Genomic DNA, 72,089 nt, shown 5'->3' with positions numbered 1-72,089 from the left:
TTGGGCTCCTAAAAGGACGGATGCATCACAACAGTTATTTCTGTGTTTGTGTTAATCTAACTTACCAACAAATTGGTTTATTCACATTCACACCAGAAAGTATTTGGTCTTAATTAACTTGAAATATGTTTTTGTTACATGAACCGTATGTTTATTTTTTGTCTGTCCCTTTTCCAAAAGTGGCTTTGTAAAACTCTAATAAATAACAAATTTGTCCTTCCTTCCAAATGAATTCCCAAGTTGAAAATGAGTTTAGATTGTATTCTGATGAAACAATTTAAAGTTCAGCCCCTGTTGAGAAGCAAAATAAATTGCTAGAAATTTAATTGTGTGGTGTGGTAAATTGATTTTCGATTTTAATTCCTTTTTTCCAGAGTGTAAGAAAAAATAGTCGGTTTTGTTTTTGTTTGTTTGGGGCTTGGTAGTGACTCAAAAACATTGATTACAAATAGCTGCGAGTCAGTAAGTGGAGATGAACCTCAGTTTCCATCTGATGTGAGGTGTTCGTGGTGTCTGTGGAGCTTTCATTGGTCGAGGTCATCACAGAGGCAATTGAAGTGGGCGTGTCCAGTTCATCGGCGGCTGCTGGGTTTTCTTGGGTTGCTTCTTTCACTTCCTGGGACAAAGAGAGTTCAGGGGTCCCCTCTGAACTCTGCTCCTAAACAGCATACATGCATTGTCAGGCTCAAATCCAGCATTACTAGTTCATATTGACAACAAAAATGTTTAAATAAGGCTGAAGCTAATAAGAACTCTGCACTTGATGCTGGGCTGTGAGCAGAGTCAGAGCTTAAAATTAAACTTTATTAAAGGGATTGTGACATGAAAAACAAATTTTTCTTGATTTTTTGTGTTTAGTTGGGTGTCTTGACATCAATTACACCCAAAAAAAAGGAGGAGGAGCGGGGGCAATGATTGACAGGAAAGGGGGAAAAGGACGCGTTTTTCACTGCGCAAAAAACACCGTCATAAAAAAAGCCAGGCATGGAGTACTGGAGTGAAGTTTTTCTTGTTACACCCTTTTAGACAAATTTGAGGGATATTGGCCAAGACTTTTAATAGTGTTAAAAGCATGTTAAAAATTATGTCACAATACCTTTAAAATCATTTTGACACTCAGGGTGGCCCGGAGGTGCAAAATACTGCATGTTCACAGCAAAAAAAAAACAATAACACCAAAAGCATGAACATATTAAAATAAAATAAAAAACTGAAATTGCACTGGCAAATTAAACAAAATGCATATATACATATTCTATAAGTAAAAAAATCTCTTCATCCAGCTGTATCTGACTGTAGGCTTTTGTTGATGTTGCAAGATATATTATACTTGACGATGTGAGTGGACTGTTCTCATGACCCTTTTTATCCGATGAATTCATCACTGTGCAAATGCTGCATCAGTTATATGGGTTCCACCATGGCCTACATGTGATGTATCTGGACATCATCCTGGAAGTGCTAAACCTTCCTTCAGTGGGGTTTAGTTAATGAACTGACAGGAGACAAATTGGTCTATGGACTGCAGAGGCTTATGAAAGCAGTTTTGGAACAGGAGAGGTCTCAAGAAAGATATTTTGGCTCCCCTCTTTCTCTCTCACTCTGATCCCTTGTACTTTTGACAAAAATAAACAAAAAAATTGTCTCATTTCACATGGAGAACAGTTTCTTGTACTAGAATCCAGATTGGGGCAGCAAAGCCTAGAAATGGGGACGAGTGGGGAGTTCTGCTCTTTTCTTACTTAGCTCACACAAGGGGAATAAAGATGTGAAATAAGCATTTGGTGCAATTCCAAATGTCCCCTTGCTGGTTCCATAGTATTTGAGAGTGTACATTACAGCTAGGTTCAGCTAATCATCAGTACTTGATGAATTGATCATCCAACACATCTCAACACATTTACCTCAAGGTCAGATTGCCCAAAGAAAAAAAAAGAAAGAAAAAAAAACTAAGAGTTACATCTGTGATCACAGAGGCCTCACTGAGTGAGTCGACCATGAACTCCTTTGTACACCAGGGTATTCTAGAGGCAAACGCGAGGCCATCTGTCCAACAGCTAAAATTGGTCATAACTGGGTCATGCAACAAGAAAATACAATGAAGCACAACAGCAAATCTACACCAGAATGGATGAAAATTTGAAGAATCAAGGTTTTAGATCGGCCTGGTCAAAGATCAGACCACAACCGGAGTGAAATGCTGTAGTGCAATGGTTCCCAAAGTGGAGCCATTGCAGGAGGAGGAGCAGTATAAATGAATGAAAAAACGAATGCTTGGACACTGCTAGCATAATCAGAGGCACAGGCATACAAGGCAAATGCTTGGGGGTCCCTGAGCTCTTCAGACTTACGACTTTTATTGTCATTATACAGGGCACAATGAAATTAAAGGCAGTACGGAGTGGGGGGCAGACCAACTTTGCATCGCAACAAACCAGTGACAATGAGGAGAATTTGTGATGACAGCGTTCGGCTGGCGGAGAACTCCCTAAAGGGCCCACTTCTACCTCTCGCTCTCCTGAGTCTTGCGTAAACAACCTGATGACAGCGGTTTATCAAAATGAAGAGAAGCTATCCATCTGGCAGTTCATTCCACAAAATGAAAAAAAAAAACCCTGAAAGAGCAAAAAGAAAAATCACCAAGAAAGTGGCAAGAAGTGCAGATAATACATAGCTCAGAGCAGTTCAGTCTCTCCTGCTAATGTTGAGTTTGGACATAAAGACACCTGCATAGGGTTGCCACCCGTCCCGTAAAATACGGAATTGTCGTTTATTTGAGAAAAAAATGTTGCGTCCCGTATTGAACTAATACGGGACGCGATTTGTACCGTATTTTCATTAACTTTTACACCATATTCTAGTTGAATTATTGAAATAAATGAACTTTTACACCATATTCTAGTTGAATTATTGAAATAAATGAACCTTTACACCATATTCTAGTTGAATTATTGAAATAAATTAACTTTTACACCATATTCTAGTTGAATTATTGAAATAAATTAACTTTTACACCATATTCTAGTTGAATTATTGAAATAAATTAACTTTTACACCATATTCTTCACCTGTATCTATATTCTACATCTGGGCTGATGTGGACATACGTAGCATAGGAGGATATTTCAGTTGCTAGTATGGTTGTCTGTCTGTACAGTTATGCAAGTTCAATGCTATTAAAGCACTTTAAACTTTAAATCAAAGCATTTAGTTTTTTCATATAAAATAAACACATTTTTATTCAGTTTAGAAGTTTTGGGGCTTTTTTTTTTGGCTCCTGCGCTGCTGAAATCAGGGCGTCCCTTATTTCTATTTCTGAAAGGTGGCAACCCTACACCTGCAATCAACTTGTTTACTCAGCTAGCAAGCTTGGACAAAACCCATTGTTCAGCTATCAACTTTGTGTCCAGTTAACCTTGACCAGGGCTCCCAAATCTCAAGCACTGAGCATGTGACACACACATTTCACCAAATTCACACGCTCATTTCTAACACTGAGAAATTATTGACTTCACCACACAGAAATTCCAACAGCCCATCTTACAAATGAGTCAAAGGTAGACTACCACTGTGTGCTGAGGCTCATACAGCCCAGACCAGCTGTCTTGAGTTACCAACCTATCAGCGTATCAGAAAATAGAATCTCCCAGCCAATCAGAAAATATAAGTTTTCTGTTGCAGGGGAAGGTCTTCAAGCATTTCATGAAGGCGTAGCGGAGATAACCTAAGTTACAACACACATCACTCTTTAACACACACACACACACACACACACACACACACACACACACACACACACACACACACACACACACACACACACACACACACACACACACACAGAGAGAGGGACAGCGTTCAAGGGGCCCATTTGGGGCCAAATCTGTTTTTCATAATTACACTTTTTGTTTAGAACAAAATGAAACTATGCTGTTCAAGGGGCCCATTTGGTTTTCCTATAATTATTTTAAATTTTTATTATATTATGCATCACAAAGACAAATTATAGCATGAATATTGTGAAGAGACAATGGCCATTACAGTGTTCTCCTTTGTTATAGAAGAAATAAAACACTTTGATGTAGTCAGGGGCAAGATATTCAGAAAATATGGCACTAAGGTGCAGAGATGGAAATAATGTGTAATAATTTTGAAAAATATGGTTTTCTTTCACATTTTTTGTTTGTGTCAGATTATTTACCGTATAGGCTTTATTAATTAGTTGGGGGTAGCAGGGTCAGGGCTCTCTTTTCCGAGTGCCACCTGAATGCAACCTCACATATGCTTCTGATTGCAGATTGACAGCACCTAGATTAATTTGCCTTTATACCTCTGCTCTCTCGTGCTCTGTTGCCAGATTGTCAGTTAATCTAGCTCAGTGGTTCCCAAACTTTCTGTGCCCAAGGCACTCCAAAGGACAAATAAAAATTTCAAGGCACACCTATTGTGCAAAATAGCCTTATAACACGTGTTATCACTAATATCATCTGTTTATCTGTTAAGTTTATTATTTACTAATGCCAAATAAGATATGACAAAGACAACTATTCTACTCATGAAATATTTATTAACAAAATACTTCACAAAAATATTTAAACTTTATCAAATTGGGCTTCATCAAACACACCCATTTCAGGAGGATTTTTTAAAATAGTTTTTAGATAAAGAGTTTGCCTCTGCATTATGGAATGAGTGCATTCAAAGTAGTATATAGTAAATTAAAATAATTATTTTTGTCTAGTTGTATACTATATTGCAGAAGGCTATAGTTGTCACAAAATCCCACGGCACACTTGTACTTGCCTCAAGGCACACCAGTGTGCCGCGGCACACTGTTTGGGAACCACTGATCTAGCTTGTTTGTAACCCGCCCTGATTTTCTTGTGACACTCCGATTCTAGTGGTTCAGACCTGTTTCTCCTGACCTTGTCTCTTGTCTAGCCCTTCTGGATTTGTCTGCTTGGTCCTCTTTGGCTTTTCTGGTTTTGACTCCTGGACTGGTTTATTGGATTAGTCTCTGTTTATCCCTCTCTGGTTTATTCTGCATCTCTGGAAAACTCTGTCGGTTATTGGACACAGATATTGGATTTAGATTTCGAATGTTGGACTAAAACTCTGTGGATTATTCTGTACAATATCGGACAGCTTATTCTGGTTACTGAACTTGGACAGTTATCACAATTAAACTCATTCCAATTCCTTTGGTTCCTTTATAAAAACATTATGGGGAACCCCCAGTGAATTTTGCCGAGGGCCCTAAGAGATTCTAGAATCGCCTCTAAGCATAATGAACCGGTTTTTGATGCAACTTGTTAGACAGAAAGTTCCTTTTCACACAGAGGACAATACATTTTGAAAAAAATGTAGCAATGTTTTTTTTGTGATCAAATTTTTATTTCTTTTTTTTCCTTTTTCTGAAAAAACATGGTGCAAAAAAACACCAATACATAACAACAAAAAATGAATAGATAAATGTAATAACAAAAAAAAAACAAATACAAAAAAAAAAAAAAAAAAAAGTAATGCCCATATTATTAAGTATAACCATGCAAAATGAACACATAAATTAAGAGCAAAAATAAATAAATAAATGAATGAAAATAAAATCATAACCCCAGACATTACCCACCCACCGCCTGGATCCTAGCAGCTTTAAATCACATCAATGTGTTTATAATATAACTTTTAACATGGTATACTTAGTTTTCCTTTATCACACTAAGGACATAGAAATTATGTATAATGAATAGTTCACTATATCAAAATCTAAGCACGACAGAAACTAAATAATTCCTTTATTTCCAGGCCTATCAAATGCCTTCATACCTGCTAATGCTTGTTTTTTTTTTGTAATTAATTATTTTATTTGTGTATGTAACATTTAGTAGTTGAAAACCGATAACTATAATAGTCTTTTTCCAAACATAATATTTTGTATGACATAGATTAACAAAATAAAATACAAATCAATCATCACCCCCACCCACCCTTCTCCCTCCCTCCCTCCTCCCATCGGACCAACCAAATTACGTAATGCCTAATTATTTTATTTTTTTTATCACATTTGCCTGTAGCAAAAATGTAGCAATGTTGAATATTGTTTTACAGTAAAAAAAAAAAAAAAGAAACCCGTTACACTAAACAATTACACTGACAGCAAATAATACTGTTACACAATAAATAAAAACAGTTACACTTCAAATAATTACACTGTATATGCAGTTTGTTGTTTTGTTATTTAAAAGAGGTTGTAGTTGTTCTATTGCAACCTGTAATTAATTGCAGTTTACTTTTATTTGTTCAACTGCTCGTAAAAGGTTGGTGAGGTGTGAAATAAACTACAATGGAGTTTGAAAACAAAATTTGTGTGTGAGAAGAATGGGCCAAAGTTCTTCCACAACAATGTGAGAGAATGATAAAGTCATAATTATTTCGAGTTATTGCTGCTGAAGGCATGGGTTCTACAATCACAAGACCAAAGAGCTGAAAAAAACACTGGTGGATATCATTTCCCTGGAAAAGAAGGTGGTTGTCTTGGTATGATATAAACACCAAAGACTAGGACATGATTCTAAGAGCTGACCTTTTGTTTAGTGTAATATCATGGGAAAGTTATGGGTATAGAACATCATAAAACATGCAGTCACTTTGGTATTTTCATTTGCTTATGTGGAGCAATTAAAGGAGGATCATAAATTAGTGTATTACATAATATTACATATGTGGTACATGATAATACTGTTATTGTCCCCCAAACATCTTAATTGGACAATTGTCAATTGACATAACAATCAGTGTATTAACCCATTTAATCCCACCGGTCACAATAGTGAACATAAAATAATGTTTCATTTCTAAGGCTATAAAAATGTTACTGAATGATCTATCAATGCATTTCCAGAAAATATTGAAATAAGAAAAGGGTCTCAATGAAATATGTTCAGTTTCACATGTTTACTGTAAATTGTCACATGACCAGAACTATTTACTTGTTACCTGTTTACGCCAAGAGAAGAGGATGGCTGTGCGTGAAAATCACAGTAGATCAGCAGTGTCTGAAATACTCAGACCTCAGACCAGCCCATCTGGCACCAACAACCATGCCAAGTTCAAAGTCACTTAAACCACCTTTCTTCCCCATTCTGATGCTCGGTTTGAACTGCAGCAGATCATCTTGACCACATCTACATGCCTAAATGCATTGAGTTGCTACCATGTAATTGGCTGATTAGAAATGTGCATTAACGAGCAGTTGGACAGGTGTACCTAATAAAGTGCCTGTGAGTGTAAAGCTTCCAGCAGGCCAATCAACACAACGCACCAGTTTCAGTGATGTCACCGTTGTGAGAAACACACTACGTATGCATGTGAGAAAAGTACTACTGCACATTGAGTGCTTCAAGATGTATTATGGAGTGTAGATTGGTGGTTGAAAAAGGGTTGAAGAAATAAAAAGTCTAGAGACAGGAGATGCTACACAATGGAGACGTACAAGTCTTACACACACACACACACACACAAACACACACACACACACACACACACACACACACACACACACACACACACACACACACACACACACACACACACACACACACACACACACACACACACACACACACAAACTGCATAGGTCAACACACTATCCCAACAGTCACAATTAGGATATATGATATATGATATAACACACACTTTTTCATACACTTTTCCATTAAAATTTCAAAAAAATAAGATTGATTGTTTCAAAGGGCTATTAATGACAAATTATTTGGATTTTTTGTGTCTGGGAAAAATTTTGGATTAAATGGGTTAGTACTTTCAGCACAGCAGTAGTTGAGCATACTGTATCAGAGGTCACCAACTCCGGTCCTTGAGGGCCCCTATCGAGCATGTTTTAGAACAGTGTTTCTCAACCCTGGTCCTCGAGGCACCTCTGTCCAGCATGTTTTAGATGTTTCCCTGCACCAACACACCTGATTCTAATTAAAGGTCCTAATTAGCTTGTCACCAAGGTCTGCACAACTCTGTTGATGACACAGGTACTTTTATCACGGTGTGCTGAAGCAGGGTAGCATCTAAAACATGCAGGACAGGGGTGCCTCGAGGACCAGGGTTGAGAAACACTGTTTTAGAAGAAGGAGCTGTGTCAACAACAGAACTGTCCAGACCTTGATGACAAGTTAATGACGACCATTGATTAGAATCAGGTGTGTTCATGCAGGGAGACACCTAAAACATGCTGGATAGGTGCTATCCAGGACCAGGGTTGGAGACCCCTAGTTCATTTAAAAAATGTGTCTACACAGTTACCTGCTATCTGTAGCCGGTCATGTCGATGGTATTGCAGATTTCTCAAAAACACTGATGATTAATTCATTTATTTAAAGATATTGCAGATACTAAACATATATTAAGGCAACAAGTGAGTATGATGAGGACCGACTCATTCCTTGGCTGACTGATCATTGACTGATTAACCGTATCCCTATTTCATTTTTATTTTTGACAACATTTTTGGTTAAAAAAACAAAAAAATTGGCATGGTTAAAAAAAGGAGTTCTGCTGTTGTTTGTCTGAGTTTGTATTTTCCAAATATTAAAAGCCATTAAAGTGGATCACCGACATTAACTCTGTCCGTAAGAAGGCTCAGCAGAGGTCGTACTTCCTGCGTCAGTTCAGGAGGTTTAACCTGCCACAGCAGCTGCTGATCACCTTCAACTCTGCCATGTTCCAGTCTGTTCTCTGCACTTCCATCACTGTCTGGTAAATCGGCCACCAAACTAGACAGGCATAGACTGCAATGGACGATTAAGACTGCAGAGAAGATAACTGGGACTAACCTCCCATCTATCCAGGACCTGTACCTGCCCAGGACCAGGAAACGGGCAGGTAACATCTCTGCAGACCCCTCACACCCAGGACACAGTCTGTCTGAACTCCTGCCCTCTGGACGGCACTACAGAGCTCTGTAGCCAAAACCTCCAGACACAGAGACAGTTTTCTTCCCCCAAGTTGTTGCTCTGATGAACTCTCAACACTCATAGAGTCTCAGAGTAATCAATCACTATAATAATAATAATAATAATAGTGCAATAATAATAATAATAATAATAATAATAATAATAATAATAATAATAATAATAATAATAATAATAATAATAATAACCACAATCGTATATGATATATTACAATATGCTGTAACAATGCACCTTTCAATAACCATGACTACCTCATACTGCTGCACCTTTCGCTTAAAAAAAAAAGTTGTATATATGTTAATAAGAGCTGCCATTTGTCTATTTACTGTACAGTGAGCGAAAATAACTGAGTCAAATTCCCTGTCTTGTTTGACCTGACTTGGCTAAATAAACATGATTCTGATTCTGATTCTGATTACAATCAACAAAAACATGGGATTGAAGAAGGTGGTACTAAATTAATTGTGTATTCAGTTTGTACTTGTTTTGTAAAAAGTTCCTTTTTGTAGCCTGTTTTAGTTTTGTCTTGTTTGTACCGGGACAGCATGAGAGGCACAAAGCACTGCTTTTTCCCACTTTTAGATTCTAGTATGCTTTTAGCAAACACTTGAGTGGGCCATTTTCTATTTAAATCTAAATCTCTATATTCAAAACCCACTTCACCGTGTTTCCTCAGGTGCCATCAGGCGAGAGGCAGGTACATCCCGGACAGGTTGCCAATTCATCATACGACCACACAAGGACACAACCAACTATCCACACTCATAATCACTGCGTTACCACTCAACCCAACGTACATGTTTTCTGACTTACCACCAGGCTGTAACACAGTCACTCACGTATCTCAATCAGATCGTTATAACAAGAATTGGAAAATGTTATAGGAGTATTTTTTGAGACTAAATTCCTTGTGGTTGTCATCGACCACAAGTTAACATGGAAACAACACATTGAATATATTAAAGGGAAAATTTCAAAATCACTCGCAATCCTGTATAAATTCAGAAATATACTGAATTCCAAGGCCTTGCATTTGATTTACTACTCATTGATTGTTCCCTATTTATCTTACTGTGTGGAATTGTGGGGATCCACCTTTAAAACCACCTTAAATTCAATAATAAAACTTCAAAAACGAGCCATACGTATCATCAATAAAGCTGATTACTACGCTCACACAGATCCACTTTTTCTAAATTATCATGTTATTAAATTTTATGATTTGTTTTATTTTAAAATCATGCAAATTATGTTTAAAGCAAAATCAAAAATGCTCCCTGACCCAATACAGAGGTTCTTTTCAATTCGGAAAACTCGTTACAATCTTAGAGGTGTCTGTAATTTCACAGTACAAATGGCTAAAAAAGGTATGAAAAGGAGATGTGTCTCCATCGTTGGAGTTAAATTCTGGAATGATGCCAACATAAATTTAAAAACATGTCATTCTTTTGTTGTATTTAAGAAAATGGTTTGTAAAGCTATTTTTGAAGCTTATAAGTGCAATTGACCATCTATTAATGTTTCTTTGCTCTTTGAGGTTGGTAGCCAAAAATAGAAAGTTGTTAATATAGGATAGGCTTTTATAAGCAGTTTGCTTCTGCCTATGCCTTTTCAGTTATTGTTCAACACATTTTTTTGGTTTAATAGTTAATGCTGTGTACAATGTTTTTTTGGTGTTGTTTTGTGTTGCAATGACTGAATAAACTTAATTCATTCATTCATTCAGTATAGGAGAATAATGTCATATGTGCCCAGTTGGTTTCTTATTCACATGTTCACTGCAATGTGCTTTCAATCATTTTAGTCATAACAGGCCATTAGTGAGCTTCCCTCAATTCCTGTTTTAATTGTGTAATTACTTCACAGTTTGAAATTGATTAGGTTATAACTCAACTTTTTCATTGCTTGTTTCATTTCCAACTTGTCATTTTCACTAAGAACCAAGTTCATTCGACTTTGATAAAAACTGATAGGCAACATTTTACAAGGAGGCCTTCAGAGATGAAGTTACATGTTTACTGTGTTTGAGATTTAACAGCTTGCCCTCATCTACTTCAGTGAGCAGAAAGCAAAAAGATAAAGCAGGGTTTCTCTTTAAGACGCAGGCATCTGCGCCAGGATTCTCAGGTACATTTTAATAGGTCAACACCGCTGGTGAAATATCTGTCTGAATGGGAAAACATAGGTTTAACAAAATGGGATGAAAATATCAGTTGCACATTTTCATCCCTAAGAGTTATTCTCACTGTGTTATCATATCCATTTTTAAAAAAGTAAAATAAAAATGTCCCTCTGACACAACATATCAGCATTGTGATAGGATTAGATGTCAGTCAGCCATCATTTGTCCTTTTCATGTAAATGATTTGGTGAGACATGTTTTGACGTCACCAACTCTTAAGTCAACAAGTTGCTGCTCTTGTACAACGTGTGGATATCTCTGTAATTTACTCTCATTCTTTTTCCAAACAGAACTTAAATTCCCCCCTTCCTCAAGCATTATGTGTTTCATTTGGCAGAGAGGATTAATTATTCAGCATCTTGTCTGAAAGAACCTGAGGGCATTTTGGACTGTAAACACAATTAATGCAGAATTCTTATATGAAATCCCCATTCCTTTCAGAGCAACATCAAAACATATGTATTTGTTGTCTGTTGATGGTTGTGAATATCTGATCATCTGTTGCACCATGAAGCTGTTAAATTTATCTAAAATGAGGGGAAAAACAATGATGTTACAGTCCATCAAAACATTAGAGTATGATTAAAAGGAACCATTCCACTGAACCATTCGAGTCTTTAGCATTCGAAGTGTTAACTTGTATTCTCAATCCCTTTTCTTTTTTGAGAAAAGAAACACAAATTAATATGGTCTTATCTGAAATGTGTTATTAACATGTACAAATACAATATCCTGAAGGCTACTCTGACATAAAAAGCAGATTAAATGTTTAATCCCCAGAAATTCTCCCCTTCTGAGGCTGCGGCAGTGAAGTGAACGAGATCTAAACTCCACTGCATTAAATCAGGCTGCAGTGAACAGCTGCCTGGACTGTGGCGAGAGAGAGAGAGAGAGAGAGAGAGAGAGAGAGAGAGAGAGAGAGAGAGAGAGAGAGGGAGAGAGGGAGAGAGGGAGAGAGAGAGAGAGAGAGAGAGAGAGAGAGAGAGAGAGAGAGAGAGAGAGAGAGAGAGAGATTTGATTTTCAAACAGCCCATCAGAAACAAGGGCCCCTCATATCTGTGGGCAAAATGTGTTTGAGGAAGAGGAGATGAAAGGGTCACACAGGAGAAACTGGCATCGGTGAGATGATCCTGGCTTGAGCACCCTACCGGGGAGGGTTGATTGGATACTGTAACGCTGCCTTAAATGAACGCTTTGCCAAAAGACGGCCAAAGATCTGCTGTCCTCTACAGACAGCTTGATTAAGGATTTGGAGGAAGATAATAGGCTGGACATGGGCCTGTGTGCTGTCTCTGTCTGATTCGAGCTCCACAGAAGGCCAGGCCACTGTGAGTCAAAACTAATTTAAATAACTTGCTGCACCACCACTGAGCATGCTCACAGAGCCAAATAGGTCAAGTTGATGGTTCTGAATCTGACTTGGCTTTATAGAAAGAAAAAAAGTACATAGATGTTAGATTCAGGAGACATGATGACACGATTAGCATCTTGTTTCCATGGACTTCTCAGAATCGAGGCCAGCTGCAGCTGGGTATTATTTTAGGAGACACAGAGTCTGATCTAATTCTGTGCAAGTTTAGATTTGTTTTTGTTTTTTTTTTATGACTGGCTCAAGGGCACATCAGGCAGAAGCCATGACTCAAACATGTGCCAAATCTATTTCTGAAACAGACAGATTGACTCGAGATTGAAAATACATCAACGGGGCAAAATGGTTATGGAGGGTTCCTAGTGGGGTATTAATTGGCTTGAGCAGACAGCTTGTCTTTATCAAAAGTGCAGGATTAAAATAGTGAGTTTTACACATGACAATAAAACATGACATCAGCCCACTGATGTCAGAAAACATTAGTCACAACTTTGTCACAACCCTGTACACGTCCTACTATCTGTTGAGTCAGTGTAACTCTTATTTCAAGTGGAAATCCAGAGAATGTGAGCACTGCAACTGGAACCTGCACTGAAAAGCCACCGTAGAGACATTAAAAAGAGTGTTTCCAGTTTAAATCACCACTACACATAAGGTTATCATCCTCAACATATCCAAACTGCAAAGTATGGACTCAAAATAACATCTCAGAGGGGAAAAAAAGGGTTAAAACTGATTCTCAAAGTTTCCATTCCCTGTACACCCTGAGTACACTCTGGACCTTGAAAAATGAAATGCTGCATGGTCTAATTTATTGTCTCACAGCTACATCATGGCAATGCACTCACTGGAGTGTGCGTAGCATCAACCCCCAGAGGGATAACCTCTCCTCATGATGCAATCAAAGTTATCTCCCTTATGTTGCTATGTATTTGTATGCATGGACAGACATGCATGTGTACACAGACACAAACACACACACACACACACACACACACACACACACACACACACACACACACACACACACACACACACACACACACACACACACACACTATGAAGATGTCAGCACCGTGTCACCATGCACACAAGGATACCGCATCAGCCAACAGTGAGGGGCAAGGGAGCGACTGATGGCTCCTTCATTCATCATGAGAGAGGCGGAATGCAAAGCTCTGGAGTCGTACAGTTCTCTGCAGGAAGATAAAACTGATGGGCATAAAATACAGAAAAAAGAGGGAGGGTACATAGGAAAAGGAGACATTCCAACACACACTTACCTCTTTGACTTCAGCAGGCATTGCTAAGTCTTTTCTGTCTCCTCGCAAATGATGAACAAAATGCGTCCCCCCTAGTGAGACGTCTGTTCCTCTGCCTGTGCTAAAATTTTGCCTCCTTTGGAGCAGGTGAGGCAGTTCAAATACGAGCAGCCATCCTTCCTCCCAGCTCCCACCAACACAAGTCTGCTCCTTCTCTCCCTCCCGCTCTCACACTTACCGCCTCTATTTTTCTTTCTCTCACAAACACACACTAGACGCGCCATGCACACATTTGCTCAATACAGGCGTTCTCTCTCTCTCACACTCTCTCCCTCTCTCCCTCTTTCCCTCTCTCTCTCTCTCTCTCACACTCTCTCTCTCTCTCCCTCTCTTCATCTCTCTCTCTCTCTCTCTCTCTCTCACTCCTCCTCTGATCTGTGCTGCAGTTAATGTGTGCGCTATTACCAAGGTGCTGAATCAACTGTGTGATGCTGAGCCTGTGAATGGCTTAGGTAAGTGCAGAGCCCTGCAATCCCTGTGCTTTCCCCATATTTTTCTGGCAGCACTGGTGCACAGGCAAAGTACACACATGCACACACACAAACACAAACACTGCTTGTGTTCCCTGTGGGCACACAAGCAGATGCAGCTGGAGCGCAGAGCAGCCCGCACTAGTCCAGTCCTGTGTCACCCATGTGCAGCATAACAAGGAAGGGGGTGACGTGGGACTGAAGGGGTGGGGAAGGTGCATAAGCAGCGAATGCAGCAGAAGGCAGGGAAACATTCTCCAGGCTTTAGCTGAAGATTTGCCCTGCAAAGCAAGTGACACAAACCAAACCCCTTTCTTTCCCCAACATTGTCCGCCCACAAATCCATCCCCTACTGCACCTGCTCAACTCCCTCTCAGCAGGGTTCAGTCATAATTAAAACAATGAAGATTCATGCAAATGTAGCCGATTTATAAAAAACTGTCCACCGGCTATTGAATTTATGCCACCTGTATATTTGGATTTACCCACTGGAGTTGTCCTTTATGGAAATGAAAGATAATCTTTAAAACAATACATTTCTCTATTTGACTAAAAAGACTGGAACATAATAGAATTACCTTTAAAACTATGTTTTTTCCCCCCCACTAGAGAATCTGATTTGAAACTGCAGTTATCCAAGTAAAAATGGTCTGCCATTATCGTTAGACCTCTGCTCTTCATCAGTTGTCTTTCTCATTGATTTAAGAGAAGCCGTCCATATCATTGATCTTGGAGCATTTGGAAATCCTCATTGGTCTCTGTGGGATTTCTTTTATTATTCATAGTGTTTTATAGTCCACACTTTGTCTTTTTAGGCTCTCTCATAACCACCTCTGCATCTTTGAAGTATATTTCATTTACAACACTGGTCCAATCAGCCTCTCTACCTCGTCCATCTAATCCCTACACTTTTTTATGTGCAAACATGAGAAAAACCGCCTGATCGTGGTGAGTGTTACTATTTGGCAAATACAACCTCAGATGAAATATGACATGAAATATGACTGCCAGTTGCAGCCAGGAGCCGCAGTTTCCCTGGCCCTGCCTACCTTTGCTGCGATGATCAGCAAATGTGCAGACCCCTATAAAAGCTTTTTTTTTCTTGCAGTTATCTGATCTGCAGCCTTCAGCTCCATGTTAACACAATGTCAAGAGGGAAAGACATAAACAATGCTCATAGAGAATAATTGCTGCTACACATTGATTCCAGAAAAGGTAATACAACCATTTGCAAACAATTCGATGTTGAACATCTGACATTTAGGAAGATTATTCACAATTAGAGAAGATTTACTTCTAGGTCAAAGCTTGCAATACTCGCAAAAAAAAATGCATATAAATGCTTATGGCCACTTTTTAGACCCTACAGGCCTCACTGAGCATGTTAAAATCCATGACAGCACTGTTGTGGAGGGTTGATGATTTTGGTGGGGGTTTGTTTTGCAGCTATAACGTTTAGGCACCTTTTAGTTACTGGGTTACCATGATGAATGTTTTTGTGGCAAAGGTGAGGCAATCTATCAGACAGGTAAAGCTTAGTTGAAATTGAGTTGCAATCATGCAACAGGATGATGATCTGAAAGACACCATCAAATCTACATCAAAATTGTTGAAAAGTAACAAGATCCTGGTTATGGGATGGTCATATTCGGTCATAATGGTCACCGTTAAAATGGTGATATTTGCCCGGTACTAAGACCCGCTGTATTACGAGTTGACATTTTTTTGCATAACAGTACATACATGATAGATACAGTGGGGCAGCCACCAATTGTGAAAGTTCTGCCATTTAAAAAGATGAGAGAGGCCTGTAATTTTCCTCATAGGTACACTTCAAATATGAGAGACAGAATGGGGGGAAAGAATCCAAGAAATCACATTGTAGGATTTTTACTGAATTAATTGGTAAATTCCTCTGTAAAATAAGTATTTGGTCACTTACAAACAAGCAAGATTTCTGGCTTTCACAGACCTGTACTTTCTTTTTTAACCAGAAGAAGTCCAGTTAAAGAAGTCCTCTGTCCTCCACTCGTTACCTGTATTAATGGCACTTGTTTTAACTGGTTATCTGTATAAAAGACACCTGTCCACAACCTCAAACAGTCACACTCCAAACTCCACTATGGCCAAGAACAAAGAGCTGTCAAAGGACGTGAGAAACAAAATTGTAGACCTGCACCAGGCTGGGAAGACTGCAATAGGTAAGCAGCTCGGTGTGAAGAAATCAAGTGTGGGAGCAATTATTAGAAAATGGAAGACATACAAGACACTGATAATCGCCCTCGATCTGGGACTCCACGCAAGATCTCACCCCGTGGGGTAAAAATGATGATGATGACCTGCAGAGAGCTGGGACCAAAGTAACAAAGTACCATCAGTAACACACTACACCGCCAGGGACTCAAATCCTGCAGTGCCAGACATGTCCCCCTGCTTAATCAAATCAAATCAAATCAATCCTTATCTATATAGCGCTTTTCATGCATATATAAAATGCAACACAAAGTGCTTTACATAAAACGTTAAACACCTCCCCACACACACACAGACACAAGCACACTACAGTTCACACAAGTTACACACACAGACACACACACACGCAGACACACACATCTATATGAATATGGGTGTGGATATGGCTGAGCACTGGGGATCCACGTGAGGAAACGGTATCAGGGAGCCATCCACGCCAGGAGGTCTCATAACTCGCAACCACAAGGGGGGCCTCCACAGAGACCATCCCGGCCCGGACAGATAGAGAAGTCCACACCAGAGCGGTAAAGCCCTGGTGCAGAGCTCCACAACCATCCAGGCCAGAACGACCCCCAGGACGACACCCCTGCAGGCTTAAGCCAGTACATGTCCAGGCCCGTCTGAAGTTTGCTAAAGAGCATTTGGGTGATGCAGAAGAGGATTGGGAGAATGTTATATGGTCAGATGAAACCAAAATAGAACTTTTTGGTAGAAACCCAACTTGTTGTGTTTGGAGGAGAAAGAAAGCTGAGTTGCATCCAAAGACCACCAAACCTACTGTGAAGCATGGGGGAGGAAACATCATGCTTTGGGGAATGTTTTTCTGCAAAGGGACCAGGACGACTGATCCGTGTAAGGGAAAGAATGAATGGGGCCACGTATCATGAGATTCTGAGTGAAAACTTCCTTCCATCAGCAGGGCATTGAAGATGAAACGTGGCTGGGTCTTTCAGCATGACAATGATCAAACACACCGCCCGGACAACGAAGGAGTGGCTTCATAAGAAACATTTCAAGGTCCTGGAGTGGCCTAGCCAGTCTCCAGATCTCAACCCCATAGAAAATCTTTGGAGGGAGTTGAAAGTCTGTTGCCCAGCGACAGCCCGAAAACATCACTGCTCTAGAGGAGATCTGCATGGAGGAACGGGCCAAAATACCAGCAACAGTGTGTGAAAACTTTGTGAAGACTTACAGAAAACGTTTGACCTCTGTCATTGCCAACAAAGGGTATATAACAAAGTATTGAGATTAACTTTTGTTGTTGACCAAATACTTATTTTCCACTATAATTTGCAAATACATTCTTTAAAAGTCAGACAATGTGATTTTCTGGATTTTTTTTTTTCATTTTGTCTCTCATAGTTGAGATATATCTGTGATGAAAATTACAGGCCTCTCTTATCTTTTTAAGTGGGAGAACATGCACAACTGGTGTCTTACTAAATACCCTTTTTCCTCACGGTATGTACGGCATGTTTAAATATTTCTGGCATGTCCTGACATTTTTATCTAGTTTTTTACAAAGTTAAATCAGAACAACATTCCAGGAACACAGTTTTCACAAATAAGATTTACTGGCATATGAAAAGAGGTTTTTTTTGTTCCAGAAGTGGTTTCTGCTTCCCTCTACTCTTCCACTATTCCATCTCTACACTCAAAAGATCCATCAAATGGAAAGCACCAACATTAACTCTCATAATGGTTTTGGTTCAAAAATAGAAAACAGCAGCTTTATCGGGCCAGGTACTTTTTAACTACAATCTTCTTTGACTAATCTTCATAAAACACAACATGCCATAGAACATTTGACAAAAATACTTTGTCAAATGCAGAAATAGATGAATAGACAAACAGATGCAGAAATTGTGTTTTTGCCATAAACCTAAGCTCTGGTGAAAGCTGTATGCAGAGCATCTGTCACTAATGAAAGCATTGTTATTATTAGGCTGTCAGCAGATGATGTAAAGCGTTGTAAATGGGACAAATATGGATTTTAAAAAAGTTCACAAGCCTCTGGTCTGCACAACCCTTTCCTCCATATCATCCACGTACATGTGTTTTAGTTTTCATGTGCACTTTATTTTCCCTGTACATATAAGAAAGCCAACGACTCACTGTAAGACATGAAGAGCCATGAAGCTTCACCTGAATTGTGGTACTGTTTTAATCTTTTTGACATGCATTGTTTTTTGGTTTGTTTTCTGATACATTGGATGTCAGTTAAAGATCACCAGATTTCCAAAAGGGAGTTCAAATTAAAAAATTAAAAATACATAAAAAAATGACATCTTTCATTTAACAATTTGCAGTTTCAAAACAACAGTGAAGATGGACCACAGAGATTTGTGAGCTTTCTTAGATTAATTGTTCTTCATCAAAACAGAAATTTGATTATGTGCAGGTCACGAGACTCTGATGACCCTGCACTGTATCAGCCTTCACATTTTCTTTGGCCACCAGCTACAAACAAATCTACTCCTTTGCTTCACAGTTGAAGAGGCAGCTCTTTTACAGCGGATAGCCACGACCATTTTAAATGATAGTTTACACCCTTTGCACAGTGAATTTCAGTTTCTCCCCTCTGGACGGAGGTTGTCAGTCCCATTTTGTAAAACAAAACGTTATAAAAACAGCTTTGTTCCAGCTGCAGTAACACTGGTGAACAAGCTGTAGTTTGCACAAAAGTTGCACAAGTCACTTTTCGGAGCACGATGTATTTTACAATGTTTTTATCTTATTGCTCTTATCCATTCCTAACTTGGAGGAAATTTTGCTCTTGGTGTTTTAATTCTTTTTTAGCCTCATGTCTTTTATTTCTTATATTTATTTCATGAACTGCAGCACTTTCTGTCGAGCCGAAGCTGTCTCTTGTTTTATGTGTATGTGTTCTTCTTAAATGTCTTGTTCCTGAACTGATTGTCTGTTTTCTGCTGCTTGTTTAACTCTCGACTGCAAAACCAGTTTACCCTTGGGTATCAATAAAGTAACCTGAACCTGAACCTGAACCTTTCATCAAATTCTGAACTCTACTTTCACCAAACTTACCCTCACTGACTGTAGACAAAAAAGTGCAGTTTTTAATTCGTAGATCTGCAGGACTGCTTTCCAAAATTTATCAGGCTTGTTTTGGATGTTCATTTGCAGCTAATTCAGGCATGGCTCACAGAAAAACTCCTGCACTGCCAGCACACATACCACAAAAGCTTTCTGCAGTCCAACAGATCTGCCTTTCCCACAATACCATACGCTGAACCCAAGCTGATGGCCACACAGAGCTGCCTCCCTCTTTGGTCATTGAAAATTCTGAATATTGTGTTTGAATAATAAAGCCCTTTTCGAGTCATTAATGACTCAATTTTAACATTTCATCTTTGATCAAAGTAAACTGTAATTCAGTCTATCGTAGCTATTGTTTAGAAAAAGGATCAAAACGCCTCAGATGACGAATGAGACCCTGTCATTCTTACATTGTATTTTTTCTACATTTATTGGCAATCTCTAATGGTGTAAACTACGCTGACTTATTACACTCAATGCCACAAAATGTCAGCCCCTTACCTCCGCTTGCCAGAATCAATGAGCCTCTTTCCACATTTGCAACAGATGCTTTTAACAGGTTTGAACCACAGCTAGATCTTCAAGGACACCACATGTGTCAGATCCACACGCCGAACAGAGAATCTGTTTCACTGTTGCATTGATGAAGAGCTGTTGTGGCACAGTCTGCATCCACCTGAGGCACACGCATCTGTAAGTGTAGCAGCGTGTCTTGCCTGCAGACTGATTTTCAACTGCTTTGAACTTCTGAGCATTAGGATGAGCCTGCAGTAACCCCCTTTTACAGTGATCTCATTACCCAGTCTATTCAGTTAAGTAGCCCTTTGGGATTTAAGCCACAGATGACCATTTACCTTTCATCACATCTGGCACACTACCTTTATGGAAGGCCAGCTTGAATGTTGGATAGTTTGGAGACCTTTTCTCTGCTGGCTTTGCATGTTTCATTCATGATGCTCTTCCGTTTGTTGACACCTTTGAAAACACACAAGAACACTCCCACAATGCATCAACTTATAATAAGTAGTATAAAAAAAAATATGGCCTGATCAGAGTAACATCATAGATGTCTTCTCTGTATTTTGGACCTAACAAGCAGAGGTGGACAGAGTACTCGACTCCAGTACTTGAGTAAGAGTACAAATACTACTGGTCAAAATTTACTCCGTTACAAGTAAAAGTAGCTCAGTCAAAATATTACTCGAGTAAGAGTAGAAAAGTACTTGCTTTTAAAGGTACTTAAGTATCCAAAAGTAAATGCTTTTAAATTTACTTTAAGTAAAAGTAAGAGTAAGAGTAAGAGTAAATTTCTTATTTTCCACATCAGTAAATTACGGTACTATATTTTTTCTAAATTAATTTAAGGATCTTTTTAACTCTTGTTTCTGAGAATTCAATGTTGAGTTGTTGAAACCAGAGAGGTAGTTCTGCTTCAGCATACACAATAAACATTTGAAAATAAATGTCTGTGGTTTGTCTGTGCCCTCGTTTTTTACTCTACCCCAATAGGATTTTAGGGAAGAAGAAAAAAGAGCAGACCTGAAAGTAACGAGTACTTTTCAGCCTTCCTAGAAATTTACTCGAGTAAAAGTAAAAATATTTGTCTTGGAAATGTATTCAAGTAAGAGTAATAAGTAGCAAAGAAATCTAATACTCAAGTAAAGTACAAATCCTCTGGATATGTACTTAAGTACAGTACTCAAGTAAATTTACTCCGTTACTGTCCACCACTGCTAACAAGTGAGAGTTCAGAGAAGCTCAAGGCCCTTACGCCAGTGGGACAGACAGTATAGCAGCTTATCATGAATGTAGAAAGAGTGTGAGGATAGGGCGCTCCTGGCAGGTAGTGAGAGAGCAAGCTTATGGAAGGCTTTGAAGGTAAAAAAAAAAGTAAAATCTTGTAATGAATACATTGATGAACGAGGAACCAGTGGAGCTCGATGAAAACTGGTGTGATATGATCAAAGAAAAGTATACTGATGAGTATAAAACCAAGACCTTTGATTCCAGAGGCGAGGTGGACAGGAGGGGAATCACTAGAGGAAAGAGATGGTTTTTGGAAAGTTTGATCTTTGAGCCTTTTATTTCAATTAAAAGAAAGTTGCTGGGTGTCCAAATGTGGATGGCCTGAAGACAGTTGGTGAAAACAAACAGAGAAAAGGGGCTGTTTGGCTTTGTAGCAAAAGTATAGAAAAAGTATTTTCTTTCCTGGTTTTGAAGAAAGAAAGTCTATGACTGAGAATATTTCCAAAAGGATGTATAATAAGTATTAATGATATCCGAAGTCTGTTGGTATCCTGAATCCACTCTGTCATCATATAACATGTGGAGTTCTGCTGATTCAGATGGTTAGATATCTGTGTGCAAAACTGGCTTCATTTTTGTCAAAATTTATTTTGATAAGTTTGAAGGGTACATTCATATTTGTATCAGCTTGATACAGAAAACCAGAAGAGACAAGTATGTGCAAATAGACCTCATCAAAGAATCTAACACATGATGAGAGGAAGTATTCGTCACTCATGTGCATGAAATTTGTTGGAAGATTGTGGGTGGATGCTGTTTCAGACAGGATCTCAGTAATTCACACGGTATTTATACACTGCTACTTTAAATCAATTATTGGAAATAATTGAATATTTTTCCCAATTTTGTCACATCCTGGTGCCGCAATAACAAACAATTAAAGTCCCAGATTTTAGTCATACGCTGTATTAAGTAGACACATTCTCATAATAGGCTTCTGAAATTTGGAAATGACTGAAATCTGGTCTTGAAGCGCTCTTTTCAGAGCTCCAATTCCCACTACCATGGCTGATTCTGCCCAACTCACGGCTAATCCAAAAAAAGATGAAAGGGTGAAACAAATAAGACTGGTAGCTGGTACATGCCCACTTCACCTCAGTTGCTACGGATTTGCTATTTTATTTTAGCTCAGCTAGTGCTAACGTATTATGTAACATTATTTTTTATTTATTCTGATCAAATCCATCCATCCCTATTTCGTTACCTAAATAGCACCTAAAATGGGCAGTCCAGACTCAACCCCGCAATAACCGAGTTAGTTATCATTAAAATCACAACAAGCCATATTATGTTTATGCTAAGAATAATTATTTTCTGTTTGGCTTTAATTCACAGCTTAAAAGCCATGCTCACCAATTGTGTTTACTTCCAGCTGTTTGACACCAAAAATTGCAGTGTTTTGTTTGGTTTTGTCTTTGTTCTGTCTATGTTTTGTTTTTTCACTGATAAAACAGCACATCCTCTATTATGTATATATAAGCAGTTTAATGTCATTACAACTGATGAGGCACATAATTCAACCACCATACACACTAGTGTATGGTGGGTGAAATCTAGCTATGGAGACAGGACTGGTTTTTGTACCAGACTGACAATAAATATGTGTATGTCTGCTACAAAGTTGGACATTTTCATATGAGGATCAGCAAAAACAAACTTACTGCTCTTTTGTACACTGTGAAAACAGACCCTCTAGAAATAAACCTAATATCACATAAAAAACTGTCTTATTTTAAGCATACATTTCTCTGCCCATGGATTAAGAAAACAAATCTTAACTAGAATTCTTAAAACTAGCAACGCAGTCTAAAATAGTCTGTAATTTTTCTTGACATTTTTTTTTTAGAAATTAGTCTTTGCAGTGTCTTGGATTCCAAAGGAGGAATCAGAGGTTGCCTATTGGTTTTGATGTGTTTACATCATTCCTGGATGTAGGGTTACATTTCTTTAATCACTCTAGATTTTATTTTGTTATATAGAGATAAACTATAGGGAATTTGATGGCTTGGTGGCAGTGCTGCTGCCTCACACCTGGAAGGTTGCTGGTTTGAAACATAGCAAAGGTCTTTCTGTGTGGAGGATGTACAGTATGTTCTCCCTGTGGGTTTTCTCCAGGCACAGTTGCTTTTCTCACTCCAAAAACATTCATGTTAATTTATAAATAAATATAAGTATCTTTTTAATTTTGGCATTCATCCATTTTCTGATTTGATTATAACTTAATTAATGCCTTTATTAATTTATGTCCGAAAAGAAAATTAAATGTAAATGTAGTTGTTTTAAGATATGATGGTAAGAGTCTCTTTAAAACCCAATATGTTTTCAAGCTTTCCAGTTGAAGTTAGTTACACCTGGCTGCCTTAACTTAACCGTTTTTATTCATTATTATCACCAGATTCCCTTATTTGTATTCGCTCTCAACAGTGTTTACTAAATAACTAATACAAATAAAAATCCACAACTGCCCTGGCCCTTCAAATGCTACTAATGCCAAAAAAAAGTCAAAGCATGTTCATTTTAATGGGAGATTTTAATTTCCTCAAGTTCCCTCCAGGGATTTAAAATGCACCTGGGCAACTAATGTAATTTATTTTCTGACCTTAACATTTTTCCCACAAATATACACAACAAACTTTCTTTCTGCAACAGGCAAGACTGATTGCTGTTTATAGAAGTATATTTTCTTTTTTTGTTTCTGCCAGACACTGAATCTTAAAGCGTAAAATGATGCTGTTATGTTGCTGCTGGACATCAGATTGTTGTTTTCATATGTCAGAGGAATGTAATTATTGCTATCCATTATCCAAACACACACCAAGATGAACAGAGGGTGCACAGTGGAGTGTAATATGCAGAATCAGCCGACATGCCCCCGCAGAGTAAAAGACATTAAATGACTGTGTGTAGCTATATATTAATTGCGAGAAAATGCCTGCACAGTGTTTGGGGCTCAGCAGGGCATTTCACATACTTCCTGTGTTCTCTGCCTCACAGACACAGTCGATGCAAATTATTGTCCTAATTAAACCCACAGACTGCCCACCACTGTTCTGTTTGGGTTGGCATGCAGCTGAGCCTTATTCATTTTGATGCAGAGACAAAACATCTATGAGAAGTTTGCATTATTAAAAACTACATTGAAGCCAACATTATTGTATTTTGCCTATGTTCTAGATGGTGCAGCCAAACAGAAAACACATACTGACACTGGAAATACCAGAAAAAGGTCACTAAATTGGCTTCAGAAAAGAATGGTCCCCTTTCATTTTCCTATTCACAAATTTAGAGAAGAATGTTTTCTTGCCTCCATCCAAGCGGCGGACGATGGATGGATGGATGGATGGATGGATGGATGGATGGATGGATGGATGGATGGATGGATGGATGGATGGATGGATGGATGGATGGATGGATGGATGGATGGATGGATGGATGGATGGATGGATGTTTTCTTGCAGACAACTACTTTTTTCTGGAATAGACTGAGAGTTTGTCCTCAGACTATAAATGGTAAAGCACCTCCTGACGTCTTGACTTTCACATTGACTTAATGCTGCACCCCCTTGGCAGGGTATAAGAGCAGTAATAGCCGCCAGTCAGGATCAGCCATACAGAAAACAACTTCCCTATAGCCGCACCACAATACAGGCCTTCTCTGAGATCAGATAAATCATGTAAATATTAAAAAACATGACCTGCTATGATGGGACCACAAACCAGGGTTGTTATTAATCCAAATCCTCCTTGTCAAGTGTCACTGCGGAGAGTGCTTAATCACACTGAGAGACAGCCCAGAGAGGAAATGGAATGCCTCAGAGGCAGCACTGCAGCTGAAAATGACAATCAGCCAGTTCAGTGATGCCTTCGATGATCAGGCATATCAATGAGCTGAGAGGAAGAGAAGACACAAGAGAAGGCACACCCACAGACACAGACAGAGAGGTGTGTGTGTGTGTGTGTGTGTGTGTGTGTGTGTGTGTGTGTGTGTGTGTGTGTGTGTGTGTGTGTGTGTGTGTGTGTGTGTGTGTGTGTGTGTGTGTGTGTGTGTGTGTGTGTGTGTGTGTGTGTGTGTGTGTGTGTGGTTGGGGGGGGAAATGTAGGTCAATCTGCAGCAGAACAAGAGGAGTGTGATTAAGAGACTGATGACAAAAAAACTGTTTCATGTCAAGTGGTAATTATGAAATGTTTATGCAGCGTGGCCCTTCATGTGTGTTTTTTGAAATAAGATTATTATATTTCTTTATTTGGTATGGACATCACAATAACATAGGACAAACCAAATGCACTGTTTGAGTGTTTTAGCATACATGCTAATTTGCAACACTTGTCCACAGGAGGCTTTTTAAAAAAATAATATAAATACAATACAATAAGATATACAATAAAATTAGAGGATGACATAAGATATAAAGCAAAGACAACATTCAACAGACAAGATGAGGCTCATAAGTATGTTCTTTGTGCACTTCTGTAGGAGGCGCTTCGGTGTATGGGATATCATGCTTATTATTGAAGGCCATTTCCCAAGTAACAGCTTACCGGTAGTTTGGATTACCAGAAGTTAATCAGCACCATTCCCTGTATGTGCTGGACACTGCCATGGCTGCTTTGTGCCACCACATCTTTATAGATAGAATTTCTATGCACAGCCACATATCAGGACTGCATCTTCACTGTTTCCAGATTCTGCAGTCATGTCTCTGTCTCTGAGTGAAGACCTCTGGGGTTGGGGTAGTCTATGGAGCTGCTGTCCCAAGTGAAGGATTTCGGATATCTCGGATCTAGTTCATGAGTGGAGCAGAGAACAAAATTCAGATTGGGGCAGCATTTTTAGTGATGCAGAAGATTTCCGTCATGGTGAAGAGAAAGCTGACCCAAAAACAAAATCTCTGCCTTTTAAATCAGTGTGAGTTACAATACTCATCTTGTCATAAACAATTAGTAGTCACCAAAATAATGACCCTTAGAGATGTGTTCAGAAGTTCAACGGATGGACGGACTGATTTGTTGTTTTTTTTAATTGTTTTACCTTATAAGGTTGCTGGTTTTGGTCATGTCATTATCATATTACCTCTTTTTCTACCTTTGTTTCTCCTGTGTGAGTGAGATGGATATATACCTAAGGGAACCTCCCAAAGGGATTAATAAAGGTATCTATCTATCTATCTATCTATCTATCTATCTATCTATCTATCTATCTATCTATCTATCTATCTATCTATCTATCTATCTATCTATCTATCTATCTATCTATCTATCTATCTATCTATCTATCTATCTATCTATCTATCTATCCAGATGGATAGACTGATGGACGGATGGATGGATGGATGGATGGATGGATGGATGGATGGATGGATGGATGGATGGATGGATGGATGGATGGATTAATGGGTTTCCCTGCTGATATGCCTCTTTGTATTTTGAAACATTGTAGTTTTAGTCTTAATGTATTTGTATTCTTGTTCTTGCTGCCTTTGTAGTATGTATCTCAGAGCCACTGTGCACATCCTCCAAATCAAGCCTCCCAATTGTTTGCTTCGTTTTCTATAACATCGAGCATTTGGATGTAGGGGGAACCATGGCAACACGGAAGAGTGTGTGTTACAGAGACAGCACACTGACTGAGTAACTATGTTTTACAGGTGTGGGAATCTGTTGACTTTAATCCTTGAAAAATCCGTCATTCGCAGACTTCTAATTTATTGTCTGGATCAATACAGATGGGATTATTTGTACACCACTCGTTAATGCTTGAGGATGAGAACGTGTCTGCATCAAACATCGAACATCAAACGGACAGATGGAGAAAGCTGTCCATAGTTTCTGTGCAGAAACACCATTAATTGCAGTCAATTATCTAGAATTAAACATGTTTGATAAAGAAATATAATGTAAAATATAAGATAGAGGGCTTCTCATGCACCAGAGTCTCTACAAAACACTTTTGATCCACCTCTCTCACCAAACAACCTGTAAGGCCTCTTTTGCGCAGCACTTTTGTCATTACTGTCATTATCATATTACCTCTGGCTTCAAAAACAGGGATGTGGGAGACAGGTGGGGGGTGGAGAGGGGTAAGTGGTAGCGGACCAACATGCAATTCCTCTTGTTGCACATTCATATAGGATTCTTTTTGTTAACTACATATAAAAAGCTAAAATGAGATCATGAAAGTGGAGTAGGGGACTGAATGAGTGTTTCTTTATTCAAAATAGAGTTAAAGAAGACAAACAACTTCACAATAGTTTCAGAGCTGTAGAAGCAGCAGGGACACAGGTTACTGTAGGATTGTTTTGCTCGTCCTTGACCCCTTTTCATTTTATTTTTATTTTTTGTCCGAGTTTTCAGTAATGCAGACGACATTAAAAACAAATGTTTTCTTTCATTTTCATCACTCTTTTGTTTAGCTAAAACAAAAAGTCTCTGACTCTTCATCCTCTTTTAATTTGGGGAACAACAAAACTGTGCATCTCAACTGGTGCATCATCTAATAATCTGGAAGTGATCCAACAAAAATCAGAACCATCAGTCCCAGAAAGCATAAAAAGAGGCACAAAGTCCTTGATAATTTTTCGAGCACATACAGTGGGACAAAAACGTATATAGTCAGCCACCAATTGTGCAAGTTCTCCCATTTAAAAAGAGGGGAGAGGCCTGTAATTTTCATCATTGGGGATGTTTTTCTGCAAAGGGACCAGGATGACTGATCCGTGTAAGGGAAAGAATGAATGAGGCCATGTATTGTGAGATTTTGAGTGAAAACCTCCGTCCATCAGCAAGGGCATTTAAGATGAAACATGGCTGGGTCTTTCAGCATGACAATGATCCCAAACACACCGCCCGGGCAACGAAGGAGTGGCTTCTTAAGAAACATTTCAAGGTTCTGGGGCCTCATTTATAAAAGAGTGTGTAGGATTCATACTAAAAGTGCACGTAAACCCAAAAGCCGAAGATGGCGGGCGCAAAAAAAAATCCGGATTTATAAAACCGTGTGCACGCACACCTGCACGCAATTATAAATCACAGTCCAGCTGGAAGGTTGCGCAGGTGAATTCGCCTCATATCCCGCCCTCTACACGCCCACTTCGTACCATAAATGGTCTATGCAAACTACTTTATGACTGTATTTGCATATTAATGAGCCTGCTGAGCATGCGCAGCGGCTTCCTGCAGCCTGTTTCTGCTGTGTCAGGATGAATGAGACATGTGTCGTGCCGGAGTTCTGCCGAGTTGTCCTACCTCAGCAGAACCGTACAATCCCTGTTTCTTTTATCGCAGTTTCTTTTTTTTCAAAGGCTTTTTTCATGCAAATAGATGATTTAACAGCAGGAAGTCAGAATGTGCTTCCACATAGATCCATGTGTACGACGCATGATTTGACGGGTTTTTTCCTTCCGCCAACGCGTCGTACACATAGATCTATGTGGAAGCACATTCTGTCTGGGAGATTTGCGAGGCCCTGTGCGAAATGGCCAGGGGGGGGGCCGTGAGCGCAGCGAGCGCGGCAAAATTTTTGGGTTTTTCGGGTCGGATCGGGTGTCTATATGCGCAATTTTAACTCTCCAATTAGCCAAATACTGGATACCTTCCCCCGCCTCATCATCTCGGCTTGCCTCGACGCGGGGCCCCACGGCTGCTTGAGACCCGGTCGGATCCGTGATTTTTCTAACAAATTTGTCAAACGAGCCTTTCAACGAGGCATTGAACTCTTCCATTTTCTTTAGTTTTTTTCTTTTTTCATTCCCTGATGGAAATTTCCTGAGTCTCGTTCTCTCGACATTGTGTGACAGTTTGTTCCACACTCTACCCGTCTGGATCAGAGCACCTCGTGTCAATGCGCTTGGTCTGATCAGTTGTATTGAACAACAGACACGCGCATCATTGCACATATATTTATTGATATGCACAGACTAGTACACATTTAGGGCTGTAATGGAACGTGACTGTTGAAATTTGTAAGGGAAAAAAGGAAAAAAAAAAAACTGAAAAAAAAAAAAAATCTAATTTTTTTTTTTTTTTTAAACGGCCCATTGCGCGAGGCCCCGTGCGGTCGCACGGTTCGCACACCCCTTGCGGCGGCCCTGGTCAGATATGTGATGACATTAACAGTATGACATGAATCTGGCTTAATTTCACCACCTCACCGTCTGCGTCGCCAGTTCCCCATATCTAAAGACTGTTCCTACGGGAAGGTCAGGGTTGGCGTAGAGATACGCACATTTTTCGGTTAGTTTTTTCTTTTTAAATCCCAACCTTTGTGTAGAAGGTGGCTTGCGCATCTTTCAAGCCCTGTTTTGTGCGCAAGCAAGCTTTATAAATGAGGCCCCTGGAGTGGCCCAGCCAGTCTGCAGAGCTCAACCACATAGAAAATCCTTGGAAGCGGTTGAAAGTCTGTGTTGCCCAGCGACAGCCCCAAAACATCACTGCTCTAAAGGAGATCTGCATGGAGGAATGGACCAAAATAACCACAACAGTGTGTGAAAACCTTGTGAAGACTTACAGAAAATGTTTGACCTCTGTCATTGCCAACAAAGGGTATATAACAAAGTATAGAGTTGAACTTTTGTTATTGACCAAATACTTATTTTCCACTATAATTTGCAAATGCATTCTTTAAAAATCAAACAATGTGATTTTCATTTTGTCTCCCATAGTTGAGATATACCTGTGATGAAAATTACAGGTATATCTCACCTTTTAAGCGGGAGAACTTGCACAATTGGTGGCTGACTAAATACTTTTTTACCCCACTGTATTCACTGCTCGCTTGCTCTTCTGTGAAGTTCTTTTTTAGGATTAAAAAAAAATGCAGCTTTAGCGTACAGATTGAGCTAACAGGGAAAAAAAGGATGATGGCTTTTAAATCAATTGAGTTGCTGTGGACAGATAAATAGTGCTGTAGATTGTGTCCTCCATTTCTAACATGTGTGTGTAGGCGTGTTAGGAAATGACAACTGGCTGTGATCTGTAATGGATGTCTCCCATTTCATCTTTTATGAATTGCAGATTGAATTACAGTTTAACAACTTAGGTTGTGTTTTATTTACTGTCTTGTTAGATTACCAAAGCTTTGTCACCTTGAGTGCATTGCTGGCGTGATGTCAATTTGTATCTAAGCTTCTATTGAAGCACCAACTTGAAAATCAGAAATCAAGCTGCAGTGCCAGTTTGTTAAAAAAAAAAACAAGTGTGTGAACCCTTTGCAATTAGCTAGATTTAAGTCATAATTTCCATAAATAGTGATGTGAACTCCACCTAAGTCACAATAATCAACAAACACAGGGTGCTTTTAGCAACAACACACCAACAATTATAAAATTCCCATTCACATAGTGAAAAAAGTGAGCAAACCCATGTACTTATTGATTCAATTATTAGGGGCACAATAAAAAGGTCTGCATACGTCTGAAAACGGGGATACAGACATCCATCAATCCCCTTTAGTACTCTAGCTTTTCTTCCTCGATGTGGGCTTCGAATTAAAAGTACTCCAAAGAGGCAATGCAGAAATCTCAATGAGGTAAAGAAGAACTACCCAGCAACAGCGAAAGGTTTGAAGACATAACTGGAACAAGTACATGTCTTTGTTCATGAGTCTATCATACATACACAAGTAATCAAACTGCTAATGAGCACTGGACAATCTGCAATCCTGGACAAAAGTAGGAGACAAAAGTTGAATTGTTCAGGAAAAATACTGTGCATGACTGCATGTGAGACACCAAAAAGGCACGTCTTACAAATATCAAAATGTCTTCCAATTGGTGAAGTATAGTGATGGTAAAAAAGTGTTTCCTATACTTAATGAAACCCAAACTGCTTAGAGCAGCTGAATATACTGTAGCTTTGGCCTACTACAAGGGAGGACTAGTACCGTACTCTGCCCAAACAAAGATAAACAGTGAGAACACCAATGTTTTCTCTACTAGAATGTATCCTCCTCTATGCTTTAAAATCAGTATGCTCCTTTGTTTCTGCATTGAGATGCCTGATGTATGTTCTGACCCTTTTGCATGCAACTGTTTAATTAAATCTACTGAAGTTATCTCGATTCTTATTCTTGGTAACTTAGACACTCAGTTTCAGTCCAGTTATTCACTGTAGTGCCGCCACCCCATACACAGGGCTAAAGTTGATATTCAGCACTGGAAACACGGGATTTTTCTGTTACTGCTGACAATCACAATCTACTATCTACTATATCAACTACAATCTACTATAAACACACAAATCAATCTACTATAAGCACACAGTTCAACCAAATGTAATTTACCACAGAACAGTTTTACCCATGTCCCCACATCCTAACCATGCCCAGGTCCTCACTGCTAAGAGGACCTAATGATGCAAACCTGCTTCCACTCTCCCTGATTGAGCAGCTGATCTACCCCCAACAACCCAGCCAGAACAACTGAAATCAGGGATAGTGGGCTGACTGAATGTTTAAAAAAATGTTTTTCATATCACAACCTAGTCTTCTCAAAAGATTTTCAACTAGGAGTTCATTTCTGTTGTAGTCACACATTTACACTCAGAGATCTTCAATGTTTATTTTCTCCATGAGTCCCGAGATCAGGGAACAGGTCCGGCAGATGCAGGTAGTCGTCGATGTCATCATCCTCTTCTCCTTCGTTGTCGTCCTCGTTGTCCGTTGTCGAGGAATCCGTGGCCAGCAGGGGGTATGTCTCCTGTAGTGATGCTGGCAGTTGAGGCCAAAGGGCCGTCACGATCAACCTGTTGAGGAGAGCTCGGAGACACGGATTCCAACTTCCTTTGACATGATACCAATCGGGCCCTGTTGATACCATGACAATGGTTTGGCATTCAAACGCATTTAAATGATAAGACTTCCTTAGAGCCTCCATCTGCTCAACATACCCTTCTGGGTCCTCCTTGGGTGTGGGCACCCCCTCTAAAGCTTTCCTAAACTCGTCCTTGGTCCAGGTACGATCATCTTCGGCTTTGTAATATAAAACTTCCTTTTTTATTTCTTCACTTGCCTTCGCTCTTTCTATTTCTTCTTGCTTTTTCTTTTTTGCTTTACGTTCTCCGTTTTCCCGGTGGTGGGCCACATCTTTCCAATACTGAACACACTCATATCCATATTTCTTTTTCCATGTTTCACTTCCATTGCTTTCTTTAATTATCCTGTCACCAAGTTTCGTTAACTTGTGGGAATTTAATTCTCCGTCGTAACCAAACTTTTCCACCCATATCTGCAGGTATTTAAACTGTTTGGGGTCTGTCTTTTCTATACATTTCCAGTCGTTTGACTTTAATTTACTCTCGAAGTTTTTACTTGACCCGTTTCCCATTTTTTATTTTTTCCTTCTTCTTCTTTTGGACCAGTGGGTTGGCGTCACCTAGGGTGACCTAACACTGGTTTATGTTTTATTTACGTGAGACGAGTTTGGTAAAAAATCTGAGTGGTAAGTCTCACTTCTACCGTTTATAGGTGGAGACTTCTTGCCTTTGTATCCACTCAGACCCAACCTGCGTCCTCACTTTTTAGTATGGGAATATTTCCATTGAAATATTACCCCTTTCATTCATTCATTCACAACCCCCCTTTTTTTTTTTTTTTGTGTGCACTTATTTCCTTATTCTATGCCAGGGGAGTCCGTCCTCCCACACGGAATTTAACTACTTAGTAGGGGAGTCCGCCCTCCCACACGGAATTTAACTACTTAGTAGGGGAGTCCGCCCTCCCACACGGAATTTAACTACTTAGTAGGGGAGTCCGTCCTCCCGCGGAATTTAACTACTTATCTCAGTAGGGGAGTCCGTCCTCCCACACGGAATTTAACTGGTCTTCGCTATCACTGTATTATTATAAAATAAAACTGACTTACCCTGTGATGTGTCTAGCTCTCCTGCTATCGGAATGTCGTCAATCCTCGGGCTCCAGCGGTCAACCGAAGTTGGTCCCGTCAAAAGGGTCTCTGCCTTGGCCAAGGTCTTGTCCACCGCGTTCGCGTCAAACCGCTGGAACCGTCAGATAATATTGACATCCGGCTCGAAGGACCAATTAAATGTTAGGTTCAATATTAAATGTCAGTAAGAAGGAATAGACGAAGAAAGCCTCCTCAACCAGAATCAGGTTGTTGAATTTAAAAGGTAAAAACAATGTATAGTTTAACTGCACTGATAGACAGTTTTACACCTCCCTAAGAGCGGAAAGAGAAAGAAATCTTGGAAAGTAAAAAATAATAAGTGACTAATCTGTTCCTTATAATGTCAATCAGACATCCAGGTCACAGTCAGAGATGTCTTCACAGTCATCTAGTATATAATGATTAATCACTCAAAAAGAATACATTGCAAAATTTCAGAAATATTAAACTATTTCTGTGAAGAGTTGTTGTTTACACCTGCAGGGAAGCTGTCATGGTGAAGACGGATTTTTATTTCAGATGTACATGCCTTTGACCCACAGTTTTGAAAAGACATACTGACTAGGTAAATTAGGGTTTGATTTCAGCAAGCTTCAGCATTTGTTCTTTGGTACTCGTCATAGTCAAAGATAAAGTGGTTTGGTAGTCAGCACCTTCTGTTTTATTTACATTTTAGAGTACACAATCTACATTTGTTTTTTTTTTAAGTAAGCTTGTCTCTGTATCTGATTGTCTGTAGCTGGTGGATAACAGATTTCAATAGACTTTCATGAAAAAGGGCTAAATAGATGAAATGGTTATTTCAGCATACCTTTGTATTTTTGTTCAGTCCACAACAGTTCATTCTTAGAGAAACAAAATGTTAATATAATGACTCATTTTCTGAGACCACTGTTTTTTTTGTTGTTTTTTTTTTGCCATAGTTTTCTTAAGGAAGTGAAAGAAACTTCCCAATGCAGGAATATTATCAGGAATGACAACCTCATCTCAGTTGATAGATTATATAAATTAATATAAAAAAATATATGACACTGCAGTGGTAGTGCCTTATAATATGCTCAAGTAAACTTCATTAATGAATGGATTCAGTCATTCATTCTGTGTCATCTCCTGGATAAGGAGAGGACACAAACAAACAGACAAACTGGTTATGTTCTTCATATAACAGCATATTTGCAGATTGTACCGCAACTCATGTTTTGATTAGATATCCGAGGTGTCTTCAGTATTCACGTTCATTGCTCGGGTAGAAGTATAGATACTGGAGTTTGGGGGTACTCCTCTAGAAGTTGAAGTATCAACTCAAGTTTTTACTCAAGTAAAAGTATAAAAGTGCTGGTTTCAAAACTACTTAAGGTATAAAAGTAAAAGTAATGTAAGGGGGAAAAAGCCCTTAAGGACAAAAGCCATTGAAAATGAATGTATCTTAGTATAATGCAAATATATTAAAGAACCATATGTGTGTACTATTGAGCATTAACATGTGTTTCCGAGAGCAGGAGATATGATGACTAGTTGCCTATAAGTATTGTAATGGTGCAAAAAAGTCAAACTTCATGTTCATGTTATCATTTATCTTAACCTTTATTGGAATGTACATCCAAGTTTAGTTGCAGGAATCTGAGGGAACGGATGTAAGAACAAAACTGGACAAGAACATCTGAAACAACCACAACCAAATTCACTCTATCCGGATGGAGCAATTTAACTGGATAGTTTTGTTTTAAAGGCCGAAACGAAATAGAGTAACAAGGCTGTTTTTTTTAAATGTAAGGAGTAAAAAGTACAGATAATTGTGTGAAAATGTAAGGAGTAAAAGTAAAAAGTCGTCTGAAAAATAATTACTCCAGTGAAGTATAGATAACCAAAATTTCTACTTAAGTAAGGTAACAGTGTATTTGTACTTTGTTACTTGACACCTCTGTTAGATTTAACTCAATATGGTGTCCAAGTGCAAGGGTCACAGGGTGTCTTGGTATCTGATGTTGTGTTTTGTCCTCTTTTCAATAATTGGTCTAGTGTTTATTTTAGTAGCTGTGGGCCTGAGCTCTATGTCTGTACTATACAAGTGTATTAAACGTTTGAGCATATTGGAGCGTAAGGGTTATGGTTAGGGTTGCCAACCATCCCTTGAAAAAAGGAAATCGTTCCGTATTTATAAATTAAAGTATGTATCCCATATTGAGCTAAAATGAGACGCGCTTCGTCCCGTATTACTGTGAGAGTCAAAGAATAGTCATAAAATGCAAATGAAAAAATGGCATTGAACTGTTCATAAGTTTTTGTTGTTTTTTTAGTTTTACTACAACTGCAGCCTACAGTCATGCCTTTTGAGGCACAGATATAGATAAACTTTTCTACAGACTTTCTGGTTGCACATTTGTTATTGCACCATAGAATGTGCAGTATTATGGATGTTCTTCTTTCTTTCTATTGTTTTATATAAATTTATACAATTTTAAGTTAAACAGGAAAGGGTTCTGTTCAAGAAAGACACTTGTTTTGTTTTGTTTGAGCGGCTTAAGTCTGATGACTACTCGCTCGGTGAGCTTTGTGATTGGCAGTAACGGTAATGCGCTATCTTGTATAGAGGATCTTTGGCCTCATGTCTCAAACAGGAGGGATGATAGACCAAAATGGGAAAAGTATTTACAACCTATGGCTTTAATCTATACTAAAAGGTTGAAAGGACAAACGGCACCATTAAAAATCGACTGGTCATCACGCTGCTGCTTCCACATGACTGCTGTGTGCTGCTGACGTCCCTGACTCCCCCAGTCTGGCCCTCGGCAGGAGGGTCCCCCCTTATGATCCTGGTCCTGCTCAAGGTTTCTTCCCTCCTAAAGGGGAGTTTTTCCTTGCCACTGTTTGGCTTAAGGCTTTTCTCCCACTATGGGAGTTTTTACCTGCCATTGTTTATGTAATAATTGCTCGGGGGTTTATGTTTATGTTCATGTTCTGGATCTCTGGAAAGCGTCTAGAGACAACATCTGTTGTATTAGACGCTATATAAATAAAATTTAATTGAATTGAATTGAACATAATATGGCTTGTTGTGATTTTAATGGTACTAACTCGGTTATTGCGGGGTTGAGTCTGGACTGCCCATTTCAGGTGCTATTTAGGTAACGAAATAGGGATGGATGGATTTGATCAGAATAAATAAAAAATAATGTTACATAATACGTTAGCACTAGCTGAGCTAAAATAAAATAGCAAATCCGTAGCAACTGAGGTGAAGTGGGCATGTACCAGCTACCAGTCTTATTTGTTTCACCCTTTCATCTTTTTTTGGATTAGCCGTGAGTTGGGCAGAATCAGCCATGGTAGTGGGAATTGGAGCTCTGAAAAGAGCACTTCAAGACCAGATTTCAGTCATTTCCAAATTTGCTCTGGAGACACAATCAGGGCAAATGGGAAACAGGAGGGACAGAACTGAAACTCAAACTGGGGGGAAGTGTCAAACCCTGACACTCACGTGGCCATAGCTTGCGACTAACATAAGCCACTGGTCTCTGGTCATCCCCTTCACCCAGAAGCAAGACAGCCCCCAAACCCACTCTGAGGCGTCCGTCTGAACAGTGAAGGGCTGGTTGAAGTCTGGACTCTGCAACACTAGGTCATTACAGAGCGCTTCTTTCAAGTCCATAAAAGCCTTTTCAGGCCTCTCCTCCCAGAGTAACTGGTTGGGACTAGACTTACAAGTCAAGTCAGTTAATGGAGCAGGTTGTGTAGCAAAGTGTGGTCCAAACCGCCTGTACCACCCTACTAACCCTAGAAAGGACTTGAGCTGTGTCTTCGTGCCGGGACGCGGGCAGTTCTGCACCGCCTGGAGTTTGTCCTGTTGAGGTTGTATCTCTCATTGGCCCAGTAGATAGCCCAAATACTTGGCTTCTTGTTGAGCAATGGGGCACTTCTTGGGCTGAACAGTCAAACCAGCATGGTGAAGACGCTGCAAAATCTCTTTGAGATGCTGCACATGCTCCTCCCACGTCAGGGTACAGATGACAATATCATCAAGGTAAGCAGCTGAAAAGGCCTCTGCACCTACTAACACTAAAAATGTAATAACAAATGATATAACACACAAAATCATGATAATGTGGAGAACAGGGCTTAGTGAAAAGTGACGGGAGCAGCCTTTTCACATTCACTTTGCTTTGCTGCCTCAGGGCCTGGACCAATTGCCATCAACTAGGAGGAAAAATTGAATTTCCAGGTTTAATAAAATACCCTGAGGTTTATACCATGGTGACAGTTCACCATGTCAAGCTAAGCAGAAGTTGTTTGATACAGCAGGACAATGATTATAAGCAGCGGCACTGGGAATATTGAACGGGTGTGTTAAATAACGGGTGTGTTAAATAACACCAAACATTTTAACTGTTTATTCATTATGTTATCATCTTAAGTACGTTGTGCAACTGAGATGAAGATCAGCTTCATCTCAAATTTTTCTCCTATGAACTGCTCCACATCTTTTGAAATGCCTGTATTGTGATAGACCTGAAAACCTAACCTGATCGTCAAGTCCTGACGATCATTATTCAAACAATATTATTACCTGTCAAGGCTCATGGTGTTACAAGTGCCTGTTGTTGCAAATATTTCTCTCACACAGACTGAATGAGCCCGTCTTGAGACTGAAACCCAGATTGAAAAAGAGACACTTGAAGGTGTCTGGAAAATAGTTTTGATTTCTCATGTTATGATCCAGAATGCAGCAGCACATCTGGGGCCTTATGTACTAAGAGTGCGGCGCACAAAAAACGTGCGTACGCCACTTTCAACGCTCACGGTCGGATGTACAAATAATGACGTGAACGTAGAAAGCTGCGGTCCTTCACTCACACATTAAGGCTTTTGTACGCACTTTTCTGAGGTTTTGTCCGTTGGCGACACTCACTGGTGATGCAGTGAAGTGCAGAATATGAGGAAACTTAACGTCAACAATAAGTTCACGACCACGTGAAGGACACGACAGTCCCCACATCACCAGATAAATTACACAAGAGTGGAGCTGCAACAATCTCACAATCAACCACATCATCTGAACAAACAACTAAAGGAGCTCAACGATGGAACCCGCAAATCCTGATGGAGCTTTGGCTCCGTTAGAGGAACCTGCTGATGGCAGGATCAGGAGCGAGTCCTCAGGGACCAGACTGATCTGCTGGTCCAGGACTAAGACTGGACCATCAGCTGGTTCAGGTACCAAGAGGATCTTCTGGATCTCTGCCCTGAACTGGACCAGCTGCTCCGGTTCAGACCAACATGATGCTTCAGCTGGAGCTGCAGGTCGGACATCTGTCTGTCGTCATGACGACCGTATGGGAGGACTACTGATAAAAGCCAGATCCTAAACATCCCATAACTGTGTCTGGACAGAAATACATTACAATTAATTTTGAAGCAAAAACCGGTGTTGTGCCAAAAAGTGATTGCCTGCCAGAATCTGATTTCTTCTGATTTGTGGCCGCGGGAGCGCGCACAGCAGCCCGTTGAGCGAGAGCGCTAAACCGTCAGATTTCAGATTATGAAGCTCAAGAATGAGATCAAGTCATATTTAGGCAGAAACAACCTTTCATTAACTGTATTTGGCCTTCAATCACTTTTTGGCACGACACCTGTCTCTCCTCCTGCGGATGCAACACTCCGAGTTACAGCAATTTTGCTCTTTATTTCTCACGTTTGCACCTCGATAATCCCGTCGGCACAAATTGTCTTTATTTCTGCAGCAGAGGAATCAGATCGTAATGCTTCATGTTTTAAATATAAATGTATTTTGTTCACATTGTTATACTTATGAGAGAGGTGATCGCGGACATCCATAATGTGTAAGACTCAATAAACGTGTACATTGGTCTTAATCCGTTATTATAATATGCATGACAATAAAGCAGAACGAGGAGCCGTTTTTCATCCACCAAAAATTCTGATGTCGGTTCTTAAAATACAAACAAGAAAAGCAGGGTGTAATGATGCACTAACGCTGCCCATAAACATTAACAAACCCGTACGATCATAATAAAACCACAACTCTTCACCGAACGCAACGCAAAGCAAAGAACACCATAATGTAGGCGTCAAACTGAATCCCAGTAGGGCCGGTGTCCTGCATGTTTTAGATGTTTCACTGCTTTAACACACCTGATTCTAATTAATCATCATCACCAACTTGTCATCAAAGTCTGGATAGTTCTGTTGATGACACAGTCACTTATATCATGGTGCAATGAAGCAGAGAAACATCTAAAACCTGCAGGGACACCGGCCCTCGAGGACTGGAGTCCGACACCCCTAAATGCCCCAAAATGAATTATTTATTCCAGCTCAGAGCATTTTCTTGTTAGGATGAGCGGTTTTTAATGGATAATTATCTTCATATCATATTCAAACATATATTTGAGGGAGGAGACGGGGCGGAGTGTTGTGCTCCCGCATGTGCGCTCAAATCCACGCTGATTGGGATGTACAGAGAAACCTGCGTGGATTTGGGCGTACGCACAGCTTTGTACATATGAATTTTTGCGGTTTTGTTAATTCCACGCACGGATTCACGTTGAAATCCACGCACTCTTAGTACATGAGGCCCCTGGTCTTCAACCAACCCAAGAGAGCTCATATCACTCCGCTGCTAATATCCCTGCACTGGCTTCCAGTTGCGGCGCGCATCAAGTTCAAAGCTCTGCTTCTGGTTTACCAAACAATTACCCAAACGACTCCTGCCTACCTTCACTCCAGAGCTACACTCCCTCTCGACAGCTCTGCTCAGCCAGTGGAAGACGCCTGGTGCTTCCACCACAATGTGGCGTGAAATCAGTAACTAGACTCTACTCCTCCTTTGTTCTCTGATGGTGGAATGACCTACTAAACTCTGTCCAAACTGCAGGGTCTCCACCTACTTTTAAGAGCAAGCTAAAGACTCAGCTCTTTAAGGAGCAGTTCTGCATCTAGTAAACTTCTCTGCTCATCAAAATTAGTTAGAAGATTTATCCAGCTCTTTGCAGGACTGAGTATGCACTTATGATAAGATGATCGCATGATGGTGTCTTTTTAGACGCAGCTTTCTTGAATAAAGGGACTGTAGGGTTGGGCGGGAAAAAATAAAAATAAAAATTCTAGCACTGGCATGGCATGGCATTTTTTCCCCTGTGTACAACTGGACTCACAGCAGTCTGACCAGCACTTATCCAGCTGGACCCTCCTATGTGATTTCTTGCTCGTGTTGTTCTCTCAGATGTAAGTTGCTTTGGATAAAAGCGTCTGCTAAATGACAGTAGTAGTAGTAGTAGTAGTAGTAGTAGTAGTAGTAGTAGTAGTAGTAGTAGTAGTAGTAGTAGTAGTAGTAGTAGTAGTAGTAGTAGTAGTAGTATGTAACCAATCTTGTACTTTGTTTTGCATGTTCCCTTAAATAGATATATTATAATTTCAAAGTGCACCATATACATTGGAAATAGAACTATAGAGTGGGATTAATCAATGATCTTTTCCATCATTTGTTGCAGATACAGAGTTATATCATGCTGAAATTCTACACATGCAACAGCATCCTCTGCTGGATCTGATTGTCTGACGTCATGCCACCTTCTAAAACTGTCCCCTAGGGGGGTCCCATCTACATACTCAGTTTTACAGGGAACAAGCATAAATCCGTCAAATACAGCCGTGTCCTAAACATAATTTCATTTTCTCCAGCCTACTTTTTTATTTTGCCATACCAAAAGGATGTATGTATGTACTTAAACACCTTATGAAGCTTTGAAACATTGTTTAACAACCAACAATGAAAGATGGCCTTCCTTATTCTCATATTGATTTCATTTGTTTGCCGTAGAAAGTTTAGAGGCATTCACAACACACTAACGTCCAAGCAGAAGTGGAAATTACAAAATAAGTTTATTCATATAAACAGCTACAAAAAAATCTATTAAACAAGGTTTTTTTTTCTAATATGAGTCAAATTACACAATGTGGTATGACAATGATTCACAATATCAAGATAGTTCATCTGAATTCTTCACATAGCTCTTTTTTCTTTGATTGAAAGTCCTCCCTCTGTCTGTAAGAGAAAGCACCAATATCCTGAGATTCAGTTTTTTTCTTTCTTTTCGTTCTTTTTAATTTACAACAGTAATTCCAAGTTAATCCTTAACTAAGCGATGGTTTTTCACACCTTCTCCTACAAGAATGCCCAAAATGACCTCTTATTTACATAAGATTTTGGAGTTGTGAAAACTGAGACGAACACTGCATAGATGATTCAATCACACCACCAGAAACATGGCAAATGTTTTATTTCAGAGCTCCCATGGTGACAGACTCCTTGCCCTCTGGGGAGAACGGAAGTGATGAGCGCTTCATGGTGGCGTAGGAAGAGTACGGAGGGGCGGAGGAAGTGGTGGAGGGTAAACGGGGGAGAGTAGAGGTAGAGGAAGGGAGGACTTGGGTTTGCCTTTCAAGAGGACAATAAGCTGGAGATGAAGACCTTCCCTTGCTTTGCAGACTGCTGCTGCTGCTCTGCAGAGGAGAGCTGGAGGTTTTGGGGCCATAAGTCAGAGATGATGTGGAAGAGCTGGAGAGAGGCGAGGTCCTCACACCATAACCTAAAATCCCTGTACTCATCAGAAACTCCCTGGAGCCGTAGGCTGGGGGCGTTGGTCCACGGGAGCCTGGAGGTCGAATGTTGTCTGGAGGTAGGCTCCTTCTGCTGGGGATGTCATAGATTGCCACATCTGGGCCGTAGAGCGCTTGGCATCTGGCTTGCATACGGAACATCCTCTCCCTCTCCTCCAGCTCACGTCTCTCATTGATTGATGCCATTATGGTTTTTGAAAAGTTGTCATAGCGCGCAGCAGCAGATTTCGGAAGCGTCATGTCTTGTGGAACGATATCCCGAATGCTTTCTCGAAGACCTTGAGATGCCATGTCTCGCATTAACAGACTTGGAGGGGGAATGTCTCGTGTTGCCACGCTTTGGGTTTGGAGGTCTCTTGGGATAAGCCCTTGAAAAGCAGGAGATGGTTCTCTTTGAATAAAACCTTGCAGAGATGGTGAGGCGTCCCTTGAAGTGAGCCCTTGTAAAGACGGAGAGGATTCTCGAGGCTGGGGAGATTGTCTACTGATACCCATGAACACAGGACTGTAGGTTTGAGGGGCCGGACGCTGGAGAGTCCCATCTGTGCCCAGGGCCATAAAATGGGGGTGATAGCTGACAGAAGGGGAGCCTCTCTGAGCCATGAACTGAGGGTCTGCAGGGTTGATGAGGTTATCATAGGGTGGACTGCCATTACTGCTGCTGCTTTGAGTGGCCAGCAGACCAGAAGACGAGATGATCCCTGCAGGGTGGTTGGATCCCCACCCATCAGTGTGCACAGCAGGCAGCTGGGATTTGCTGCTATGGCGACTGCTGTGTTTCAGGGTGAGAGAACGGGTGTTGAGCGTCAGAGAGTTGAGCTGTAGCAAACTGGAGACAGTGCTGGGCTGGTGGGGAGATTGGAAGAGCAGGCTGGCCTGATGGTTACCCCTTCCTGGGCTTCCTCTAGACTCGGAGCAGAGGTCAGGATATTTGCTGTTCCCTTGCTGCTCTGATGTCTTCAGAAACTAAGCAACACAGCACAAAATAGAAAGCAGTGTTTATCGGGCAGCCATCAAAGCGAGGACTTGAATTATCAAGAATCACTGACTGCGTTTACATGCAGTCAATAACCTTTTTAAAACCGGAATATTAGCAATAACCCAGTTTTGCACGGCCATGTAAACACCAATAACCCCTTTGAATAACCGGTTTTTAAAAACCCAAATATGACCCTTGGGTTACTCCTTTCCTAACCCGAATATTTGGTCATGTATAGCCTAACGGAATATCCCCAACAAAGGAACATGAATTTGTTTTCTGCGCATGTTCTTTTCGCAAGGAATCTTGGTCTTTTGAGTCCAGGAAGTACTTTAAACATGGGGAAACGCAAGACCACGCCACACTTTTGGAGTGAGGAGGAGACTAATCACTTCATAAATGTAATGAAAGATATTGTAACGATTCACAGACCAGGCGGAGATGGCTCGTCGCTTCCACTTGCCAGTTTATTGCCAGGAAGGCATTGAACAGGGTTACAGCCAAAAGCAAAGAGCACAAGCAGACCAGAACTAGCACTTCCCTGGCTAATACCACAACAACTTCAATTAGGACCCCTGAAAAAGAAACTAGGGGCACAGCCCCCCCTTCCCTCTGCCCACCACCTTTCATGACATCATGTGCATTCCGGTGACCGGCAGAGAGACGAGAGAATTCAGGCTGATCTCCCCCACTTCATAACTCTCCCATATCAGGGTCACTATAATATGAACATTTTGTCATTTGTAGACGGTAGAAATTACAGCGATAGCGAGATTTACAAAAAGGTGAGCGAAAAGTTGCGCAAAGCAGGATTTGTACGAATGCCAGACCAGATCAAGCATCGCTGGAAGACGCGGAAAAAGGCGTAATACAGGGCCAAGAAACAAAGCGACTTGTACTGGGCTGTTCATTATCTGCGGTGCTGCTGTTATTGTTGTTGTTTTGAAGAAGAAGCGGAAATGATGGGAATTGCGTCATGATGTTCTCCGTGCGTCGCTGGTTTGATCGAGATATCCCAAATGATTAATTACCATGTATACAGGGATAACCCTGTTTCTTCACGCATGTAAACGGAATATTCTGAATGTTTCAGTAACCGGAAAATTAGCAATAACCCGAATTTTGACTGCATGTAAACGTAGTCACTCTCACATCAAAGAACAATCCAAGCTGAGAGTCACCTTCTCTGGAGGAATGGGTGATGATCCTCTGGATATGGCCTCCAGGACTGGCCGTAGCTGTGGCACAGTGGGAATAGACACAGGAATGATGGATTTGGTATGATGGCCCATATCTGAAAAAGAGGTCAGCTTGTGATTAACAGTAGGCAGATGTATAGAACAATCTGCAAATTCATTTCAGCAACTGGGGACATATTATTCTCATTGTCAAGATATGAAAAGCCTCAGAACAATACCGTAACTTATTTAGATTGTTTCTAAATACCCTCTGACTTCCCAAATCTGTCTAAAAGACAATATTTCACACTAAAGTTATCTATTTTACAAGGATAATTTATTGCTTAAAAAGAGTCATTGTATTTGCAGGGCCTATTGCTTTGACACATTATTTTCAGCGTAGTTGTCGATGTTTTGTAAATAAAATAACGTGTAATTTTTATGTTAAGAGCAATTTTGTCACTATACAAACAAGAACAGCATCGGGCAAAAAAAATAGTCAGAGGTGCTAAATCTAATTATAACACATTATTTACAGTATGTATGTGTAAATTTACTGTACCATCCATAACAGTAACTTGGCTTTTCAGCAGGCTGCGGTCAGGTTTTGGAGGGAGGGGTGGAGGAGTTTTCAACTGTTTGAGGTCTGACAGCTCAACCTCTTCAGCTGAGGATTGCTGCCAGGAGTAAAAAAAAAGAAAAGGATAAACATAAGAGACATAGCTCATATCTCTTGAGAAGTGACCATCCTTAGAAGATGCGTGAGAAAATATTTAACTGTTTTAGCATACATTATTATGAAGTGCAAGGCTATGAATCCCGTTGTCCCCAACTTTATCTGACATCTGTCGGTCAAGCTCTGGCCTCAGGAACGGAGGTTGGACATTGATTATTTTTTCCTTACAGGGTCTTGCTGTGTAACTGAGGTTAGAAGACATAAAGGGACAGCACATTGTCAGTCATTGAAGTACAAGGCTGCCAACAACGCGGAAGCAGGAAAAAAATATGTCTTACTTTGGAGAAATGGGACTGCAAACCAAATGCACTATGTTGTTGCAACAGCCTCGTGTGAAAGGGTTTACTCCTCCGTGAAACTTCCCAGTTACCTACAGAAAGATGCAGAAATATGTCCATGTTGTGTAGATCACACAGATATCCAAGATGACAGCAAAACAAGATGGCAACACGTTTTTGTCTCTGTCCTGTGTCTGTCTGTTTTAGTGGGTTTTTTTCCGTTGATGAATGGACAATTCTCAATAAAGACAAAGGTCTGTGGATTGTTTATGTTTTTGTCTGTTTTGGAAGGCTACTCTGCCTTGTACTAGGTGTCCTGCTTTTTTTGCCTGTGCCTGTGGATTGTGCCTCATGGCCTGTTCCATCCACCCCCCTCTGGGATTACGCCGCTCCTTACACGCCGTTTTCCCTCCTGGAACTGAACTCTGTGCAGCAAGTACTATGCATTCTCTCTTCCTGGTCCTCATCACTATTGTGACTCATTTGAACTTTGGGTTAACCAGCCACCATGGGGAGTGCACATCAGCTGCTATGCTTTATCCTCCAATTACTCCAAACCCTGAAGCCAATAACTTGCTCAGTGAATGAACTGAATAAGTGCTGGTGCATTCTTATATGGATCTTTTTATCTTTGCACAATTTATGTCGTGTTTGCGTGTCGTGTTTGCACCTCTGTCCTAGAATCAAACTTCATATTGTCTGATAAGTCTCTTGTCATGCTGCATGCTAGACTACACCCTAACAGAGGAACACATAGCAACCTTGAAATTAGTAGGAAAAGATTTCTGTTGTTTATTTTACTCTTGATTTCTGGTATCCAGCCAAATCCTGGTCCTGGTACTGCTATTTGTAACACACCTGCTGAATTTAAGGATAGGACCGGGACAGGTGTAATCCATCTGAACATTCATAATCTGCCATCAAAGATTGACATGCAGCACATCTGGGCAAAATCAACTGATGCAGATGTCACTGTTCTGTCTGAAATGTGGCTTAGTAAATCTTATTCTGACAAAGCCATTTCCATCAAACTGTATAATGTATTTAGGGCTGACCATCCCAAGAAAGGGGGCGGGGTTGCAATTGATTGTAAATCAAGATTTAATGTAAATGTCCTGCAGTCCAAAACAATCAGTAAACAGTTTGATTTCTTAGCCTTATCTAATCTTGAAATTTCAAATGGGTTTTTCATCACTGTTGTTGGCTGCTATAAAACTCCATCAGCTACTGCTGAAGCACTAACTTCTCTTAATCAACTATTAGCTGACATGAAATGAAATAATTTTAACTAGTGATCTAAATTGGGATTGGCTAAATTCTAAATCTGATAACTTCAAAGATTCCTGTGTTTCATTAAATCATACACAGCCCATGGAAAGCCCCACACACCCCAATTTGAAGTTTCCAATCTTTAATTGATTTGTTCTTGACTAATGCTCCACACAAGTATTCTGTCAGGTGTCTTTGCAAATGATTTAAGTGACCACTGTGTGATTGCTGCAGTCAGAAATGCCAAAATTCCAAAATCCAAACCCCGTATTTTTGATCAAACGTAATATGAAGACCTTTGCTTAACTGGGGTTCTTCCATGATTTATAGAATTTTAACTGGGAAACGTATTGAATTAATTGATGATGTAGAAATTGCAGGGCAATTCTTCACTGAGGGTTTCTCTTCCCTGCTTGATAAGCATGCTCCCTTCAGAAGATATAAGGGGAGGGATAATCCCTGGTTCAAACCAGATTTCAAACCTAATTTTTATCTTTCTGCAATAACAAACAATTTGATCTCAGCCACTGATAATCATAGCAAATTCCCATCATGTATTATTAAAGATGCTACCACCGTAACTGACAGGGCTACTATACTTGATTGTTTTAATAATCATTTTTGGCCTCCAGTTCCTTATTCTCTGTCTTCTTCTCCGATCGCTATGTCTGGCCATAACCTTGTGTCGTCTGCCCTAGATGTTACCATGTCTCTGGGCCATATTTCTGCTGGACAACCTCCCTTTGTTTTTAGGTTGTTCTCTGTGGAAGAAGTCTGTAGAGCTCTTCTCTCTCTTGACATTTCTAAATCTGCAGGCCCAGATCACTTGGAACCAAATTTTCTAAAGCTGCTGATTTTATAGTGAAACCCCTCCAATATCTTTTTAATCTCTCTCTCACTCTACGAATCGAGTATCTGTGTCTCCTCCAAGGATTTTGTCATAGGGTTTGATATTGAACTTCTGAAGTGTTAAGTATCTCTGCTCTCATTTTAATCGATGATCGACTTTCTTTTAAACCACATGTAGAAAACCTGGTAAAAAAAACTAAGACTGAAACTGGGATTCTTTTTCCCTCACAGATCTTGGTTTTCTTTTTCTACCAGAAAAAAGTTGGTTGCTGCCACTTTCCTCCCTGTACTTGACTATGGCGATATCCTATATGTGTATGCCCCTGCAAATTGTCTGCGTTCTCTGGACACTGTGTATCATCATACCTTAAGGCAGGGGTCACAAATCCTGGTCCTTGAGGGCCGGTATTCTGCATGTTTTACATTTTTCCCTGCTTCATTGCAACGTGATAAACGTGACTGTGTCGTTAACAGAATTGTGCAGACCTCGATGACAAGCTGATGATGATGATTAATTAGAATCAGGTGTGTTAAAGCAGAGAAAACTCTAAAACATGCAGGACACCGGCCCTCGAGAACCAGGATTGGTGACCCCTGCATTAAGGCTTGTCACTGATTAAAGCCCTCACTCACCACTGCACCTTATATGCTTGGGTTGAGTGGCCCTCTTTGGCATCACGCCGCATTATACATTGGCATATTTTTATCTATAAAGCTTTCTTGGGTATGCTCAGCTCCCCCACTATTTATGTAAATATTTCTCCAAATCACAAAGCAATTACCGCTTGCATTCCAACAAGTTTTATTTATTAAACGTGCCCAGATTAAATTCTGAATTTGGTAAGCACTGCTTTAAGTACGCTGTGCCTGCTGCTTGGAATCCATTGCAGAAAACTCTAAAGTTAAAGGAGCTCCTCAACCTTGTATCTATAAAAACCTGTGTGAGAGAAATTGGAGCGGCTTCATACCGCACTTGTTCTTGTTTTAATGTGAATCGGAAGCCTTAATCCTTTTGCTTTTATTCTGTAAATTATTGTATCTGTGTTGTTCTGTGAGCCTGTGTGTTTTGTAATTGTTGCAACTTTTTTATGCCGATGTCTTGGCCAGGCTTCCCTTGGAAAAGAGGTCATTGTGTCTCAACGGGACCGACCTAGTTAAATAAAGGCAATAATAATAATACATGTATACACTGAGGGTCTGCAAACACAAATACCTAAAATCATTAATCCCACTCTACGTAGCAATAGCACCTCTGACCATGTGTCAGCCTGTGTGTAAGTGCACATGTGGAGGGACAAAGTGCTATTACAAGATAAACTGGCCTGTCCCAGGACATCAGCACAGTATTCTCAGTCGCTCTTTCATCAACATGGTAGAGCTAAATTCCCCCATGTGGTCAGAAGTGGTATTGCTACATAAAGTGGCTTTAATAAAATCAGAAAATCTGGAGAAGCATGATTAAGAGAGCTGAAAACCCCTATTGAATGAGGTGCGACTGCATTTAAAAAGATAGGATTCTATACTGGAGTGACTCACTTGTTCGTTGGTAGTACGACCTCTGGAAACCAAATACAAGTGGAACCCTGTGAGACCCAGGACAGGGATAAGAAAAAACCCAGAAATGCTGATCACTACCAAACTGGGAAAAAATGGATAAGGACAACTGCTTCATAATAATAATGGTCTGAGCACAGATGGGCGTCTTAAATGTTTCGCAAGGATACGTGATGATGCAGTGCAGCTTCCATAAATCGTCGATGTGGTGCAGGACAAATATGAGGCCAAAGGTGAAAACACCGATCATGTGAAAGGTGAGCGACAGCAGGAACAGAAAGAAGTAACGGTAGTTTCGCCTCCCGATACAGTTGTTCACCCAAGGACAGTGATGGTCAAAGTCCTGAAAACAGAAGAGTCCATCAAAACATCATGTCTTCAAATATTTTGCAGGTCTAATGCAGATTATTCATTTGGAGCTTGTGGAATATCCGCCTTAGGTTGTAAGTATACAGCAAATTTCTGTTTGTATAATTTTTTTTCAATTTGTGTTTATACAGAAACAACAAAAGATGTAGGAATGGATTAACGCGATTAAGGAGGTCTCTCCCTCCGTCACCTTCTGTCCATCTTACAGAAATGTAATTTACTGTTTCCCCACACATTTCTAAACTCATGATGCCTATTTTTATTTCTTCTCATGTCCACTATTTTCCCTTATCACTTTGTTTGTGCCATTGAATTTCCCACCACATTTGTTTGAGGCCTCACAAACAGGCAACCTTTCTGATTGGCATCTTGTAACTTAACTGTCCGTGCATTCACCTCCACACAGTGATCACAGACGCTGCAATGAGAGCAGCGCGGAGGTCTGTAAAAGTGGCACGACGAACACCACTTCATCCGCACCTGGACGCCTTTAACGTCCACGTTCTTGTAGAGCGGAGCACGAAACTCATCTTCCTTGTCTTCATCGTCACCAGCTGCAAAAGAGAACAGGGAGCACCTCGAGTAACCAATGCTCACAACTGAAAAATTATGAAAAAAAAAGAGAAGAAAATCTCTCCTGCTGGAAATTGAATATGACCTTGATTACTAACCCATCGGGAGCACACCGGGATCCATAAAGGTTGCCATGGTGAAGTTGGCTAGTACAAAAAGGAAAAGGATGGCAGAGCATGGTGGCACAGCAGGGCAGATGGCCACAGCCAGCCATGGGCATCTGAAGAAACACGCACAGAGGAGAATGAACTGAAACTATTCCCTGTACTTGTAGAATAGAAGCTGTGTTCTTGTTCTAAATAGAGTTTTTAAGCCAAGCAAGCAGCAGTTCCCGAGAGGTTGATGTAAAATCAAGCCTAGAGTAAAGACTTTAAGGGATCATCTACATCCCTTTTTTTTTTCCTAATGGGAACACTGGATCAGAAAAAAGTAATTGTCTGCAGTGAGAGATAAGCATGTATTAGTGTGTTCACCAGTGCCACAAACAAGGGGATTAAAGGAAGGCGTCACTCCAGACCCAATCTTCCTGCACCCGGAAGTGAAGCTAAGACACTCACTGCATCTATGTTGCACAGAGAGGCTTGAATGATACCTTTTACCTTTTATTTGCATTTTTTTACTTTTTTTTACTACATATTATTAAATGTATGATTCATGTCAGAAAAAAAGTGCAACCACCAATATTTTCTTTTTCTTTACAAAGCAAAATCAAATAAATACACAATGATCATATAACGTCAAAGCATTTGAAATGTTGAATTAAGCAAAACTGTGATTGCTAGGCATGGTATCAGTGCCTGTCTGGCTCATTGGTTTGGTCTTTAGTGTCGGATTCTTTGGTCTCTGCTAATCCCACCTTAACTTAACAGGCTGTCACATTACAGGATCATCAAGTTAACGCTGAGCAGTGAGATAGCAACAGGCAATTTGTGCATTAGCGTTGCATTAAGCAGCCAGATGGGGTTTTTTTTTTTTAATGAAGCTGAAAATAAGGTAAAGTTAAGTGTTTTTAAACATGTTAATGTTTAATGTTGTGACTTGTTTCAAGAAAAAAATCTACATTCTACTTTTTTTTTTGTATGTTTGCATTTCAAACATGATGCCATAAGTATATTTCATAACAGCTGGACATCAGGCTTGTTAACTACAGCACTGCTTCTGCACTTTTAGTAATACGCTCCTCAAACATTTGCTGCCTGTTTTTCACATTTTTTTCTTTAAAGTTCCATAATGTATCAAATGTTGGTGGGCGTTGGGTCCGGACTGCAGGCAGACCAGTTTTACACCTTGTGGACTTGATGCTATTGTAATGCTTGTATATGTTAAGGCGTTACCTTGCTGAAAAAATTAAAACCTTCCCCAAAATAACAGACATGCTATCTGCACTGATACACCTCTGAAACTGTCAACGCCGAAGGTAAAATACTTTTAATTTCTCCAAAATATTTAAAACATTAAATTTGCTGGACCACAGAACTCTTAAACACTTCACCTCAACCTTGTATATAGACAAAACAGTCACGTCTCTGTATCCTGTGTATGTTCTGTCCATGCCTTTTTTTTCACTCAGTAGACTTTTGACTTGTGAACCATCTTTATTGTCAATAACAGGAGTAAGTGAGCTCATGTAGTGATTTCAACAATACTAACTCATACTGGCCTCACACATAAGACCTGTTTAACTGGATGCTGGGAATCTTTTACTTATGTGGGATAGATTCCTTCAAGTTTCTGTTGGACTTGGATTTCAAATTGCTTAACTGTTTGTTGTCCTAGTCTTTTATAGGGTGGTGAACATCTCTCCATCTTCATTTCTGAAAGATGCAGCCTCAGTTGTGGCTCATTTTATTCATAATCACTGAACTACTGATAGCCTACTATACTTATTTGGTTGCTCAGTTGTAAATTATTCTAGACACCTTTTTGTTGTTTTTTGTTTTTTCATTAGACAAGATATTTCTTCTTTTAAATTTGTCCATGCTCGTGCTAATTTGAAATTAGTTGCTGACATTATATGAAGAGTGAAGATCTTTTTAAAAAAGAAAAAAACTACATATTCACACTTTGAACACGAGTTTTCTCAAATTGCTCTGGTTTCTTTTAACACTTCATGTTAAATATTGAATCTGAACTGGCTGTAGGTAAGGCTGTGAACATCCATACTTGTCTGCCTCTGTGAGATTGGAAGAGGATGCAGCATATAACCAAGTTACAGTGGTGTTCAGAGAGCAAAAGAATAACCTATATATCATATGAAACCTTTGTGAATTTCAAGGAGAAGGGCTTTGTATCAGTATGAAAACAGATAAACAATAGAATATTACATATCATGGAGAAATGACTAATATGAAATGCATGTATTGACATCCTGAAGAAATAATCGTGAAAAAACGCAAATACTGACTCAAAGTGAAAAGACAAACAAAATCCTTTGCTTAATTTTGTGCGCTTCATCCCAGCGCAGCTCCAATCCCCAAACCCTGGGGCTGGTTTTAGGCGGTGGGGGGAGGGGTCCCCGCCACTCTTTAGAGGAGCGCCTGCCGATACCGTGCCAGCTGCAAACCCAGTAATCCCCAGATTATAAACTTTGGATTACAGACCATTTCTGCTAGTCCTGAGCATTGTGGATTCTTCACATTAGATGCAGAGAGCATGCAATCAGGATTCAACCTATAGATATACTGTATTCAGATACATTTGTTCACCCCCTGGTTGTGGGTGACTGTTATGACAGCAGTTGTTCAGCACTAGAGGCCATATTGGAAACAAAAAAAAAAAAAAAAAAGAAAAATGGGGAAAAAGTCAGCAGAATTAAATTGAATAAAATTTCAAATAACAAGCTGTGGACCTAAAGATTATGGACGAGTAACATGATTCATTTCAAGGTCAACATTCCCCTCGCCATGCTACTACTACTACTGTCATTTGTCAGATCCTTATATCCAAAGCGACTTACATCTGAGAGAACGTTTCTCTCACCACCTCAGGTCATATTTGATTTCTGCTTGAACTGTGACAAATGAACAATTACATTATGCTGTACAACTAAAACTATTTAGTTGTAACCCCATTCTCGCATCACAAGAAGCTCAAATAAATCCCACCAAAACAAGGCAGAGTAAACTGTTTTCTATATCAATTCCAGAATAATTTTTAATCATTAAGAAAAGCTGATTGTGTTTTCCCCTTTCTCTTTATAAATCTACAAATAAATGTGGAGCAGATTACAGTCTGGATGCCGCCACATAGATGCAGGGCCTCTATCACTGGTCTGAGACCATCTGGACCGCAGGGAGAGATGGTTCATTACGCTGCAAGACAAGCCCCCACCTAATGAAACGGCCCGAGCAGAGCTCTAATAAATCACACTGAACAGTAAGCTGCTCTGCAATCTGCACGTTGCCCTCATCCCCATAGTGGGTCAGTGGCACAGCAGACGCCCGCCACACAGTCAGGCACGTTGGAAGTTCAGGAGTCCTTTTGGTGGAAAACTGTCACAATTATATAAATGACATCACTGCCATAAAATCAGAGACAAGAAGAAAATAGTTAGAGCACACATCAAATGTCGGGGGCTCACAATGTCGCGAGTTCCATTTCTTTCTCACTCCATCTGTGATTTGTGTCATGCATGTCTTTTTTCATGTTTTTTATGCGTGTCATCCAAATAACATAAAGGAAATTAGGGAGAAAAATTTGACTTTTTGTTTTCGTACATGCAGTTATAATACATTTTAGCTTTCTAAAGAAAGAGTTCTCTCACTTCACAGAAATCTTTCCACTTCACTTGAAAGCTCATTTCCTTTAATACGAACTCTAACAGACTAAATAAGGGAGTGAAAATGAATTCTTGAGCTATAAAACACAGCCTTGGTCATTTCAATCCACTCAGAGGTTTTACTGCATGCTCTGTTCTGACCATTAGCTAATGGAGGTTAATATTAGTTAATGTTAGCGAGCTTCAGACATATAGTATCACAAGTACTACTGAGTATTGAACATTTGTTAAACTGATGCACTGATATATTAAACTGATATATTAATATTTAGCATAATCTAAGTACCATTTTTTTTGTTGTGCTGTAGTCACCTCCCTTTAAGTGTTATAACTTCACCTTCAATATTTGACATGCATTTTACTGCAAAAATGTGTTCTTACTACACAGTTTTATGACTAAAGAGGTACTTTATTCCTTAACGTTATCAGCAGACAGACCGCGGCGCATCAGGGGAATTCTTCCTGGTCTTTTGCATGTGTTTAGCCTAGCTGACTTTCACAATGTGCCAAACCTCAGTGGATACTCCAAACAAAAGTTCACAGTCAGAAGAACAAAAGCAGGAAACTGATAATGGGTGACTTTTATCAGGCAGAGGAAGACAAAAGAGTCCCAAGAATCTGAAGGTTGTTCTCTGACTCTCCCAAAACCTGCTGCAAAAATAGACTTTACAGTTTTCACGCTCCCACTAATGCTCATACAGAACCGCTGACGCTGATAATTACATGAATATTAGCATACGAAAAGGGCGATGGATTTATATACATATAAATATCCCTGCAGGGTTTATTTCTGTAGGAAATAAATTATGATTTGAAGGTTAAAAATATGCAAATAGACTTTCAGAACACCAGTATTCAAATACGAAAGTGCTTGAAGTACAATGCTGAAAAGATGCAGGGCTTTACCAGCTTGTATGACAAATAACTGCACTGGCTATATCTGAATATATCCATGTTTTATAGCAAGATTAGTGAGGTTTTGATTATGTTATGGCAAAGTTATGCCAAAAATTCAATTGCAAACCTCAACCCAGCAGAAGGAGAGCCTTTACTTGTTTATCCAATCACTTACAGCTTCCACATTTTGCTGGTTTAGCATTGTAGTCTCAAATAAGTCATCTCTGTTCAATCAATCACATCAGCCTGTCATTGATAATTTTTTTCTGTTTCTCTCAGCACAAATTGAGTTTGTTGGAGGGAATTTTGAACATTTTGTGGTTCACAAGTGTCTCTAATTCTCCAAAACTCTCAGGGGTGCAGCTTTTAAATTTGAATACTTTTGTCACTGTTACATGTGTTTACATTCTCATATTAAAAGACCTACTAATGAAAATAATTTAGAAATCTAAACCTAGACCTGTTCAGAGTAGACAACCAAGATGTGGTTTTAATCTGAGGGCAAACTATTTTATTTGAGATCCTTTGTCAAACAAAGCATAAACAGACTTGCTGCGTGTAGAAACAGTTGATAATAAAGTCAAAGATTCCAGACTCATTTTTTTCCAGACGGGGGATCACATGCCATCAGCCACAGGATCCTAATCTGCATCCCCTCAATCTGGCGCCAGCGGTGCACGGCTGGAGAATACATGAGAAACTAGGACAGATACAGCTGCAGAGGCCAGGGGTCAGTAGACTGGTACCACTGATGAGCTGAGAGCTGCCAGTCAATGGATATCAGAAGAATGTTTGTGGTACTTTATGTGCATGAAAGCTTAAAATACTGCATGTATACATGTCAGAAAACCTACAGTAATCACTATGATTGAATTATCTGGCTATTACGGTATATTATGTGGTGGGATTTTTTCATACCTTGGTTTAAGTGGACTCTTCTTAAACTCACCATTTCCATATCATCAAATTTAGGTCAAAATAAGAAAGCTTGAATTAACTTCTCTAACTCTGGCACAAGTATGACACCAATACATTTTGGACCTTTCGAGTCCTGATCCTGCTATATTCATAAGAGATGTACTATTTTTTATACTGGCATTGTATTAAATGTGGATTGTGGTTGGTTTATCCCTTTAACTCTGCTTACTTGTGAGACAACAGAGTGCACCGGGTTTGCTCCCACCCAGCCAAGTCAAAACAGAAAATTATTATTTTTATTTTTAAAAAGGTCAATAACCAGCAGAAGACACACACACACACACACACACACCGGTATATGTATATATATATATATATACATATATATATATATATATATATATATATATATATATATATATATATATATATATATATATATATATATATATATTGCTGATTATTGAAATTTTTAAAAGTAATAATAATAATAAATTTTGTTTTTTTATGAAAAGATGTTTTGAACATATAGTCAGGATTTGAACAACATGGTAACTTCATGATGGTGTTAGAAATATTCAAGAGTAAAAGATGGTTTTGTTCTTATTTCTATTCATTTTTTTTTTTTTTTGACTCAAGAGTCATATATGCATAAGTTAAAATGAAAGAATAGTTGAATGAATAGACAGATCTTCGTCCACTTATTTCCCATGACTTTGTGGCACTTACGTGAAGACGAAGAACAGGGATGTAGAGCCCACCAGCAGGCAAGCAGCCGTAGACACCGGGAGGAAGGCGCTGGGTTTCAGCGAGTTGGAGCCGCCGGCAGGCATCCTGTCCTCTCTGCTCTCATCAGTCTCTCATAACCACAGCAAATGCTGGCGGGTACGTCCGATAAAGCCCATGGTGAATCGCAGGTGGCAAAAAAATGAAAGCATAGTCGATCGATCCGGTGCTAAGCTGGTCCCTCAGTTTTGCATCCCGGTGAGTCCCGGCAGACGGCAGCGCTCAAATGATCTGAAGCGGCTGCTCGTGTTTGCTGGCTGCTAGGCAGTGACGTGGAGCGCTACTACACAACTGACCCCCTCCCTTCACCTGATGCACTTGCTAACTTTCTCTTTTTACAGATAGGATGAGACATGACTTCTAAAAATCCTTAACTATGGTTACTGAAACTATATGGGACCTACACAATTTATTCCAGTCTCGGCATGTCCATTTAGTACACCTGCATCACTTATGGGCCCCATACATTTTGCCCAGATAAGGGACCCATGCCATTTACCCCTTTCAAGCCCAAGCCTATTCTGCACCCAGGTAGCCCACAGTGGCGTCAATTCAGTGGAAGCTAAGGTATTGCAAGGTTACGAGTCACAGAACTTAACTAGAGTATCAATCAACACGTCCAGCAAATACTCATCACAGAAGTCTATGTAGCTTATCTGTGTGGTCAAGAAAATTGGAACTTTTTCAAATGCAGTCTTGCTCACACTGCAAAAACTCAAAATCTTACCAGGAATATTTGTCTTATTTCTATTTAAAATGTCTCATTTTTAGTCTCATTACACTTAAAACAAGAGTCATCGCCAGAAAAATAACTTATTTGACCATTTTCACCTGTTTCAAGTAAATTTTCAATTGAAATAAGTAGAAAAATCTGCCAGTGGGACAAGATTTATCTTCTCATTACAAGCAAAACATTTTTATTTTAAGTGAAAATCTACTTGAAACAGGTGAAAATTGTTGTTTTTTGAGTTTTTGGGTCTTGTCTTAAATGTAATGAGATTTCTTTTACTAAAAATTAGACATTTTAACTAGAAATAAGACAAATATTCTTGTTAAGATTTTGAGTTTTTGCAGTGTATAATAACTAGTGAAATCGATCATGTTGTTCTGATTTGCATTTGTAGTTATTCTATATGTATTAAGTAATAGAATAATCAATACAAATAGACAGAGTAATTCCATAAATGTATTTAAAAAACAAACATTTACATTTTCCCTTGAAGCCAAGGTGTGGCGGCTGCCATACCTTGCCATACCCAATTGACGCCCCTGGCCCACTTTTAATTCAGATGGGACCCACGTGGACATGCTGGCTGGGATCAAGCCCTAAAGCTAAAACTAACAGTTTTGATGTGGCCTATGAAGACACTTTATATCAATTACACACCCGGACAAGTCTGAATCTTATAAACTGTATGTTGTAAAAGGGGGATTAGTGATATGCCATAAATTTCATCTATGAAAAAAAACATTAACAATTTCATTTGTACATAGTACACCAGTCTTATGCACTTCTTTTAATCAATGTTTTAATGATGTTAATTTTCTTTTCCAGCTTTTTTAAAGGTAAAAGGAGCAAATACAGGAAGCTGACTCTGATAAAATTAAATACAATGGAATAATATTGCTAATTATACCCCTATGGGATCATCTAATCTAAATCAGTTGGATATTTGCTTGGTTCACACTAAATATTGGCTTTTACCCATAGTCATTTTGTTCTGAACAATATTTATTTTTATTTTGTGTCACATGAGGTTGTCCCTTAAATGGGTTTTACTATTGATAATGCAGATTACCTTTTTAAATGCCAATCATCAGTCACTCCTCCTTTATTAACAGTGTATTTTGTGTTTGTATCTTAAAATGAAGAGACTTTAAACATTTGCACAGTAGTCTTATGTATTTGACTTATATTTACAGTATGCATTTATCTTTTTCATTTGGAGCATTTCACTTAACATAGTCATGAAAAAAGTAATGAGTTACTTAAAATAATTTTGGGTTTTCTACTAGTAAAGTATTAGAAATGTTCTCTCATTGCATAATCACCTCTGACCAGTGTGTTTGAAAGTGTTGGAAACTTCTGTAATATTGATGAAACCTATAAGTCTAGTCCCTTTGCATATAGTGCTTGTGTGTCTGTTACTAGACACCTAAATGCATGAAGCCAAAAGTAAAAAGCTCCTCAGAGACGGTGTTTAGTTTTTTCCGTTACCAGGCAACCGAATGTCCAGGATCACTATCCATGCAATGTATGAAAGTAAATTTCAACAACCAATCAGATGTTTTGCAGCATTTGATTGACACTTTGGTGGTCCAATTGGGATTTTGGGACATCAAAATTGGGTAAGGTTTCTACCTTCTCCTCTCTCGGGTTAATCAGTTAAGTGCATCTCGAAAGAGGGCTCAGGTCTGTTCAGTAGCTCAATATAGGGTTATTTTTATTTCTACAAAATGAGAGAAATTGTGCATCTGCAGGCCGGCCAGTGTGGCAACCAAATCGGAGCAAAGGTAAAAAAAAACGTTAGTATAAAAGAGACATTTGATTCGCACGGACTGCTTATTCACCAATATTTCATTTAGCGACCAAATTAATTAAACCGTTGGTTTTTGATATGAGACAGATACCTTCTCCATCATTGTTGTTTTTTTTTTTAGTTCTGGGAGGTGATTAGTGATGAGCACGGCATTGACCCGTCCGGTACGTACCACGGGGACAGCGACCTGCAGTTAGAGCGGATCAACGTGTACTACAACGAGGCAACAGGTTTGTTATCTAAAGAATTTGCAGTTACACGGAGAGATTAGTTGATTTGTGGATGAGAAGAGGTAATTCAATACCCCACGAGAATTTTGTTAGTAGGCTATTGTCAGCATCCAGCAGGGAGCCAACATCTCCCATAACATGAAGTCAATGGGTTTCTGGTTACCATGGCTCAGTTGCCATGACAGCACAATCCACCAACCCACCACCAAGATACTGGACTACATGTACATAAACCTTTTACTAAAAGTATTTATCTAATTAAGGATAATGAATAACTTCTACGTTTAAAAAAAGTAATATAGTGGTTCCGGTTTGGACATGGAGCGGTAGGCTGTGCGGCATCGGAGCTCTCGATAGCTCAAATAAATAGAGCTGGAAATCACACTGACTGTAACGTAAGCGGGGAAAACTTGGAATGGGAAGGAAAACTTGAGTAGCCCAGACCGAAAACACGGCGAAAGACGAAATGGAGAAATCGCTAGCTAACCGTGAGGAGGAGGATGGTGGCCATGAGGCTGCGCGCCTGGCTGGATGCGGGGCGGAGAGATGCGCTGGTCTAGAAACTGTTAGCGAGGAGATACGGGGCTTAAAAACAGAAATGAAAGCTACCTTCCGTGAATTTGGAGAAACATTGAGGAGAGACATGAGACAAGACATGGAAGCCTTTAAACGGGATATAAACCACCAACTCTCTAAAGTCGCCACTGAACAGCAGTTACAGAGTGGCAGACTCAACGAAGCAGAATCACGGATTTAAAAGCTGGAGCATTGGGCACAGGAAGCAAATGATGCTCTCGTTATCTCGCTAACAGAAAAAAAAAACTCTCCAGGACAAGCTAACCGATTTGGAGTCCAGATCGAGAAGAAACAATCTCCCTATTTACGGAGTTACGGAGGGAGAAGAGGGTGAGTCGATGCCTAAATTTATACAAGACCTGCTCAGCTCTGTTTCAGTCTTAATGTCGGACTCATTTAGTATGACACAAACCCTTACTGTAGGACTTAAAGGGGACCTATTATGAAAAACACGTTTTTTCTTGCTTTAACATATATAAAGTGGTCTCCCTTCACCCTGACAACTCAGAGAAGGAGAAATGCAACTAAATTCTGCACGGTCTGTTCACCCCGCCCGGAGGATCCTTCCATTGTCATGTGACTTTTACGAGACGTTCAGATTTGTGCATTTTCGTTACGCCACCAAAATGCAAACCACGCCTCGGTCTCCTCCACTGCTGAAACCACGCCCACAACTAACTCCGCCGGCCAGAGCTCCGCCATTGTTCAGAAGCGGTGGCTGTTTCCACAGTGAGGGACAGTAGAAATTAGGTTTTGCATCGACACTTACCCTCATAAAAGGATCAGTACAAACAGCACGGACCCGGCAACTGCACACGAGTCAGCGGTAAGAATGTTCATTTTTTTATGTTATTTATATTTGTTTACAAGTAGGATCTTTGCATGGGCTAAGTATTTAGATTAGCTCCGGTGTTACTCTGTGTTACAGAGCTCTATTAGTACCGTAATACATTTTCTTCTGTTCATGGTTTCAGATATTCCAAGCAATGAACCTGAAGCTGTTCAACGACACCTTCAGAAGATGCGCGGTCCTTCCTTGAGCCAGCAGTAGTGCATAAAATGTTATTTATATACAACTTATGTTATTAAATTTTTTTTAACAATAAAGTTGCCATTTGTGAACCTTCAGTGTTGTGATTTCTTTACAGTTAACATGATTCATTTGTCTTGTAACATAAGAAATGAAATGATGAGGAAGTAAATAACTGTGGTGTACCTGTTTAGAATTCAATTAAATCTTCCTGTGTGAAGATGAGGTGACCCGGTTCCCTCTTCAGGGAACTAAAGGCTGATTTATGGTTCCGCGTTACACCAACGCAGAGCCTACGGCGTAGGGTACGCGCCGATTTAACGCAGAACCGTAATTCAGGCTTTAAAGGGATTGTGACATGAAAAACTAATTTTTCTTGATTTTTTGTGTTTTGTTGGGTGTCTTGACATCAATTACACCCAAAAAACATTACATTGTATTGTGTGCTTTCTGGGATTTTCCGCATAACTGTGCAAAAACGGCTCATCTGGTTTGCTGGCGGATCGTTACGTATGGATCCGCTAAATCACCGCCCCCTCCACCCAGCTCCCTGCCTCCTCTCCTCTCCAGCGCACCATAAAGGCTGATTTATGGTTCCGCGTTACACCGACGCAGAGCCTACGGCGTAGGGTTACGCGGCGACGCGCACCGTACGCTGAACCCTACGGCGTAGGCTCTGCGTCGATTTAACGCGGAACCATAAATCAGGCTTAACACGGAGCTGTTTAGAGCCTCTTCTGTTGTCATCACCGGAGGACAACTGCTAAAAAGACCCGCGGCCACTGACTGGACTCAAGATAAGGGGAGTAGGGGACACTGCTGCTTGCATGCCTTTATTTTTATGATTGTTTGCGGTGGACTGCCGCCATGCTGCTTTTACGTGCATGCTTCGCCTATCGCTCCCGGCTTAACTCTCCGACGCCGCTGTTAGAAGTCCGGTTCGGTGTGCGCACGGACTTCATCCCCGGGCTGTAGTCGCCCTGTCTGGGCTGTGTGTGTGGGTGTTTGTGGTGTGCGCGCGTGTGTGTGGAGCCCATGGTGTGGAGACGCCGGCAGAAGTGTGTAGCAGTTGGTTGGAGGAGGAGGTTTGGAGGAGGAGCGGGGCAATGATTGACAGGAAAGGGGGAAGAGGAAGCGTTTTTCACGGCGCAAAAAACCACTGTAATAAAAAGCCAGGAATGGAGTACTAGAGTGAAGTTTTTCTTGTTAAAACCTTTTAGACACATTTGAGGGATGTTGGCCAAGACTTTTAATAGTGTTAAAAGCATTTTAAAAATGATGTCACAATACCTTTAAGATCCGTTTACACCGTGTAACTGCATGCGAGCGTCCGACTATCACGTCGAGCTGCTTGACATCGGACGCTCTCTGTCCACACTGAAACTGTTAAACTCGCGGCCAGTTAGGACAGTCCAATAGAAAATAAAGCAATGGAATTGATTTTGTCACTGAAGTTCGATCGCATCGCATGGGACACGCTTTAATAGTCCCAGAGCGAGGCTTTGTCCTCCCCTGCTACACGTCATTCAGGCAGCCAATCAGCACAGAGCCGCATTATCATAGCCTCCCCTCCCCTCAGAATCCCTCATAGAAAAGGAGGTTAGAAGCGGTAAAAATAGAAACATGAGGCTGAATTTCGGATTTATGTAGAAAAAACAAGCTTTTGATTGTTTTTAAGACATTCAAGGCCTGTTTAAAATATACATTAAATGCCATAATAGGTCTCCTTTAATGTCATTACTAAGTTAGGCCCCTCTCTACATAAGAGGGATTTCCCTATAGATCCACCAACAGGATCGGATTACCGGAGGACGAGAGGATCCTCCGCGTTTTGGAAGCGCATCTGTTCCTTTCATTTTGCTTGTTTTATGCCGCTGTTCTGGCAGTGTTAGGGGAGCTACCAATGTTTTTTTTATGTCTTTGTTGTTGACAGTAATGCAGGCAGGGTAACAATGTGAGAATAGCGTCCTTAACGTTAATGGCTTAAATAAGCCAATTAAAAGGGGAAAAGTAATGGTAAAAATGAGGAAAGAAAAAGTCCAAGTGATATATTTACAAGAAACACACTTATCTCAACAGGAACACGATAAATTGGGGAAATTTGTATTTAAAAACGCCTTTTTCAGTTAATTTAAGAAGGGTCCAAAGAGAGGAGTTGCCATATTAATTTCTAACTCTATTAATTTTGAAGTCATTAAAGAAATAGGTGACAAAGAAGGGAGATATGTAATTGTAAAAGGGAAGATGGACAATAATATAGTTCCTTTGGTCAATATCTATGTGCCACCCAATTCTCATAGAAAGTTTCTTAAGGAATTTTAATATGTGCAGGGGATTTCAACATGATTCTGAATGCTAAATTGGACACAACTAACAACAACAGAAATAAGACACATCCATCAAAGCTTGTCAATACCTCTCTAACTGAACTAGGGCTGTTTGATGTTTGGAGGGAACTCCACCCATTAGACAGGGACTACACACATTATTCTGCTCCACACTCACTGTATTCCAGAATAGATTATTTTTTTATGAACACAGTAGACAGATATCGAATAGAAGAATGCAAGATAGGGATAACTGATTTGTCTGATCACAGTATAATTTACCTTAATATCCACTTAAATAGGAGAAGTAAAAATACACTATTGAGACTAAATGTGGGCATGCTGAACAACCAGGAACTTCAGGAACAAATTAAGAAAGATATTAAAAACTGCATAGAAGAAAACAAAGACAGCCCAGTGGACCTTACTTTACTGTGGGACACGGTTAAAGCTGTAATGAGAGGGAGGTTAATAGCACACTGTAAAACCTGATAAGTTAGTTGAACTCAAACTGTTTGAGGAAACCGATTGCCTAAAACCATTTAAGTTTATTAACTCAAACAATTCAAGTGTAAAAAAATATTCCATTGAGGTTCAAGTAACTCAAATATTTATTGTTAAGGTAACTTGGTTAAATACATTTTTATAGTACCATTACATTCAAAACTGAACTTAAAACTAATATGTATTATACACTCATATGTAGTATTTCCTTCAGACTTATTTAAAAAGTGTTGATTGTATTAATTTGCATCAAGCCAGACTAATTTAATTGAATCTTCTTTACATAAATGTTAGCACTTAAGTTCAAGTTACTCAGTTTTATTCCTCTAAATTAAATTATCACATTCTAGTGGTCACAACTTCTAGCTCCTCAATTCATTTTAGGAAACCGATTGCCTTAAACCATTTTAGTTGTCATAACTTAAATAACTCAACTTTAAGTTGCTTTAACACAATACAAACACAAGATATCTTATATCAGCTTCAAACATTTATTTCATTCATTTTTGAGTTATCTTAACTGATGGCAATGATGGACCCAAACTTTTTCCAAAGTTTAAGTTATTTCAACTTACTTCTGTTATTAAGATGTACTGTTAGGTTTTACAGTGCAAGGGCAGCTTACCAAAAAAGGATTAGAGAAGAAAATTATAAAGAATTAAAAATATTAGAACAACAGCATAAAGACAACAAAGATGAAATAGTTTTACAACAAATAATTAGAGTGAGACAACAGATAGATGTTATTCTAAGTAATGAGGTTGAGAAAAAACTGAAATTCATGAAACAAACCTACTATGAAGCAGGACCCAAAGCAACTAAATATCTGGGAAGACGGCTTAAGGTCCAGCAAGCCTCTAATACCATACATAAAATTAGGGACCCCACAACAAAACAACTGTTGTTTGAACCTGAAGAAATAGAAAAGGTATTTAAAGACTATTATGAAAACTTATATTCCCAGCCCATAACAAAAGAAGAGTATTAAATGAAAGACTTTCTGGATTTATTGGACTTTCCATCTATTGGAGAGGGGCAAAACAAGAAGTTAATTACCAACATCAATACGAAGGAACTAGATGCTGCAATTAGCAGATTAAAGTCAAACAAAGCACCAGGTAGTGATGGATTTCCCAGCGAGTGGTATAAGGTATTTAAGGAAGAATTATATCCACTACTCCTGAGTTATTTTAATCAGACTCTGACTGAGGGAAAACTGCCCCCCTCCTGGAAAGAGGCTATAATTTCCGTTATACCAAAAGAAGGGAAAAACAAAGAATACTGTGAATCATACAGACCTATCTCAATCCTAAATGTGGATTACAAGATCTTTACTTCGATAATTTCTAAAAGGTTTGAAAATGTTATGTCTGACTTGATTGATGAAGATCAATCAGGTTTTGTAGTTGGTAGGCAGACTCAGGATAATGTTAGGCGTACCCTGCACATAATAGACCAGATTCAAAAACAGGGACTGAGTGCAGTATTAGTGAGCCTCGATGCAGAGAAGGCTTTTGACTGTGTAAAAAACAGTCAAAAACAGTCAAAACATTGTATTCAAAGCCTCTACCAAGAACCTACAGCGAGGATCAAAATTAATGGACATCTTACTGATAGATTTGTTCTACAACGAGGGACTCGGCAAGGATGTTGCCTTAGCCCGACCTTGTTCGCAATATTTATTGAACCATTGGCACAAATGATCGGGCAGAGCGACAATTTAAAAGGAATCCAAATATGAGAACAAGAACATATTATATGACTTTTTGCAGACGATGTTATTGTGACTCTCCAGGACCCAGACCGAACCTTTCCTAAACTGATGTCGATATTAGAGGACTTTGGTAATTACTTAGGCTATAAATTAAACATAGCAAAAACACAAATTGTCACACCAAATTATACCCCAAGCCAAGAAATTAAAGAGAAATACAAAATCAAATGGAATGTTAAAGCGATCAAATATCTGGGTGTGATACTGGCAAAAAATCTCAATAAAACATTCGAAATAAATTATAATCAGATTAATGACAATATAAAAACAGATATCAGGCGGTGGTCAGCTTTCAACATGGATTTTGAGACACGAATCGAGATAATAAAAATGAATGTATTACCAAGATTGCTGTACCTTTTTCAATCCATCCCACAAATTATTCCAGAGATACAATTCAGACAATGGGACAAACTTTTATCTTGATTTATCTGGGCCGGACAGAAACCAAGGGTCAGGTATAAGACGCTTCAATTACAAAGGGAGGAGGGCCGATTGTCCCTACCCAACCTGAAACAATACTTCTATCTAGCCCAAGGGAGGTTCCTGGTTTGTACATGCTGCCCACTATACCAGGCAAGATGGAAAGATATAGAGGCCAAGATAGATACTTTCCAAATTCAAACAACATTAGGAGACATAGGAAATAAAATGTCTCGACAAAGCAATAATGAAATCATATAACAAACAATGGATATTTGGACTAGGCTGAATATAGTATGGAGGGGGACATCAAATTATTAATTTGGCCTGCTCTGGATCCCAAATTTAAACCAGGAATCAGTGATGTTGGTTTCCGACGATGGTGGGACATGGGTATTACCGCAATATGTACTGTACACTAATTCATGGTGGATCCTTGAAAAGTTTTGGGGAATTACAAAAGGAATTTGGACTTGAAAATAAGGAATTTTTCAGATACCTACAAATAAGAGACTACTATGACAGAAGAATAAAATGAACATTGTCTAAGGAAGGTAATGCAGTGATAGATGTTCTGACCGAAGCCTATAAAATTAAGAGTAAAAAAAATTATTTCCAGAATATATCAGGGCCTTCAGAAAAGGAACGGGTACAACACAGGATATATTAAGTAAAATGGGAGAAGGAACTAAACATAGAAATGTCGCAGGAGGAATGGCATTCAATGTGGAGTGCACAGCATTCATCCACAAGTTCAAAGAGGTGGAGAATATAATGGACAGAGTTAGAGAAATATATGCAATGGAGAAGATGACTTTCTGTTTGAGGTCCAAAGGAACGATCTTCCACAGGAAATGGGTGAACTGTTATGCCTTTATTGGAGGAATAGAGGACACTATCAGTTAAACAGGTCACTTGAGCTGATTGGACATTGTTATGACATAACATCATCAACATACAGTAGAAGCCCCCATGTTTCTGTCTGTTTGATTGTTTGTTTGTTTGTTTGTTGTATAAGCTGAAAATACTAAATAAAAAGTTTTAAAAAAATAATAATATTAAAAAACAAATAGAAACAAAGATTTTTTTTTTCTTCAACTCCTAAACAAACTTGAGTGGAATCATAGTTATGAAAATCTGTAGAAAAACGAACAATTTTCTGGTCAAAGTCAAATAAGAAATGCTTTGTAACCTGTGGGAGTATTTAAATGCTATTTGGTTTTGAATTAGTGATTGAGTCTGGATAAAAAAGTGAGAAGTCCGGCTACTTAACTGTTTTGGTTTAACTTCTAAACTTCATCATGACTCATAATTGATACAAAACAGTTGAAATATTTTAACCCCGCTTGGTTCATTTTTTCATTTCATCCATCTTGAAAGTAAGATTATTTTGTTGGCCAGACTGAAAATGTGGATTGAAAAGCAGATTCTTTACTTGGTCAGTATTTTAAAAACAGTAGTTTCCTGAGAACCAAAATGGAATGAAGCAATTTGTTTCATTAAGATTGATTTTATTGCCATTGAGTCAGCAGCCCGACACAGCAAAATTTGTTCCAGTACAGCTTGTCCAAGAGAACAAAAAAGAGACACAACAAATTACAACATAGGCCATGAGTAGACAGGTGCTGAGGCTGCTGTCCGTAAGCGCCGCCTTTATCATTATTAGCTGAGAAAAGATGACCCTGAGAAAGAGAAGTGGGAAAAATACATCTTCCCACTGTATAAAGACATAAGGTGAAGGTGACAAAAAACACCTAAGCACAAATAAGCAACATACTCATCAATTAACAACATCATACAAGCATATGGAGGGGGGTTTCCAGGTACAGGTCACCTGGGTCAACGCCGCTGCCTGGTTTACTGTGTTGGGAGGGGTGATACGAAGGGAGCCAGGGAAGGCATTGAATAATGGGGGAAGTGTATCTATTAGGGATTCCCCGATACCAGTATCGGTATTGGGGCATCCCTAATAAATACACTGTATACTGCTCTCATATACTCATACTCATACCACGCACCGATACCACTTCATTGTTGTTGTAGTTACTGATTAGTGACTCTAGGCACGGCCCCCCCGGGTGAGTGTGCAGCCTGGCGGCGGAGCAGCTTCTCAGCCAGCTGTTTCGGTTAGCCGCTAGTCGGCTAAGCTTAGCGTGGTGATGAGAAGAGAGTGATACCCATGAGTAAGACTGGCAGCGCCGTTTCAGGCAAGATAGCGACAATTAATGTGGGATGTCAGCAGTGTGGACATATTTCAAAATAAGGGATGACGACAGAAGCAAGGCAGACTGCAAGCTATGTGCTGCTAAGGTGTCAAGAGGAGGGAAGGAGAATACGTTGTTTAATACCAGCAATGTGATAAAACATCTCAAGGCGCATCAAAATGCTGAGAATACAGAGTTTGCTAATGCTACTGCAAGACCACATCAGCCAACATTAGCTCAGGTTCTGCAAAAGCGACAGACAATAGCAAGAGACAACCCACGGGCCGTGTTGGGACTCAGTGGGCTGTTGGCATATCGCGGGGGGGTCTGCGTGCGGAGGAAAGCCCAGCCAGCTGATGTTTGTTTAAAATTATTCTACTAATTTTATTTATTAGGGCCCGAGCACTTACAGTGCGAAGGCCCTATTGTATCTGTAGGAATTTTTCTCCTTTCTTTCTTTTTCTGCCATAACTTTTGAATGGTTTGGCATAAAGACTCGTGGGTGGTGTCATTGGACTCGGTTTTGAGTCCTTGAACATAATTGGTGAAAATTAGCCCTGCCCCTTCTTCTGATTGGTTGTCCATATTTTCTGACTATAACATTTGAATGGTTTGACATAGAGAGTCGTGGGTGATGTCATCGGACTCTGTATTGATTCCTTGACGATAATTGGTGAATATTAGCCCAGCCCCTTCTTCTGATTGGTCGAAATTTGATACTCCCTATTTCCTGCCATAACTTTTGAATGGTTTGACATAGAGAGTCGTGGGTGGTTTCATCGGACTCGGTTTTGAGTACTTGACCTTCATTGGCCTGAATTAGCCCCGCCCCTTCTTCTGATTGGTCGATATCTGATAGTTCCTACTTTCTGCCATAACTTTTCAATGGTTTGATATAGAGAGTCGTGGTTGGTGTCATCCGCAAGTCATACAAGCGCTTACACTGGAGCACGCCTGAACGTGCACAAGGGTGCGAGGGCTCGTTCATCGCTGCTTGCAGCTTTAATTTTTATTGAATTTATCTGTTGCAAATAAAACCTGTCTTCCAATCCATTGCATTTTTCATTGCATTTTTAGCCTAGTTATTTTTGTGGTAGAAGTATCGTATCGGTACTCGGTATTGGCAAGTACACAAATTAAAATACTCGTACTCGGTGTGAAAAAAATGGTATCGGGGCATCCCTAGTATTTATCATTATGTGCATGTGTGTGTGTGTGTTTGTATGAGTAATTAAGTCTGTGAACTATGCCCCAGATCTACTCCTCAGCCATTGTCCTTGATGTTATCAGGTAGCTCGGTATAGTTCTCATACTGGTCCAAAGGTGTCATGAGGGGAAATTGAGGGCTAGTGGGGGCAGAGCGTTTTGTTTTCATTCATTCAGGGAGATTGTGACTAGAGTGGCCTGCCAAGCCGCTCTGTCAAGGTCAGATTGTAGTGTCAACAATTGCATTTAGGTCAGGCAGGCTCCGGTAATTTTCCATCTCCCTTAAAGGGGACCTATTATGAAAAACACGTTTTTTCTTGCTTTAACATATATAAAGTGGTCTTCCCTCAGCCTGCCAACTCAGAGAAGGAGGAAAGCAACCAAATTCTGCAGCGTCTGTACAGCCGCCCGGATGAGACATCCAGTGTGATGTGGCTTCTACGAGCCGTTCAGATTCTGCGTCCGTCGTTACGTAACGGTTTACATAGGTTGGCCTCCGATGCGTGAAACCACGCCCACAACTAACTCCGCCGGCCGGAGCTTCTGCCATTTTTTTGTAATGGTGTATCGCATCCTTCAGGCAGCCAATCAGCACAGTGGCTCATTATCATAGCCTCCCCGCCCACTCAGAATCCCGCATAGAGAATGAGGTTAGAGAATGGGATGATAAAGACATGGCTTAGAGGCTGAATTTCTAATTTATTTAGCAAAAACAATCAAAAGCTTGTTTTTAAGACATTCAAGACCTGTTTAAAATAGGTATTAGATTCCATAATAGGTCCCCTTTAAGTCTCTCTGGTACATCTCCAATAGCAACTCCAAACAGACAAATGTGTGGTCAATTCCAGCCAAGCTGAGCTTCCAATTTCTCCAAGGATCTTTTCCATCCTGCCAATGAGTTCACCCAAAGTTTGAGTCTGAATGTTGGTCGCACAGCTTATCCTTTCAGGCACGTCAGGCAGCTCTGAAAGGGCCAGAATGGCTTTGACATATGCCAGGTAACCTCCAGCTGCAAAAAGCAGAAATCCTGTTATCAGAAATCCAATTATGAAGGCATCTTCAACATCCTCGACCGACACTATGGACAGACACATGATCCTCCACATCTTCCAGGAGTTCATTGTGTATCCAGCAACAAACGTACCATTGGGTCCTCTCGTCGAGTAAATTTTAGTCTATTGCGTTGAGAGACCAGTTAAGAATTGTTTGCATTTTCTCTATTAGGTGGCAAGTTTGTACCTCGTGCAGTACTCGTGGACTTGGAGCCCGGCACAATGGACTCTGTGAGGTCTGGTGCATTTGGACAGGTGTTTAGACCCGACAACTTTGTCTTCGGTGAGAATATTGATGATGTAATTACTCTGCTGTTTAATAAAAAATTTAAGTGATTTTTATGTAGAATTAGATAAAGACAATTCTGGTATAGCAGCTAGGAAAGATATCTATATTTGCATGTAACGCAGGACAAAGCGGTGCAGGTAATAACTGGGCCAAAGGCCACTACACTGAGGGAGCTGAGCTGGTGGACTCGGTCCTGGATGTGGTGAGAAAAGAGGCAGAGAGCTGTGACTGTCTCCAGGGCTTCCAGCTCACACATTCCCTGGGAGGAGGCACGGGCTCGGGCATGGGCACGCTCCTCATCAGCAAGATCCGAGAGGAGTATCCAGACCGTATAATGAACACTTTCAGCGTTGTGCCATCCCCCAAGGTCTATACCATGCATTCATAAAAATCAACATTAAATGTTTGATGTTTTGTCTGGTTTCTTTTATCCATTTAAACTAAATTTAACACTACATTTTCTTCCCTTTGATTGGTCTTTTTGTTCCCTCTGCTCTTTCAGGTGTCAGACACTGTGGTGGAACCTTACAATGCCACACTCTCCGTCCACCAGCTGGTTGAGAACACAGATGAAACTTACTGCATTGATAATGAGGCCCTGTATGACATCTGCTTCCGCACACTGAAACTCACCACTCCCACCTATGGTGATCTGAATCACCTTGTCTCAGCCACCATGAGCGGGGTGACCACCTGCCTTCGCTTCCCGGGCCAGCTCAACGCTGATTTGAGGAAACTGGCCGTAAACATGGTGCCTTTCCCTAGACTGCACTTCTTCATGCCAGGTTTTGCCCCCTTGACCAGTCGAGGGAGTCAGCAGTACAGGTGGAAAAGCAGGATCTTGCTTCTCAAACACTCACACTTGTGTTATACTCAATTTATTGACATACTTGACATAAATTATAATTGAACTGTCTTTTCTAGGGCTCTATCAGTTCCTGAACTCACCCAGCAAATGTTTGATGCCAAGAACATGATGGCAGCTTGTGACCCACGCCACGGGCGTTACCTCACAGTCGCTGCCATATTCCGGGGCCGCATGTCCATGAAGGAGGTGGATGAGCAGATGTTGAACGTGCAGAACAAGAACTCCAGCTACTTTGTGGAGTGGATCCCGAACAACGTCAAAACCGCTGTCTGCGACATCCCTCCCCGTGGCTTGAAGATGGCCGCTACTTTCATTGGCAACAGCACAGCTATTCAGGAGCTGTTCAAACGCATCTCAGAGCAGTTCACCGCCATGTTTCGCCGCAAGGCCTTCCTCCATTGGTGAGTAAAGTCCAGTGCACACACGCTTTACGTACTTTTTCTTTGTCAATAAGTGTTTTATTTTTGTATTTTTCAAGGTACACTGGTGAGGGCATGGATGAGATGGAGTTCACAGAAGCTGAGAGCAACATGAATGACCTGGTGTCAGAGTACCAGCAGTATCAGGATGCCACTGTAGAAGAAGAAGGAGAGTTTGAGGAGGAGGGTGAAGAAGACATGGCCTAGAGGCTTATCACAACCCTTTTTCTTTCTGTGTTGGTTTTCCTGCAGCGGCGTCTGGCAAATGGAGGGCGCTATAGGGCGCCGCCATACCACAACAAAAAATAAAAATTACATTTGTATTTTCTTCTACAGTGTTTTTAATTGTAGTGATGAAATGTACAGAAAAGTGGGGAACACACCTTAGAATAGGCCATGTTTAATATAATAGACTACTTGTATAAAGGTGCTATGTTAATTTGCATTTTCTCTTGTATTAACTGAACACATAATACATAAAATAATTAGTTTTTATATATTAGCTCATA

The 72,089-nt window shown here is 40.0% G+C and overlaps 3 protein-coding genes across 7 annotated transcripts in view; 1 reads left to right on the top strand and 2 right to left on the bottom strand.

Annotated features, from left to right (window-relative positions):
* Nucleotides 1-14,071, bottom strand: part of arvcfa (ARVCF delta catenin family member a) — a 31,541-nt gene extending 17,470 nt beyond the window's left edge. Inside the window, exons 1-3 of the mRNA XM_061734159.1 lie at nt 13,816-14,071; nt 479-658; nt 1-8 (exon numbers count right to left, since the gene is read on the bottom strand). The exon at nt 1-8 is cut by the window's left edge and continues 585 nt beyond it. Of these exons, the coding sequence (XP_061590143.1) occupies nt 1-8; nt 479-658; nt 13,816-13,836 (209 nt within the window). The 5' untranslated portion in view covers nt 13,837-14,071. The remainder of the gene's footprint in view (nt 9-478; nt 659-13,815) is intronic.
* Nucleotides 14,072-41,219: 27,148 nt separating this feature from the next.
* Nucleotides 41,220-56,364, bottom strand: zdhhc8a (zinc finger DHHC-type palmitoyltransferase 8a). Of its 2 annotated transcripts, XM_061734147.1 has the most exons (10): nt 56,082-56,364; nt 49,858-49,979; nt 49,583-49,740; nt 48,988-49,160; nt 48,800-48,902; nt 45,146-45,237; nt 44,923-45,052; nt 44,694-44,808; nt 44,135-44,247; nt 41,220-42,940 (listed from the first exon to the last, which is right to left on the bottom strand). In XM_061734147.1, the coding sequence occupies exons 1-10, from the start codon at nt 56,183-56,185 to the stop codon at nt 41,633-41,635; spliced, it is 2,418 nt and encodes an 805-aa protein (XP_061590131.1). In that variant the 5' UTR covers nt 56,186-56,364; the 3' UTR covers nt 41,220-41,632. The 2 variants fall into 2 exon arrangements, with proteins under 2 accessions (XP_061590131.1, XP_061590132.1); XM_061734148.1 differs by lacking the exon at nt 56,082-56,364 and having other exon boundaries at nt 49,845-49,976.
* A 2,231-nt stretch (nt 56,365-58,595) lies between these two features.
* On the top strand, nt 58,596-71,795 carry LOC133455217 (tubulin beta-4B chain-like). 4 transcript variants are annotated; one of them, XM_061734146.1, is made up of 9 exons: nt 58,596-58,652; nt 58,800-58,908; nt 59,745-59,758; nt 61,317-61,320; nt 70,177-70,287; nt 70,416-70,660; nt 70,796-71,118; nt 71,218-71,562; nt 71,640-71,795. In XM_061734146.1, exons 1-9 carry the CDS (start codon nt 58,596-58,598, stop codon nt 71,785-71,787), a joined length of 1,356 nt encoding a protein of 451 aa, XP_061590130.1. In that variant the 3' UTR covers nt 71,788-71,795. The 4 variants fall into 4 exon arrangements, with proteins under 4 accessions (XP_061590130.1, XP_061590128.1, XP_061590129.1 ...); XM_061734144.1 differs by lacking the exons at nt 59,745-59,758; nt 61,317-61,320 and adding an exon at nt 69,902-69,910; XM_061734145.1 differs by lacking the exons at nt 59,745-59,758; nt 61,317-61,320 and adding an exon at nt 61,597-61,599.
* Nucleotides 71,796-72,089: the final 294 nt, after the last annotated feature.

The sequence above is a fragment of the Cololabis saira genome, chromosome 11 (genome assembly GCF_033807715.1).
Source record: "Cololabis saira isolate AMF1-May2022 chromosome 11, fColSai1.1, whole genome shotgun sequence".
Lineage (NCBI taxonomy): Eukaryota > Metazoa > Chordata > Actinopteri > Beloniformes > Belonidae > Cololabis > Cololabis saira.
Note: the sequence above shows the minus strand (reverse complement) of the source record. Positions and strands in the feature narration are given on the sequence as shown.

Excerpts from the sequence above, each read along its gene's own strand:
- zdhhc8a (XM_061734147.1), bottom strand. The coding sequence starts at position 56,185 with ATGCCTGCCGGCGGCTCCAACTCGCTGAAACCCAGCGCCTTCCTCCCG. Across the intron at positions 49,741-49,857 it reads TCCCGGTGTGCTCCCGATGG|CTGGTGACGATGAAGACAAG; the intron begins GTTAGTAATCAA and ends TCTCTTTTGCAG. Across the intron at positions 48,903-48,987 it reads AAGCTGCACTGCATCATCAC|TTTGGTAGTGATCAGCATTT; the intron begins GTATCCTTGCGA and ends ATTTTTTCCCAG.
- LOC133455217 (XM_061734146.1), top strand. The coding sequence starts at position 58,596 with ATGAGAGAAATTGTGCATCTGCAGGCCGGCCAGTGTGGCAACCAAATC. Across the intron at positions 70,288-70,415 it reads ACCCGACAACTTTGTCTTCG|GACAAAGCGGTGCAGGTAAT; the intron begins GTGAGAATATTG and ends CATGTAACGCAG. Across the intron at positions 71,119-71,217 it reads CGAGGGAGTCAGCAGTACAG|GGCTCTATCAGTTCCTGAAC; the intron begins GTGGAAAAGCAG and ends TGTCTTTTCTAG.